Source organism: Camellia sinensis, chromosome 4 (assembly GCF_055761805.1).
Source record: "Camellia sinensis isolate YWXY chromosome 4, ASM5576180v1, whole genome shotgun sequence".
NCBI classification, from domain to species: Eukaryota; Viridiplantae; Streptophyta; class Magnoliopsida; order Ericales; family Theaceae; genus Camellia; species Camellia sinensis.
The window spans coordinates 115,068,276-115,140,364 of record NC_138964.1 but is presented as its reverse complement, the minus strand read 5'-3'; the positions used below and the strand labels follow the sequence as shown (position 1 = coordinate 115,140,364).

The window sequence follows — 72,089 nt, the reverse complement described above, 5'->3', positions numbered from 1 at the left end:
ATTGTTATAAATTTCAAAATTCATTTTCCCTCAATAATGTGATTTTTTTTTTTTTGAAGAAAAAAAAAGTACAATTATTGTTGTGATAAAAGTGTTTTGCAAAATCTTAATTTGTATTGAAAGTATTCATTGTTGACACTTATTTATATGACATGTATGTATATATGTATCGAATATAAATTGATAAGAGAACAATACACAATTTTGTAGTTTTTTCCTAGCAAATATAATATACTACTAAAGCGATACTGTAGACGTCCCCGAACGTCCCGGGGGAAATCCCCCGTTTTGTTCATTGGGCTCACTACAGTTCGGACTCAATGTTGTCACGGTTCTTAATTTGATATCACAATGTGCAATGTGAGATTGATAAATCACCAAAGAGTCTAAATCTGACAAATTGTTTTGAAAAACAGATATTTGTAAAGAAGTGCCAAACATGGACTGTTTTGCCAGATACAGAGTCGCCACCTAAATATTTATTTTGGGGGAATTTAGGAAGCCCTGACTCGTTGCCTAAGGCTACATGTCCGTCATCACCAAAGTTGCCTCGGCTCGGAAACTTGGGTACGATTGGGGAAGGTCAGCTATGAGCACCCCCGCTCACCCGATCAAATATCGGCCTCTACTAACCATGATATCAAGTTTTGAAAATGTTATGTGGTCTTATTCCTGTTATTAGCCTAGATTTACTATGTGATGCACACAGCATACAAGTATAGACTGGGTCGCCTGAATTGGAACAAAAGATTTCATGTTTGTTTTGAAAATGGTTTGCTACTCGTAAGTAGGCTAAAATGCAGATTTTGCCACCCTCGGGTGGGCTTAGAAAAACATGGTTTTGCCACTATTTAGTAGGCTTAAAACTCACAGTCAATGCATTATTCCAGTTCAGCCAAAACATGAAATCAACCTTATGAAGATTGGTGGTCTAAACACAAGGTGAATGTTAAGGCAAATGAGAGGATTTGCAAAGCAAGTACATGAAGCATGTAAGAGCCAACTAAACCAGTAAAAGTTAGAGCTATAACATGCCAAATAAAGCCCAAAAACCCACTGAAACATGGTCAACACATGTTAGAATGAGGTGCTCCTTTGGAAAGCCATGCAAGGGGTTGCTCTACACATGCAAGAGGCAAGCCTTAAATGACAAAAAAAGCTTTGGAAAAGGTTCAAGAAGGCCCTAAAACTCATTGAAAAATGCTTGAACCGAGCTCAAGAAGTGTGCAAATAAGGGCTCCTTTGAAGGGCCAAAAATGCTAGTAAACATGACAACAAAGGAGAGGATCACCCCTCTCCTTCTTAGGACCTCAAAACACCATCCCCACCACTGAAATCCCTCTGGATTTCAGTGGTGGGAAGGCCAATACAAGGTGGTCCCGAAGCTCACAAAAAAGGCACAAAAATGAGGCCAAACAAGGCCTAAGAGGGGGTAAACAACCCCAAACACAAAAGTGTTCGTAAAAAAACTTTAAAAGGAGCTCAAAATAAGACTTTTTTCAGTTATGACAAAGCTCAAAAATGTTTGCAAGCATGGCTAAAAGATGAAGCAAGATAAAGACCAAAAGAGGGTAAAGTGTGTTACCCTTGTAGCTTCAGCAAAACCAGCGGCTTTGAGACCCAAAAATCAGACCTTCAACCTTTGAAAATGGCCTCCAAGATCCTTAGGTTGATGATGGAGGTGTTAGGCTAAGAGTTGGTGTGCAAAAGGGCCAAGAACCAAGCAATTTGGAGCTCAAAGTAGAGAGATATAGAAAGATATGTATGTCTCTTGCCTTAGCAATTTTCTTCAACCTTTGCTAATGAGGGAGAGGCTCCCTCTTATAGAAGAACAAAGGGGGTTCAAGCTTCTTGGAGAAGCTAGAGCAAAAGGTCCAAGCTTCTCTTGGAAGCTTAGAAGGGTTCAAGCTTCTTGAGGAAGCTAGAGCAAATGGATCAAGCTTCCTCAAGAAGCTAAGAAAGGTTTAAGCTTCTCTTAGAAGCTTGGAGCAAAAGGGTTCAAGCTTCTTGGAGAAACTAGAGCAAAAGGGTCAAGCTTCTTGGAGAAGCTAGACAAGGGTTCAAGCTTCTTGGATAAGCTAGACAAGGGTTCAAAAGGTTCAAGCTTCCTCAAGAAACTAAAACCAAGGGTTCAAAAGGTTCAAACCTCATCAAGAAAGGGCTCGACCAGAAAAGGTGGCCGATCGACCAAAACAAAAGGCCGGTCGACCAAAAACAATGTCGGTCGGCCATCACCAATGGCCGATGGCAATAAAACAGGGCTGGTGGCCTCAAGCCATGGTCGGTGAGATGTGGGGATGGCCAATAAGCCATTTCCTACCCTCAGAGGCAAAAACCCAAGTGTCTGGTCCACAACCAAGCACAAAACAGACAAGTTGAGAGGTCTTGAGGCAAGGCGCGCGGCCGAAACCTCCGAGAACTCAAGACGAACACGAACATGGATAATCATCGAGTGTTCAAACGATGACATCCAAGTCTTGAGGACGGTCAAAAATGGGGTGTCTACAGATACATGTTGGAAAAATTAAAACATTTGATGGTAATATAGCGTTACAGATGGACAATGTATGAATACAGTAATATATATATATAATTTACATTTATATATTTTTTGTTATATATTTATATATGTAGACATTGACATATATAAGATCACAAAAGTAATATGTGAAACCTTTTGCAACAATATAATACAAGTAACAATTGGAAGTTAATTATTTATAATTATATAGTTGATTATAATGTAGATGTTTAGTGTTACATTTTTGTACTTTTTTGTGTGTATGCACTTTTTTTTAATTAGATTATTAAATTCACATAAAAATTAAAAGGAATTTATGAGTAATTTGTATAAAATCAGAAATTAGTGAAGAAAGATTTAAAAAAAAAAAAAGAAGAAGAAGAAGAAGTTTATAGTATTTGGTTTGGTTTGGTTTTTTTTTTTGAAATTTTTGTTTTGAATTTTTTGGTTTATATATATATATATATATATATTGTGTCTTTGACACTATTTTTTTTAATAACCATTTTCTTTTCATTTTAGATTCACTTAATTTAATAATACTTTTTTTTAATTTTAATTTTAAATTTAGATTCACTTAATCTAAATACACTTAGAAAATAATTTGTTGTATATACTTTTTGAAATAAAAAAGTTAATATTAAATAATATGAATAATAATAACCAAAAAAAATATAATAATAAACAATAGTGCATGCTCGAATTAATTTTTTTTTACCAATATGTTAGTTTTAATTATATTTAGATTATTTTATATTAGATATTCATGTAAAAGCATAATTAAAATATAAAATATGAAGAATTTTTAGTATTTTTAATCACCAAAACTGAGAAAATATGAAAAATGAACAACAAAACTTTAACAAAACAAAAATTGAAAACCAGATTTAAAAAAGATGAAACCAATAAAAGTAGTTATTGTTAAGAATTTTAACATCATACATTAGTTATTATAGTACCATATAAATATTACAGTTTAGAAAATCTAATCTAAACAAAAAGAAAGTGTATGAAAATAACTTGTAAATTTTAGAAATGCAACACAAGTCACTGTTTTAAAAACGTATGCACTTTTCTCTATCTAGATTTAAACAGATGCATACAACTTTAAAATTCAATCAAAATTATTCACAGTGATTTGATCAATAATGAACAATTGTAAATATTATGTTTATCAATATAGAAGCAGGCATAGGAAATAAGAACTTGTAATTGTTTTTTGTTTTTCAATCATCATCAATGTAAAAAATAAAGAGACTGTTTTGTTTTTTATATTTATATAGGACTCTTGGAAGCAGATATATTATTTTTGAGTGTTCAATTCCAAAAATAAAGAGATAGTTGGTTTATATAGAACTTGTCATAACTTTTGGAAAACATATGAGATTTGAGAATGTAAAATTGAGATTTAAAAAAAGTATAAAGTATGACAGACTTTTCACACTTTTAAAATAGTAGTAGATTATATGACACATTTACATTTTGTCCCATGATCTTTAACTTAACAGTTAACTCCCTCAAAATATTATCTTATTATAACTAAGCATTTTTATTAAAATTCTATTAGGAATTTATAAAAATATCAAATCACGTGTAAAGCACATGACATATTTATTAAATTTTTAGGGCAATAATGCCATTATCTGTTGATTCTATTTGCACTTTGCCACTAAGATTGGACAGACATGGTGGAAATAAATAAATAAATAAATAAGAGTATTATTATCTTAAAATAATCAATAATGAGTATTATTATTCTAAAAATTTAATAAATATGTCATGCGCTTTATACATGATCTGATTTTTTATAAATATCTAACAGAATCCTAACATAAAAGGATTAATTGTAATAAGATAATTGTTAGACTTATTTATCTTGATGATTTGTTTAATTATGTTTTAATTTATTTGGAAAAGAAAAATAGAATCATAATTTATTTTGATGATTTATTTAATTATGTTTTAATTTATTTGGAAGAAAAAAATAGAATTAATTTTTATTTTGATGATTTATTTGAAAGAGAAAAATAGAATCAACATTTATTTTGATGATTTATGTAATTATTTATTCGAAAGAGAAAAATAGAATCAAAATTTATTTTGTCCCATTATTTCTCACCTAAACCTTTATCCTAATTGTCATTAGAATGTATTTAATATTTGATTAAATCATGAGTTCAAACAACCCAAAAACAGAAGTTCAAACAGCCCAGCACAGTAGTAGTTCAAAAGGTTCAAAGCTCCGGACGGCCGGGTGGACATCTAGCTGGTCATCCGGCCGGACGACCGGCCAAGCTATTTTTTCCCAGTTCTGCTTCGTTTCGAATTTTTCTTTCAATGGGACTGAACTACAACGGCTAGTATTCCAATTAAAGTTGTTCCAGACCAAGCCTTGTTTCCCACAAGTTCAAATTAGCAATAATGGAATGATTTATATTCAAAATCAATGCAACGGCTCTATAAGCCTCTTGATCTATATATACCAGAGAGCCTCAGTGAAAACAACACACAGAAACCATATGTACAAGAGATACGACCCAGCAAAAAATTCTTGATCAAAAATCATTCTCATCTTTTCTCTAAAAATTCTCTAAGAAATGTTATTCAATTTTGTTTACATCTTTATCTCAAAAATTATACACTGAGCCTTATAGTATTAAACTCATCTTTCCTGTGTGAGGTTTACAGAAAATCCAGAACTTCATTTTTATATCTATCTTTGAGAGATAATTCTTGTAGCTTTCTATGAAAGCAAAAACACATTCTTTTCAACGTTGTAAGAGTGTAGTACACTCAGTGTTCTTGACTTAGAAAGTCTGAGTAAAATCTATGAAGGATTGCTCTATCTGTGAAAAGGTTGTTAACACCCTGTGAAGCTAGAGTATAGTGGAAAATCTCAAGTGAAGCTTGAGGAGTGGACGTAGACCGAGTTAAAGCCGAACTACTATAAAGTTGTTTGCCTCTCTCTTCCTTATCTCTTTATTTTATTTAAATTGCCATAACTATATTTCACATTTTTATTATGTTAAAATCATTAATTGTTCACATTTTTATTGTGCTAAAATGAAAAACTGTTCACATTTTCATTGTGCTAAAATCATTAGCTAACATAGTTGTTAGAACATTTGTTTTAATTATTTTTATTTCATTAAATCATCAACTGTTCACATTTTCATTGTGCTAAAATCATTAACTGGTATAGTTGTTAGAACACTCGTTTTAATTATTTTTATTTCATTAACTATATTTATTTATTGAGCTAGTCATAAATTTTATTAGGGTGTTATTATTTTTAATTGTAAAAACCTAATTCATCCCCCTCTTAGGTTGTCTTTTGGGTAACAAGTGGTGTCAGAGCCTAAACTCTTGCTTTAGATTTAACCATCTGAGAGTTTCGATTCATGGAAACCTGAGACAAGCCACCAATAGGCCACCATTGTTTGACGGAAACAACTATAGTCATTGGAAAGATAAGCCACCAACTTGTGTCTCATGACACTTGAAGATGAAGAGTCTACTCAATATGAGGTAACTACTCTTTATGAAGAATTTGAAAGTGCATTCCATGAACTACAAGATGAATTTAGAAAAGTTTGTACTAAAAATAATGTGTTAAAAAAATCTGTTGCATCTTTATCTAGCAATATAGAAGAATTAAAGAAAGAAAAAAAATTGAAAAATGATTTTGACACCATCTTTAACGAGAAACTGCTTTAAAAAACAATGTTGATGATTTAACAAAAACACTTGAAAATTTTGTAAAAGGTAAAAATAATCTCAACATGCTTCTTGGAAATCAAACATGTATTTTCAATAAAGCAGGCGTTGGATATGACCCTATTAAAAAATAAAAGAATCTCAATACAATTTTTGAAAAGGCACCTCTCATGACACACCCTCATATTACTTGTCATTATTGTAGAAAGAAAGACCATTATATATCTTATTTTCTATTCAAAAAGAATATGAACATGGGAATTAAAAAGATTTGGACTATTAAGGAATCTAACAAAACTAACCAGGAAGGACCCAAGAAACTATAGGTACCAAAAACCAACACTTGATTGTCATCTTGTAGGTTTGCAAGTCCAAAGCTAAAGAAGGGAAGTGGTACCTTGATAGTGGATGTTCTAGACACATAACTGGAGATAAATCCTTCTTTACTATACTGTCATCCAAAGATGGAGGCTTTGTTACTTTTGGAGACAACAAGAAAGGAAAAATTATCGGTATTGGTGGCATCGATATTTCTCCTAATCCTTTTATTGAAAATGTTTTACTTGTTGATGGACTTAAGCATAATCTACTTAGTATTAGTCAATTATGTGATAAAGGTAATCGAGTTATGTTTGATAAATCACATTGCACGATTGAAAGCACAAATGATCATAAAACTTTATTCGTTGGTAATCGTTATGATAATATTTATGTTTTTCAACTTAATGATCTCTATGCTAGTGATGTTAAATGTTTATATGTTAATAATGAAAATAGTTGGTTATGGCATAAAAGACTTGGTCATGCTCATATGGATTTAATTGCTAAACTTTTGAGAAAGGATTTGGTCATTGGACTTCCAAAAATTAAATTTGAAAAAGATCATCTTTGCAGTGTTTGTCAACAAGGAAAATAAACTAAAACATCATTTAAATCAAAATCTCATATTTCCACAACTAGACCTTTACAACTATTGCGTATGGATTTATTCGGTCACTCAAGGACATCTAGTTTAAGTGGTAAACATTATTGTCTAGTTATAGTTGATGATTATTTAAGATTTACATGGGTTGTGCTTTCAGCACACAAAGATGAAACATTTTCTTCTTTCACAAAACTATGTCATAGAATTCAAAATGAAAAAGGTTTTCTTATTACTAATATTCGAACCGATCACGGTAGAGAACTTGAAAATGAGAAATTTGAATTGTTTTGTGATAAGCATGATATTAGACATAACTTTTCAGCACCTAGAACCCCTCAACAAAATAGTGTAGTAAAAAAGAAGAATAAAACTTTAGAAGAGATGAGTAGAACAATGCTTTGCAAAAATAATCTTCCTAAATATTTTTGGACTGAAGCCATTCACACCGCATGCTATATTTTAAATCATACATTGATTAGACCTATTCTCAAAAAGACTCCTTATGAACTTTGTCATGATAGAAAGCCCAACATTAGTCACTTGTATGTTTTTTGTTGTAAATGTTTTGTGCATAATAATGGTAAGGATAACTTAGGTAAATATGATTCAAAATCTGATGAAGAAATTTTTCTTGGCTATTCCTTAACTAACAAAGCTTATCGTGTTTTTAATAAAAGAACTCTTGTTCTAGAAGAATCTATACATGTGGCATTTGATGAAACTAACATCTCTGTTCAAAAGCAAATTGTTAGTGATGATATAGATTTAGAACCAAACGTGGAAGATTCAAGTATCTAGAAAAAAGAGAACCAACCATTTAAGTTGAACAAAGACATTGAATAACCTATTCTCCTACCTCAAGAAGAAGAAGGAAACAATGATGATTTGCCAAGAGAATGGAAGTTTGTTCATAATCACCCTAAGGATTTAATCCTAGGTGACCCTACAAAAGGTATCGAAACTTACTCTTCACTTAGAAACATTTGTAGTAACTTGGCTTTTCTCTCACAGATTGAGCCTAAAAACTTTCAAGAAGCCGAATTCGATGAACATTGGATGATAGCTATGCATGAAGAGCTTAACCAAGATGAGAGAAACAAAGTGCGAGAACTTATGCCAAAACCTAAAGATCATACCATTATCGATACCAAATGGATCTTTCGAAACAAGCTTGATGAATCCGGCACAATTATAAGAAACAATGCTAGACTTGTTGCACAAGGATATAATCAAGAAAAATGTATTGATTTCGATGAAACCTTTGCTCCGGTTGCTAGATTACAAGCCATTCGCATGTTACTTGCATTTGCATGTTTTACAGATTTCAAACTTTATCAAATGGATGTAAAAAATGTCTTTCTAAATGGTTTTATAAATGAGGTTAAACAACCCCCAAGTTTTGAAGATCATACTTTCCAAATCATGTTTTTAAACTATCAAAAGCGTTATATGGGTTGAAACAAGCACCTCGTGCATGGTATGAACGATTAAGTAAATTTTTGAGTGAAAATAATTTTTCTAGTTAAAACTAAAAATAATGATTTACTTATTGTGCAAATATATGTGGATGGCATTATATTTGGTGCTACTAATGAAACCTTGTGTAAGGAATTTGCTAAGTGTATGCAAGGTAAGTTTGAGATGAGCATGATGGGGGAGCTAAATTATTTCCTTGGACTTCAAATGAAACAATGTAAGGAAGGAATTTTTATCAACCAAGCTAAGTACACAAAAGAACTACTCAAAAAAGTTTGGTATGTATGACTCAAAAATAGCTGGAACACTTATGAGCACATCCATTAAGCTAGACAAGGATGAAAAAGATAAGTCCATTGATCAAACAAAATATCGAGGTATAATTGGCTCAGTTCTTTATTTAACCGCAAGTAGACCCGATATTATGTTTAGTGTTTGTATGTGTGCTAGATATCAATCAAATCGTAAGGAATCACATCTCAGTGCTGTTAAAAGAAATTTTAGATATCTTATTGGCACTCAAAATTTAGGACTGTTTTATCCTAGAGGTGTTGCATTTGATTTAATTAGTTACTCGGATGCCGACTTTGCCTGATGCAAACTTGATAGAAAAAACACCAGTGGCACTTTTCACTTTCTTAGTAACTCATTAGTATCTTAGTTTAGCAAAAACTAAAATTCTATTGCTTTATCAACGGTCGAAGCTGAATATATAGCTTTCGGAAGTTGTTATGGCCAAATACTTTGGATGAAACAACAATTAGAGGACTTTGATTTGCATTATGATCATATCCCTATTAAATGTGATAATACTAGTGCTATCAATTTAAGCAAAAATTCGGTTAAACACTCACGAACAAAATATATTGAAATTTGACATCATTTTTTAAGAGATCATGTTCAAAAAGGGGATATTGTACTTGAATTTGTAAACATCGACAAGCAATTGGCGGATATTTTCACAAAACCCTTAAGTGAGGATCGCTTCAATTTTATTCGTGGCGAGTTTGGAATGTCGATTTCTACTTAAAAGGTTTTGTTGTGACTGTGAAACTTGAATTTTTGTTAAAATGATATATGTGTATTACTACATTGATATGGAAATATTTATATCAGTTGAATACTCTCAAGTCCTTCATAAATTTATCCTTAACAGTTTGTTATTCTCAACTGTGTAATTTTTTTTTGCTTCTGCATCTTGAGCTTAATTTAACTTTGCATACATTAATTTTTTTAATTTTTTTTATTTTTGCTATTAGGCTTAATTTTTTTTATTTTTATTTTTTTTATATTTTTTTTTCTCTTTTCTTTCGTTCTGCTATTAGGCTTAATTTTTTTTTCTTTTTAATTTCCTTTTTCTGTACTTAAACATAAAAACAAAAACCAATCAAAATAAAAAATATTTACATAAAAAAAATCCAAATAAAATATTTACATAAAAAAACCCTTCATTTTTTACGACCATATGCCGACCTCACTTACTCGCCTCTTCTGCCGATCTCTTCTTCTTTTTATCATCTTGGGTGACCGTTGAAGGTCTTGCCCTCGTGTTTTCGCCGAGAGCAACGACTCCCCGCTGACTATCGAAGGCCAAGTACGACGTTGCCCCAAATTAGTCCATGGAGATGGTTTTCCATTTAAGCTCTTTATTTTCGGCCTTCAGTGCGCAAATCTCTGCTCGTGTATCCTTGTACATGCGCTGGAGTAGCGAGAGTTGGGCGTTGACCTGGTGGAGCTCACTCGTTCTGTTCTGCAGTCGATGAGCCAATTTTATGACTGCAGTCACCGTCACCATACAGGTGTAGACACCCCATTTTTGACCGACCTTAAGACTCAGACGTCATCGATTGAGCGCTTGGTGATGTTGCATATCGTGCTCGTTCAGAGGTTTCAGAGTCTCGGCTGCGAGCCTCGCCTCCAGACTTCTAGACTCTTTCATGCTTTGCCTCGGTTTGCGAACCAGGCTCTGTTTTCTCTATTTTCTCTGCCCGAAGGGAGGGAGAGGTCTCGTAGATCATCTCTCAGTGGCCATAGGCTACGTTTCGTGGTCGTAGGCCATTTTTCCCATTTGGAGTCCGGTTTCCGATTTTTCGGAGCCGTTGGCCGTGTGCCTCGGTTCAGGACCGCTTAACCACCTCCGTTTGCTCCGGTTTTTAGCATACATCTTATTTACTCCCTTTTGAAGGACACTGCGGTCCGAAAAACCAACTTCGTGGTCGAACACCACTTCCGGTGCCTAACAGTCAGTTTTCGGGGCCTCGGGCTGCGCGTTTCGGCCCCCGAACCTCCATTTTGCATCGGTTTGAGTTCGTTTTTGGCAGGGACCTCTGTTTCATTGTTAGGAAGGTCGTAGAAGGGTGGGAGGCCAGTAATTGTTCTGACAACCAGTTTTATTCCTCCATCGCCCTCCGTCGCCCGTTTTTCTCACTTGAAAGCCAATGTTGACCATCCTAAGGCCACTTTTTCCAACCCTAAACCACATGGTTGTGTTGTGCATACATGAGAGGCCCTCTTTTTGGCATGGCCGGCCATTAACCTTCATTGACCCTTTTGACCCTTGGCCGACCGGCCATGGAGAAGGCCGACCGGCCACCTAAACCCTAGGAAACCGGCCGGCCATGATCCTCTCTCCAGGTACTTTACAAAAATGCCCTCTGTTTCCCCCCAGATTTTGTATCCAGGAGGGCCAACTTTTGGGGGGAAACTTGAATTCCATTCCCCCCCTTTTTTCCCCCCTCTTTTGCCTATATATCCAGGCCCTCCAGCTCCCATTTGAGAGGTTAGAAAGTTTGGTTTAAGCCTCCTACATTGTATCTCTCTCTCTCTACACTCCAACCCTCAAAACCTCTCAAATCCTACATCCATTCTACTCCATCTCCAAGCCAACCAATCCACACTCCATTCCAGCAGCTTCAAGGCCATTTCCAGAGGTCAAAGGCTCCCAAACTTGATCCAAAAGTTGTTGAAGCATTGGTCTTCAAGGGTAAGTCTCATATCCCTCTCTTTGGCCTTATTTTTGCTCAATATATTAGCTCCTCTTGCTTGCATATTTGGGCTCCGACCCTAACTGAAAATAGCATTATTTTGAGCTCCTTTTCATGTTTGTTTAAGGGCCTCTTCCTGTTTGAGGCTTCCTTTTTACACTTGCTTCTTTACCTCTCTTGTATGCCTCTTTCTTGCATAGTATTTTAGGCCTATTTGTAAACTGTTTTGAACTTGGTTATAAACTGTAAAGTGTCTTATTTTGAGCCCTTCTTCAACATTGTTGAAGAGCTCTTCACTGTTTGAGGCTTCCTTTTGTCACTTGCCTCTTTATCCCTCTTTTGGCCTTATTTTTGCATGTTTTGTTAGCCCCTTGTGCTTGTATTTTTGGGCTCTAGTACGAACTATAAATAGCCTTATTTTGACCCTTTATTCATGTTTTGTCAAGGGACTTTTGCTTTTTGAAGCTCCCTTTTTGCTCTTTGTGTTTAAACCTCTTTTTAGACCTTATTTTGCATAGTATTTTAAGCTTGCATGTGCACTGTTTTGGGTTTGGTCACTAACTATAAAATACCATGTTTTGGGACTCTCTTCAACTTTGTTGAAGGGCCCTCCTCTGTTTGAGGCCAGAAACCATCACTTGCTTCTTTGTCTCCCTTTTGGCCCATTTCTTGCACAATAGTTTAGCCATACTTGTGTTCGTTTTCGTGGCTTGTTGTAAACTGTAAAGTGCTTCATTTTGAGCCCCTCTTAAACTTTGTTGAAGGGCTCTTGGCCATTTAGGGCCAGAAGATGCTACTTGCTTCATTATCTCTCTTTTGGGGCCATTTTTGCATATTAACTTAGCCCTATTTGTGTTCACTTTTTGGCCTTTCTTAAAACTGTAAATATGCTTGTTTTGGGACTGTCTTGATTCTGTATTCACACTTCATGTTCGAATAATGCATGCTTTGCATAGCCATAGGTCATTCCATGTACCTAATTTCATGTTTCGGGTCTCATTCCATGTATCGGGTGCCATGTTTCCATGTTCTGGGGCCGTTTTGCATCATACTTTGCTACTAAAATTTGTATGCTAGTATGCCATATTCCATGCCTTGCCATGTCTTGTTAGAGTGGCATTTGGTGCTTTAGGATCGGTCCTCGGTTTGCGTGCATGTGTGCACGCATTTCGAGTGTCTCATTCGCATCTCATGGCTACTGATGTGAGTGTGGCTGTGGTCCACTCATGTTGGTGTAAGTCCATTGCGCATTGTGTATGACATTTCATTTTATAGCATTGTATATGCTAGGTTATATGTTAGCGCATTGTGTATGCCATGTTACCTCGTGCATTGCGTATGCCATTTCATAGCATTGTACATGCTAGGTTGTATATTAGTTGCATTCATGCATGTCATGCATATTGCATTGTGCTTGGGATAGGAGTTAGCCCGAGCACGGGAAACGAGGGACGTTTCGTACTTCGAGTGACGGAACGTGTCTCAATTTCCAGTCACCGACACTTCGGATTATCCATGATGGAGTTTAGGTTTTATTGTGTTTATATGTGCATTCATTTCATATTGAGTCGTGCAATTCGACTCCTCGGCTATCATGCATCGATATGCGTGATTGGTGGCACGAGGATCGAGGACTACACTCCCTGAAAAGTAGTCATGCATACATATGTGAAAATACTTTGCCATGCCTCTTTGTTGCTCTCTGTTGCAGCAAATCAGAAATCAGCAGCCTTCCGAAGCTTGGCACGCATCCCGAGAATAATTGCAAACAGAGGCAAACCGGGACATCGCGAGGGATTCTCCGCACAAGGCAACCCGAGCATGCATCATTCATCACCCGGAGCAGATTTGAGGCAGTCCCTGGCTTGCATGCCAATTTATTGCTTTCCTAATTTATTTGTTAATTAATTAGGGTTTTGTATATATTTGGACTATAATTATTTGGGACTGTATATTATTTATTCGGACCCTCTGCGCGAGGGCACAACTGTAATAAGTGTGCGTGTGTGTGATGTATGTCTTCCAACCCCACGTCTTTCTCCCTTTTATTTACCCGCTTATGATGGTTAGATTAGGGCATGTTTCAATTAGCATACAGTATGATAGCATGTTTGCATTCATTTCATCTGTCTTGCATGCACCGGGCTAGGCGCATCATACTAACTGCATTGTATTTTCAATTCCAAATTGAATACATGTTAGCTGTAGCATTTCATATGCCATGTCTAGAATAGCAGAGCCTGCTATAAGTTGCACTCTTGCATGTGTTGCATTAGGCATTTCTGTATAATTAGGATCACGCATGGACTTCTAATTAGCTTCTGTTTTGGCTTGGAGTACTCGGTAAGTTTTATGCTTTAGCATCCTTGCATGCGTGTGAGTGACTGCCATGATAGCATGCTTAGCATGAGGCTAATTGCTTATGTGATATAACTGCCTGAATGCCTGTGGGTGAAGGTTGGGTTATTTGGATTGGAACAATTCATTCACTGTGTGTTTTAAGCCCACTAGATAGTGGCAAAATCATGTTTTTTAAGCCCACCTGAGGGTGGCAAATCCACGTCTTAGCCTACTTGCGAGTAGCACCATCAAACCATTTTCAAATAAACAAACATGAAATGTTTTGTTCCAATTCAGGCGATCCAGTCTATACTTGTATGCTGTGCGCATCACATAGTAAATCTAAGCTAATAACCGGAATAAGAACGCATAATGTTTTCAAAAATAGATATCATGGTTAGTAGAGGCCGATCTTTGATCGGGTGAGCGGGGGTGCTCACGAAGTGACCTTCCCCAATCGTACCCAAGTTCTCGAGCCGAGGCAACTTTGGTGATGATGGACACGTGGCCATAGGCAAACGAGTTAGGGTTTCCTAAATTTCCCCAAAATAAAATATTTAGGTGGCGACTCTGTATCTGGAAAAGCAGTCCATGTTTGGCACTTCTTTCAAAATCTGTTTTCTCAAAACGATTTGCCGGATTTGGACTCTTTGGTTCAGATTTAGAACCGTGACAAATTGAGAGTCCGAACTGTAGTGAGCCCAATATCGAACGGAACGGGGGCCTCGTTCCTCCCGGGGCGTTCGGGGACGTCTACAACAGGATGTCAATGTGAAATGATTGGCTTCAATATCTAATTGAGCTACCATTATTTGCTCAATCGACATTATAGAAAAGTTAGGCAAAGTAGGAGCCAGAGCACTCGGCCCAACAATACTTACAAGATCATTCAAGTCCAAAAAGAGAGCAAGCGGACGAGACGAGGCCATGTGGTCGCAGAACGAGGTGTAATCGCAAAGAGGGTAGTTTTTGACAGTCTTTCTGCTCTACACAGTCTCTCTGTTCTATCTCTCTCACGAAGACAAAGAAAGGAATGGAAGAGAATAAGGAAGAAGAAGGAGAAAAGAGTGATTAAGAAAAAGACGGATGAGAAGAAGACAAGAGGGAGAGTGCGCCGAGGCAGTTGATTAAGTCGTCTCACTTTTGTCGGTCAGTTGACGCAAAAGCGAGACCGCGTGTCCGACGCAATTTTTGACGGAAACGAGAGAGACGAGTGAATTATATATATATATATATATAGATGTTTTGATTATATATTTTTGATGCCATTTATCACTATCATTTTCTCCCTCCTCCTCCAGATTCTGAGCTATGATTTTCTTTTGATAATGTCACAGGGGGAGAAAATTATGATGTTATGTATTATGATGTTATATATTATAATGTTATGTATTATGGTATTATTTTCAAACTAATCTGATGTTATGTATTTATAGTTTGATATCTTAGTCTCATATCATGTTTCTGATTAAAGCTTATTTATTATACACGTTCTAATCTATGTATTTAGAAATGAATTCAAGGAGCATGACTTGAAAGGGAGCTTTTCTTACTCCCAAAACAAATCAAAACATTATTCTGTGCTATCATCAAAGAGGGAGAGATTGTTAGACTTATTTATTTTGATGATTTGTTTAATTATGTTTTAATTTATTTAGAAAAGAAAAATAGAATCACAATTTATTTTGATAATTTATTTAATTATGTTTTAATTTATTTAAAAGAGAAAAATAGAATCAATATTTATTTTGATGATTTATTTGAAAGAGAAAAATAGAATCAAAATTTATTTTGTCCAATTATTTCTCACCTAAACCTTTATCCTAAATGTTGTTAGAATGTATTTAATATTTGATTAAATCATGAGTTCAAACAGCCCAAAACAGATGTTCAAACTGTCCAAAAACAGAGATTCAAACAGCCCAGCACAGTAGCAGTTCAAAAGGTTCAAAGCTCTAGACGTCCGGGTGGACATCCGGCCGGTCCTCCGGTCGGACGACCGGCCAAGCCATTTTTGCCCTGTTCTGCTTCGTTTCGAATTTGGCTCTCAACTGGACTGAACTACAACGGCTAGTATTCCAATTAAAGTTGTTCCAGACCAAACCTTGTCTCCCACAAATTTAAATTAGCAATGTTGGAATGATTTATATTCAAAATCAATGCAACAGCTCTATAAGCCTCCTGATCTATATATACCAGAGAGCCTCAGTGAAAACAACACATAGAAACCATATATACAAGAGATACAACCCAGCAAAAATTTCTTGATAAAAAATCATTCTCATCTTTTCTCTAAAAATTTTCTGAGAAGTGTTATTCAATTTTGTTTACATCTTTATCTAAGAAATTATACACTGAGTCTTATAGCATTAAATTCATCTTTCTTGTGTGAGGTTTACAGAAAATTCAAAGGTTCATTTTTATATCTATCTTTGAGAGATAATTCTTGTAGTTTTTTGTGAAAGCAAAAACACATTTTTTTCAACCTTATAAGAGTGTAGTACACTCAGTATTCTTGACTTAGAAAGTCTGTGTAAAACCTGTGGAGGATTGCTCCATCTGTGAAAAGGTTGCTTGTACCCTATGAAGCCAGAGTATAGTGAAAAATTTCAAGTGAAGCTTGAGGAGTGGACGTAGGCCGAGTTGAAACCGAACCACTATAAATTTGTCTGTCTCTCTCTCTCTCTTATCTTTTTATTTTATTTAAATTGTCATACCTATATTTCACATTTTTATTGTGTTAAAATCATTAACTGTTCACATTTTTATTGTGCTAAAATCATTAACTGTTCACATTTTCATTGTGCTAAAATCATTAACTGATATAGTTATTAGAACACTTGTTTTAATTATTTTTATTTCATTAAATCATTAACTGTTTACATTTTTATTATGCTAAAATCATTAACTGACATAATTGTTAGAACACTTTTTTTAATTATTTTTATTTTATTAACTATATTTATCTATTGAGCTAGTCATAAATTTTATTAAGGTATTATTATTTTTAATTGTAAAAATCTAATTCATCCCTCTCTTAGATTATCTTTTGGGTAACAATAATATTTTAAAGGAATTAATTGTTAAGTTTTAAAATTCAAAAGGTAAAGCGCGTAGGAGTTGTAATTGAAGGAGATTTACTATCAAATGTATGTCATTTATCCTAATGTTGTCTCAGTCACATAATTAATAGAAATCCCAAAATGCAATAATTTTAAAAATTAATTACATATTACAAAAGCATTAAAATAGACAAATAAAAAAAATTAGAGAAATTATTTAAAAAATTATTACGATTTGAATTTTGTAACAAAATAAATTTTTAATTTTATTAATTTAAATTATAATTTTTTGATTTTTTAATTTAAATCATTTGTCTATTTTCATTTAGTAAAATTGATGAAAAAAATAATATTTTAGTCACTAAATTCAATAAAAAAATATTTTAGACATTTTATATACACTTACATTAAGTTTGATAATTAAAATATTCTTTCTCAATTAATTTTACTAAACAAAAATAGACAAATAATTTAAATTAAAAATTAAAATATTATAATTTAAATTGTCAAAATTAAAAATTCAGAATTTATTTTATTATACAGATTAAACCTTAGATTTTTTTTTTAATTTTTTGTAATTTTCCTAAGCAAATTTAAAGACAGAGACGAGTGTTTTCACACTGGTACGCACGAATTGAAACGAACTCGGAATCTCACGCGCGTCCGGCAGGAATTGGTGTCATTGGTGTGTGCAATGCACGCAGTGATTGTTGTGCACTTTTTTTTTTGAACAAGATTGTTGTGCACTTTGTCAGACTCATTTTAGGTGTTATTTTGATGATTCGAATTATTTAATTTTTAAAAATTTGAAAAATAATATTTATAAAAGATTAAATTGATCGGATATTGATGACTTCTTCATCAAATTATATTTGTATTCAATTTGATGCATATATTATTTTTTATATACAAATATAATTGGATGAAAATTTTATAAATATCTGACTAATTTAATTTTTTATAAATATATTCTTATTTAATAATATTTTAAAAATAAACAATTAAATTATGAAAATAGAACTCGCAGTGAGTTTTACAAATCGCACATACGACAGGGACATACAAATCGCATGTACAACAGCCAAAACCGACTGTGAGGCGGGCAAAAACGCATTTGATTGAGGCAACGTCAAGATATATCACCAAGAGATTTATTTAAATTATAAATTATTTTTTATAATTTTAAAAATTATATTATATTTTTTAAAATTTTTATTTCATAATAAATATGTCATTTTATTAATAAATCATCAAGTTAATTAATTATTTTTAATAATATTAAAATTTTATTTTAATTAATAATTCAGATAATTTTATTATTGTATAAGTGAACAGTTAAAATTTTTACTTTTTTAATTAATTCTGTTAAATGAAAAATTTTAACAGGGAGGTATTTATAATTTTTTAAATCACAAAAAATAATTCATATTTTAAGCAAATATCAAGAAGCGTATTTATAATTTATTTTTTATAAAATGATTCCATTTGTTTTGTAAAAACCAGTATATGCTACATAGGTACTGATGATTCAAAATTAGGTTTTTTTTTATCATATACATTGCTGCGCGTGCATATAATCAGATAAATAAAATTGTGAAATGTATAATTAAATTTAAAATTTAATATAATTTATAAATTTAAACTGATTAACAATTAAGAAATTTAAAAAAAAATAAAAAATTTGAATGTGGGATATTTTGAAAAAATCCAAAAAAAAAACAAATACTAACTCAAGACTTCTCTTCTCTTTACAATAATATATATATATATATATATAATAATATAGATATCTAAACTAGATATGAAAATTTCTGACATGACACGATATGATTACACGATTGAATTGTACACAAAATTAATAGGTTAGAGTTAAACATTTTTCCACACGAATATGTATATAACACGACTCGTAAATCCATATAATAAGTAGGTCGTGCTCGGATTAAACTTGTGAAATTTGTAAACGACACGTTTAATCTATTTATTTAATCGTGTAACCTGTTAGCAGAAACGCGACTCACGGTTCACGATTTGAAAATAACCTGTATATATATATATATGTATATATTTAGGTCTTGTTTGGGATGTACTAATAAGTACACACTTTTTATTTTTTTATCTTTTTTTCATCATATCACTCCTCTACTTTTCTGCATATCTTTTCATAAAAAGTCAAAAAATACACTTATTTACATCATCTCAAATCACCCCTTCCAGTTGCATATATATTGTATTTATTGGTGGGTCAAAGTGTTTGAAAACGGAAAAGGGAAAAAATAAATGAAAAAGGACAAGTCTTGAATATGTTTTCATATTATTGTTAATTAGTGACTGTATAAATAAAATTTTGAACAAAAATTTAATTGGCTAAACAAGTTATTCATGTTGGGTCAATTGTAACGTGTCGTATCATGGTAAATAAGTTTGAGAATTAACAGTGTCACCTATGGGTTGACACGATGGATGACACGACTATTACATATATGACACGCTTATATATTTGTGTTTTGACACGTGAATCCGATATGACACATTCGAACATCACATGATGCCCATTCCTAATATCAACTTTTTTTTTTCATATTTTTATATTTTTTTGTGTCTACATTAAAAATAGATATTAAATGTAATAATGATATGAAGATTCCTCATACTTTGAGCCTACTTGGCTTAACTTATAGTCAAAAGTACTCTCGTCTTAGTTTCTAGATAATTAGTTTTATTCAATTAAATTATTTTTACCTAATAAATATAAACAAAACCTACATCAAATAACCTGAAACAGACACTTAAATTAAAATAAATTATAAACAATCCATTTAAACTGCACGAAACAGCCCTTTATCTTCTTCTAATCTGGACTTATGAACAAGCATACTCTTCATAGGCCCAAATAGACTAGGAGGCCCATGCTAAATTTACTATAATGGGCTGACAGTCAGTTGTCAAACAGCTTGATTTTGGCCTACTAAAAACCCACTTTGTCGACACGGTGGATGACACGATTATTACATATATGACACGCTTACATGTTTGTGTTTTGACACATGAACCCGATATGACACATCCGAACATCACATGATGCCCACCCCTAATCTCAACTGTTATTTTTTTATATTTTTTATATTTTTTTGTGTCTACATTAAAAATAGATATTAAATGTAATGGTGATATGAAGATTCCCCATACTTTGAGCCTACTTGGCTTAACTTATGGTCAAAAGTACTCTCGTCTTAGTTTTTGGATAATTAGTTTTATTCAATTAAATTATTTTTACCTAATAAATATAAACAAAACCTACATCAAATAACCTGAAACAGATACTTAAATTAAAATAAATTATAAACAATCCATTTAAACTGCACGAAACAACCCTTTATCTTCTTCTAATCTGGACTTATGAACAAGCATACTCTTCATAGGCCCAAATAGACTAGGAGGCCCATGCAAAATTTATTATAATGGGCTGGCAGTCAGTTGTCAAACAGCTTGATTTTGGCCTACTAAAAACCCACCTTGTCGACACGATGGATGACACGATTATTACATATATGACACGCTTACATGTTTGTGTTTTGACACGTGAACCCGATATGACACATCCGAACATCTCATGATGCCCACCCCTAATCTCAACTGTTATTTTTTTATATTTTTTATATTTTTTTGTGTCTACATTAAAAATAGATATTAAATGTAATAGTGATATGAAGATTCCCCATACTTTGAGCCTACTTGGCTTAACTTATAGTCAAAAGTACTCTCGTCTTAGTTTCTGGGTAATTAGTTTTATTCAATTAAATTATTTTTACCTAATAAATATAAACAAAACCTACATCAAATAACTTGAAACAGATTCTTAAATTAAAATAAATTATAAACAATCCATTTAAACTGCACGAAACAGCCCTTTATCTTCTTCTAATCTGGACTTATGAACAAGCATACTCTTCATAGGCCCAAATAGACTAGGAGGCCCATGCTAAATTTATTATAATGGGCTGGCAGTCAGTTGTCAAACAGCTTGATTTTGGCCTACTAAAAACCCACCATGTCGGAACTAAATTGGATTTTGGCATACTAAAAATCAATTATGTTAGATTATTTGGTACAATTTATATAAGTTGTTTAACATTTAAAATATATATATATCTATATATATATTTTGGAAGCCTGTGTTTGGTATAGTAGTTTTTTTTTTATAAGTTATTAAATAGAAATAGAGACTGTTTGGAATAACTTAAACAAGTTATATTTGTTTTTTTCAAACTTTTTGGTGTTTAGTGATTGTTTTTATTTTTTCAAAATTATGTCAATTTTTTTTATTTGTCCATATTTTGTAAATGAATACAAAAATTAATTTTGTTTTCAAAAAGTCCAAAAAAAAAAAATAAAAATAAAAAAGCCAACACAAGTATATAATAAAAAGTCCACTATTTTTTTAAACTTATTTTTGTGTTTTTTAGACTTTTTACAAAAATAAATAATTTTTTTTTGTTTATATTTTGTCTTGTCATCGAGTAGAATCTAAAAGCTCAAAAATAGGGGTGTCCGCAGTTCGGTTTGGGACGGTTTGCGGTTCAGTTTAGACCCGCCCGCATGTATGTGGTTTGAGGAAAAGTCAACCCGCAATCGCCCGCAATGCGGTTTGCGGTTTGTGCGGATAAGATTCGCGGTTGCGCCGGCGGTTGCGGGCAGTTTGCGGATTGAATATTTTTTCAAATTTTTTTTGTTAAACCCTTTTTTTTTCCCCCATTTTTTATCAATATTTCTTTTAGACATTTTTCCTCCCATTTTCTAAAATGCTCTAACATTAATAATTAATGAATTAAAACTTATAAAAAATCTTATAAAATAAAAAACACAACAAAATCAATTCGTAATCTAAATAAATCATTCAAAATCTACCTTCATCATTAACTTGCATTCATCTCAATTCGTAACCTAAACAAATCATTCAAAATCTACATTCATCATTAACTTGCATTCATCCTACATTCATCAATCCTAACCCAAATTAAAAAAATCCTACATTGATCATTCCTAACCCAAATACAAAAAAAGAAAAAAGAAAGTAATTCTTCATTAACTTACATTCATCCAAAATGCAAAAAATAAAAATTCATTAACTTACATTCATCCAAAACCAAAATGCAATTAAAAAAAAATTGTTGTCAAACTTTATTCAATTCAAACCCATGAAATAAAATAAAAACATTTCTAAGATATCAAACTTCATCATGAATCATCCAATCCAACTTTCATGAACCCTAAACAAAAAAATATAAATTGTTTTTTTTGTTTTTTTTTTTTTTTTTGTGAACGATCAGATTTGAAGGGGAAAAAAAGGGGTTTTTTTGAACGGTCAAATTAAAAAAAAAAAAAAAAAAAAAGAATTTTATGCGGACGGGTTGGGCTGGTGCGGGTCAAACCCGCAACCCGCCTGCAACCCGAAAATTAGATAAAATCCAAACTGCACCCTACCCTAATGTGTTTGCGAAATCGTCTATACATGCGCGGTTCGGATCGGGTAGAGCGATTTGGGCGGGTCGAATGACCCTATGCCCAGCCCTACTCAAAAATTTTAATTTTTTTTTATTAAAGACGACAAGAATTTAACAAAAAAGGCATCACAAAAAATAAAATCCAAATAAGTGGAAAAAGTTGATTATGTAAAAGTCACGAGAGGAGTGCTTTTGATTTTTAATTTTTTATTATCAGCTTTTTTATAAGAAACTGCAACAAACAAGCCAATTCTATAATACTCGGCATACTGTTAGTATAATTGAGCTTACTAGCTCTCGTCAATGGAAAGATGAACCTGTGATAGATTTTATTAACAGATGGAGAAACTTGGGTCTTAACTGCAAAGATAGGCTGTATGAAACTTCTACAATTGAAATGTCTATTCAAGGTATGCATTGGGGTCAAAGCTACATTCTTCAAGGAATCAAGCCTAAGACCTTTGAAGAGTTGGCCATTGGTGGACATGACATGGAACTCAACATTGCAACAAATGGAAGTCAAAGATTACTTGTTATAGAGGCTCTCAAAGAAGGGAATAAACATGACATCTGCAAAGGGGGCAAATTTTCATCTAAAACTAACAAGAAAGCTTCAATGGTTGTGATTGCTACACCAATCAAGATCTCCACTAAGTCCAAGAAAAATGAAATAGAAAATCTTGATTCTAACTAAGGAAAATGAGAAAGCGCCTTACATTGAAAGAGATGTAGGAAAAAGAGTATTCGTTTCTCAATTCTGAGGTTCCGCGATTACTTGCTGAAATTGAAGCTAATTGAGTTTCAAAATATGAAACGACTTGAGGAGGCTGAAAAGGTTCAAGATCCAAACTACTGTAGGTATCACTGACTGGTCAGTCATCCAACTGAAGATGCTTCATCTTGAAAGAAAGGACCGTGGATTTAGCTAGTCGAGGAAAAATATTGCTAGAAATAAGAGAAAGAAGTAGCTACAACTAATCAAACTGCCATTGTTTTCGATCCTATGGTTCCCTATGAGGAAACTCAAAGGATGACAATTCAATTTGTTTCGTTTGATCCTATTGATATACTGATGCCTACAAATGGTGGTGATTATAATAAAGAAGACGTGAAGTAGATGGAAACGAAACACTTGTTCAATCTTCACTTCTACCTAAATAAACTCTTGTTTTTGGTTTCGATGCATCAAAAGCTTCACCTATTTCTTCTATCTCCATGGGGGAAAAGAAAGATGTTGCTGAAATTCTCAAAAAGACTCTGTCACATCCTTCCATGTCTTAAGAGGCAATTTCAAGCACTAAGTCTCATAAAGATCTAGAGGATGAAGATAATTCAGGTAGTACTGATTCTACATCGTTTCTTAACACTCCTCAATCAAAGCTCAATTTCATTGATGTTTTTACTTGTTTTCTCTGCTCTACTGTTATTCTGGTTATGACAATAAATGCTCTTACTTCGGAAGAATAGCTTGCTATGTTAGCAAAAACTGTTGAAAGCTTGTGCAAATCTGTACAAGATTATTACGCCAAAAAAATATTGACTTCCAATATATCTAAATTAACTCATAAACATAATTTAAATCCCATTACTTCTCACTATTACTTACATGAACATTGAGTAATATAGATGTTTCAACAGTCAATATTCGTACTAAATCTCTATTTTTCCATTAACAATATCCAACACGAGATTTCACTAAAGAGTGACCACATGCATTAATGCATTCATTATCGCTAAGACATGAATCTATAGCATGTGATAATAACAAGTTAAATTAACAAAATACAAATTAATGCCTTAATGGCTACAAGTTCCAAGGCTTTACCTGGTTACAACAAAGTGATTTTCAAACCCATACATAAAAAGCCCTTGGCTTGCCAAACATAACAAAAAAAAACTGAGCCTTGTGCTCCAAAAGATCCTTTGTGCCTTCACTTTAGCGGAGGCACACCACAATTACCAAAAAAATGATTTCCACTAAGGAATAAGCATAGAGCCTGGCAGAGATAACCTAAATAAAGTATATGTAGTTTAACTATATCATGAGGTGCAATGCATAACATATGAGATGCAATTCCCAAAAATTGTAGGTTTTCTCATTTTGAAAACTTCATGCCATGCACTTGTTTGAAAACATAATCAAATTTAATCATCCATTAATAAAACAAGGGGCAGTAAATACAATACTGGTAATCTTTAAGTTGGTGTGTGCACGCAAGCTCTCAAAGCACTACCAAAACCACTTTACCGGCTCCTAATCGGAAGGCACGTGGTACCTACTCTACGCATGTTTCGGACTTTCACCATGGACCTCAATCTACCTTAATTCTTAATTCTCAACTCTACACTCCCTAACCGAATTCACCGAAGTATTTATCCCATAACTCAACACATTTCAAATATTCTTAATGAATCAATTTGAAAATCAATTTCTCAAATCTAATGCGAGGATTAAATCCTGAGATTATATAATGTTCAATGCTATGCATGAATTTGCAAATATTTCAATTTACCTAATTCACTTGCGATTTCTACAACAATTAATACAACCCTTCACCAGTTGTAGACTCCCCATTTTAATCGGCCTTAACTTGGACGCTTTCTTCCGAATACCCGATGATGAAAATTAGAATGTGCTATTTTATAAATTTCTCAGCAGAAAAGTCGGGTTTAAGCTTTAATTCCAATCATAGACTTGTTTTTGGCCAAATTAATTTAGACCTATTCAAAAATATTTTTATAATTTTTTTTCTGGAAAATTTAGTAATTTTGAAAAATCGACTCTCATACCACATAGCAAGCCATGTGTTTTTGGAGATGCCACGTGGCAAGCCACGTATTTTTGAAAATATCACATGGCTAGCCATGTGTTTTGGGTGTTTTGGAAGTTTATAAATATAACCTCATTTTGTTGAAGAAAAAAAAGGAAAAAATGGGAGAAAAAAAATTTAAGAAAGAAAATTTTGTTTCAAAACAAAGGAGAAAATTTTGGTTAAGAGAATTTTTATTTCACAAAACTTGAGGGAGAGAAATTGATTTTAAGTTATTTTGAGAGCAAGAGAGTCTTTTCAATCATCTAAAATTCCATTAAAGTTAGAACTTGAAACATCTCGCTAAGATTTCAAAGCATGCACCATAACCGTGAGGGTGTAAAGAAGAAAGTTTGTTAATTAGAAAATTTACCATTTCCTTCAAAGGTGAATTTTTGCAATCTTCTCATTTATTTTCTTGTATTTTATTGATTAAATATGTGATATTTAAGTTTTAAAAGTGGAAGGTTGAGTCTCTGTTCCTTAGATTTCTTTTTATTTATTTTCTTGTATTTTTTTATATTAAATATATAATATTTAGGCCTCGTTTGGGAACCATCTCTTTTAGTCAAAAAGTTACTAAATTAGTCAAAAAGCCAACAACCCATACCAAAAAGTCAAAGATTCTCTTTTCTCTCTACTTTTTGCACATCTTTTCGTAAAAAGCCAGAAAGTCATCCCAAACATACTAGTTTTTTTTAGTTCATATTTTAGTCAAATAGCCAAAAAGTTACTAAATTAGCCTGTTCGCAAACGAGGTCTTAGGTTGTGGAAGTTGTTCCTTAGATTTCTTCTCATTTGTTTTCTTGTATTTTTTATTATTATTAAATATGTGATATAAATATGTAATTGAAGTTATAAAGACTTCCACATTAAAAGTGTTAAAAACTCTCTTCTCGACCAAATTTGAACATAGAAATGGATTTTACATACATATTTCATGAGTAAGGAGATGAGTCATTAACTACTTTTGATGAGTTATATGTATTGTTTCCCCTTTCTTCTCTATTTTCTTAGAAGTCCTACAAATCTTTCACAAGCTTTGTAAGATTTTCCCTTTGCAATGATGACAATCTACTCTCTCTAATTAATAACATAGATTTGAGTATTAATTTACTCTTATTCACAAAGAGATAAATGTAGATTTCCATCCATTTCTTTCGTTTGATGTTTCCTAGCTTCAATTTTCGTACTTGTTAGATTTTTCATTTGATAGCTTTTTGTACACATACATCTCTTGAAAAGGTTTTGTTTGTTTTGTCTTGGTTTGGCTGCATGAAAAGTAGGAATTCCCAAATGATTTTCCAAAGGCGAAATAGAGCAGCAAATAAATTTTCAATGGATGATCTCCAAGGCCTATAAAGTTTTTGTTTTTCTTTTAATTTGAGAGATTTGTGAGGTTTTATTTTATTGTAATATTTTCTTCATGTCTCTCTCGTTCGATATATAATTATTCAGTGTTGTAATAATTCCTCACCCTGCTTCTCTCTATCTCGTTCTTTTACTTGTTTTTTCTTGTTTGTAAATATATATCATAGTTTGCTTTTCATCAGACTCATACATTGCATCTATGTTTCATGCATCTTGATTCGGCTAAATTTGTATTTATGGATTTAATCAGTTCTTATGTTATTATGCATACTATCTCATGTTCTTGAGATGATTCACATATCATATATTAGAAACTGAATCTTTAGTCGCATTTCAAGTGAATTGCATTAGAATCTTATATATAAGATTATACATATTTCTTAACTTTATTTTGTAGCTGTTTCGCGAAGCGTTGGTGAATATGTAGGTTTTTATGCTTTAGCATCCCCTTGTGTATTTTTTCTTACTATGTTTAAGCATCCTACCATGTGACTCCTTGTTTGCTTGATATAATTGTATGAATGCCGGTGGATGGAGGTTGTGTCGCTCAAACTGGAATGATGTTGATTTTTATGTTTGTAAACTCAATATCTTTGAGTTGTACATCTTCAAACTCTTTCAAAATACATGAAATCAAGTTGCTCCAAAATGAATGGCATAGTCTATACTTGTTTGCTTCACATAGTAAATTTTAGAATTTATTAAATAATCAGAATGTAAACATATAAAGTAAATAAAAATCATTTCATAGTTTAATAGAGGCCGACCTTTTGATCGGGTGAGTGGGGGTGCTAAAGTAATGACCTTCTCTCCTCATACCTAAGGTTCCGAGCAAAGCATCCTTGATTCCGACGAACAATGGCCTTGGCACGAGTCACGGGTTTTCTATTTTTCTCAAAATATTAGGTGGTGATTCTGAGATCTAATGGCACAGTCCATTTCTGGCAAATATTTTTACAATAAAATGGATTTTCTATAAAGTTGTCAAATCTGGACTCTCATCTACGTTTCACATTGCACTTGTAAGACTAGATCAAAGAGATCGAGGGTCCGAACTGTTTAACGCACTTGGGTACCCCTCGGGCATTTTATAGTTTTTGGTGACTCTGCTGGGGATATTAAGAAACCTTGACTCGAACTCCATGATATGACTTTTATTTTCAATTATATATTCATTGCATTGTATGCATTGGTGCACTTAAAGTCCCTGTGTTGTCCCGATACTGGTGGAAGCGCAGACATATTTTTTGTGACACTATATCTATCTCTACGTTACTTTGAAGGCCTTGTGTTATTACCCAAAGGACTCTTTCGTAACGTCACATTGACTTTAACCCCTAGAGTAGAGCCAACCTTGTACATATAGTGAGCTATAGTACATTCCAAAATTAGGACATGATACTCTTTCATTTTTAGGATGTGTGATACTAGTTTGAATAGTGAAGCCCTAGATCATTTCAAAGCTAGGACAGGGTAACCCTAGCCTCCATAGGGGTGTTTGTTCTCTTTCTTGCTATGTGTTATGTGCAATGTATGAAATCTATACAGGGCTTCTTTGATTTAGTGGTTTAGGCATTTCAGTTTGTGGGGTTGAGTTTAGTTTTTCAGTGTACTTTAGCAGTAATCAGTTGAGCCGGCATGCTGTTGAAATTTAATTAGGGGTTTCGTTTTATTTTTGCAAGGTAGTTGGGCACCATAGCTTCAGAACAGTTAAATATCCCCCAAGTTTTGTAGACTCGAGCTGGTAGACTCTGTAAGACTACATATTTGGTTCAAGGATAGCCAGTGTTAGTTTTTTTGCCACCGGTTACACGAAGAAGAAAAGCAAAAGCCTCATCAACTGTTCAGAGTATCTCTTCTTTACCAGTTGGATCATCCATACCCAGTTCATTAGCGTCAGTGATGGCTCAGGTTTCGAAAAATATAGTATGCTAACCTTCTAGATCACAAGCTCTGAGGAACACCCACATCCTACACTTCCAAATCAAGTAGTTATTCCCATCAAAGGTAGGAGCGCAATGAAGACTAGGACCTCGTGCAAACTCAATTGGCTTGGGTGTTGGTGGATGAATGCTAGAATAGAATGTTATGAAGTTACCATCTTCTTTTTCACTGGATTCGGTTTCATCAGCTTCTTGCTCTAACCCGCTTTTATCTTCCCAAGTAACAATATAAACTTTCTTTATGTTCTTCTTGGAAGGACACTTGAGAGCAATATGCCCAAAACATTGGCATTTATAGCACTTGACTCCCTAATCTCTCATAATCTTCTCCTCATGTTTTGGAGCAATTTTGAGTTTATCATTATCCTTATCCTTAGAACTAGTATCCTTGAAATTAAGCTTTTTTTCCTTTAAATTTTTTTAAAATTGTTTGGTTCATAAAGCCGTCATTTCGGACTCTAGATCATTCTCAACCTCCGGATTCTTAACAACCTCATAAACACTAGAAAAAGCCACAACTTCCTTTTGTTTTTTTCTTAGAAATCAAATTTGCCTCATAAGTATGCAAGTTGCTAACCAACTGATCTAGCTTAAGGTTCTCAACGTCCTGAACCTCCTCAATAGTGGTTTAAAATAGTTAAAAATTGCAATTAAACCAGTAAATCAATCAAATTGTAATTGATTAAGCCTACGTGGTCGAGTTAGAAGACTAGCCAACTTACACAAAAATTAATGAATTGAAATTTTTAAAATTTAAATTTTATTGCACTATGAACAACACTATAAATACTAAATGGGAATATAAAATTCACTTTATATAAGTGAAATAACTCACTCAATCATTCTTTTTTCAATGTGGAATTGTGTACACTAAAAAATCTAACAATTGTTTAGGTCAGAAGTTTATTTCAAATCTAACTAATATATTTTGATAAACCGTTAAAATCATGGTTAAACTAACAAATCAATCAAACCAAAAATGATTAACTCTAATCAGCTAGGTCAAAAGATTAACCAACTTACACAAAAATTAATTAATTAAAAATTTAAATTGTCTGGAACTAAAATATGTACAACACTATAATATTAAATGGAAACATAAGGTTCACTTTATATAAGTGAAACAACTCACTTTTTCTTTCTTTTGCCGATGTGAGATTTTGTAAAATAAAAGTTAACAATTGTTTGAATGGGAAATTTATTTCGAATCAAGTAATCTGAGTTGTTTAATCTTTATTTAAGTCAATCCACACCCAATTGTATCTTTTAGACATTTTTGAAATCATTTTATTTTATTACATAGATATATTTTTTAAATTTGATAACCAGATATCGAGATCAGTTTATGTGCACCTTGACTCTTCCCAAGGAATCAATCCTATCGCTTATTTGCAGCCCCATTTAAAGTTAGGACAAATGCCATATATGAACATGACTCCATAAAATTTGTTGCTACAAATGGGTATTGAACTTAAGACTTAGTGGAGCACATCCCGAATCTCAATTTTTACCCACATTCCATATTGAAAAATATTAGAGATTCCAAATATTTTTTCAAATATTCTATCAAATGTCTCACATAAATGTAAAACCTACACCATGTAAATCCCACACTTATACAAGACATTTAATAAAGCATTTGGGTCCCAAGGATAACTCTTCCACATTACTTCTTTTCCTAATCGTTTTTCAAGAACTTGTCGTTGTACTAAAGTCACAAAATTATCGCCGACCAAGGAGGAGCAAAAGGAAAGAGGTTCGAAGATAATAAAGTACAAAACTTGGCACATAGTTTAATATTGAATTAAGAAATGAATGAAAATATACCCAAAATCCAAAATAAAATAAAATCATAAAGAACTACTGTTAAATACACATTAATGTGCATTAATCAATTATTGTTTGTTTAAACGGTGATGTTACATGTATTAATTAATGTACATATTAATGTACTAATTAATGTTATGCCAGTATTACTGATCTCACCTATTATACAAATTATAATATCAAAAAAATTTAAAATTACATCACATCAACAATTAAAATATTAATTATTATATTAATTCACATTATTCTCGTTTAAAATCATAAACAACCACTGCACATGGGTTGCTTAGGATCAGATCCTAGAGACTGCTCCTATTCCCCAATTGTCAATCCTTGATTGATCATTCGGATGTTTTTCTGTTTCTATCCATGAATTAATAAAAAGCATATCACATGCATACTGGTCATTTTCTAATCTTGGAATCCAAACACACCTACCCCAGAAAAGTTCTAAAACCACAAACATTGTTTAATTCAAGACCATGTGCCTTGTGCACAGCAGGAGCTTCAATTTGATTTTGTCACTTCGCTTTGTATAAACCAAAGGAATGAAATAATAACAATAATAATAATAATAATAAATTGTGTAAAAATTATCAAAAATGATGTGATGATAATATTTGTATGATTATGAACGTTTTATTTTGAAATGAAATGACATAATGAGCCCGCATAATTTTGTATATATTTACTTTTTTTTTAAAATTCTAAATTTAATTTAAGTGTCTCAATTTAGAAATATAAATTAATTGTTAAATAACAATGCTATCCAAAAAAAATAAAATAAATGTATAGATCATATTCATTTTAGGTAAGTACATGTATGAAAAATATTACAATAGCATAAGGTATCAAACTACTTTTTATAGGAGTTAAATACGACCATGGACTCGAGACCTCATACTGCAAAAAGAGATTATACAACCACTAGGTGAAATGCTGTGGGTTCAAAAAATTGAATATTGGAGCTATGCATTTCATTTTTAGGAAAAAATTGTACAGTACTTTTTTTTACAAAATAGTAGTTAATATGTTAATAGTTAAATTGCAATACAAGTGAACGTCTCTCCATAAATTCAAACTTAAAATATATATATATATATATATCTCTTTATATCAACAAAATGACCTTTTATTTATGAATCATAAGCTTACAAACATAGCAACAATATATCAATAAAAAGGGAATTAAGTGCAAAGAGTATCATAGTAGAACAAATCTCATCTACCACAACACCTAAGTGCATTTTAGGGGTGGGCACGGGTCGGTTGCGGCCACGAAACCTCCAATCCGTCATTCGTCTGCCAGATTGGCGAATTGGAGAAAATCAATCCGCATCCGTCCGCCAATCCGGGAGATGTGGATTGAGCAGATTAGCCGTTTGGTAGATGGATGCGAATCGGTTTGGCGGTTTAAAATTTTATAAATTTTTGACATAATTCAACTTGTGCACTTCCACAAAAAAAGAAAAAGAAAGTATTACAGTAAATGACTTAAAAAAATATTACAATCACTGCATGCCTCATCCAAAGCAAGAAAGTTTGAAACTTTAAAATATTAGAATCACTACATGCCTCATCCACATACTACAATCACAGCATGCCTCATCCATATAAAGTATTACAATCTGTGGTTCTTAAAATATAAAAATAATTCAAATCACCAAAATCATAAACAAAGCAGTAGTAGAGATTGTATGTCTCTATATTGTTACATCTATATCTGTTTTTGAAAACAAAAACCAACCAGAATATATCATATTTTGTATTTATTATTTTTTGAGATAAATTTAAAAACCAAAAAATATAGATAAGTAATACGTTTATTTTTTCAATTCAAAAAAGATATTCAAGTTGAAAACTTTTTTTCAACAGAATATTTAAACTTTTTTTAATTGAAAATACAAACATAATATTTAAACAAATTAAAAACACAGTCTTATAAATTACTAGGGGTGCTTGCGGTTTGGCGGTTTGGCGGTTCGGTTGCAGCCAAAGTAATCTCAAATTCGTCATCCGTCCGCCAGATTGGCAGATTGGAGAAAATCAATCCGCAACCGTCCGTTCGTCACCACACATCCGTCCAAAATACAGCGGATCGGTTTGGTTCGGTCGGTTTTGACGGATCGATATATCCGCTGCTCACCCCTAATGTATTTTCTATGATCACTTGAGCAATTGGGTGGTCAAATTTTATAATACTTATTGAGATAAATATCTTATATTTTTCTATTGTTGGATGATAAAGATGTTACCAAATGACAACTATGCCCTTGGACCGACAGCGTAAACACTGCCACGACATCCATGTGTGGCTATTGAATTGCTTGTCTCTTACCTCCATTCATTGGAATAAACCCATTTCGTTCCTAATTAGAGCTCCAAGACAGAAGGGTAATTCGCACTATTCAAAGGTTACTCGTAGGATCTCACTACAAGAAAATACACAATTGGCGATCACTTTTGCCGACTAAAAATATTTTGATTGTCAAAAGTTATGGAATTGGCGATCAAAAATTATGTTAGTCGGTAAAAGTACAATATTTAGCTACTAAATTTTTTTAGTTGGGTAATATTAATTTTTGGCGACTAAAAAAAAATTAGTCGCTAAAAATCTCACAATTGGCGACTAAAAAAAAATTAGTCGCTAAATTTGCCACAATTGGGGACTAAAAAAATATTTTTGTTGCTGTATATATAGTTTTGGCAACTAAAATATTTTGGTCGCTGAAAGAAAAATAAAAATTTATTTTTTATCTTTCGCGACCAAAAGTTTGGTCGGCAAAACTTTAATTTCAGCAACTAAAAATTATTTTGGTCGCGGTATATATAGTTTTGGCAACTAAAATATTTTGATCGCTGAAAGAAAAATAAAAAATTATTTTTTATCTTTCGCGACCAAAAGTTTGGTCAGCAAAACTTTAATTTCAGTGACTAAAAATTATTTTGGTCGCGATATATATAGCTTTGGCAACTAAAATATTTTGGTCGCTGAAAGAAAAATAAAAATTTATTTTTTATCTTTCGCGACCAAAAGTTTGGTCAGCAAAACTTTAATTTCAGCGACTAAAAATTATTTTGGTCGCGGTATATATAGTTTTGGCAACTAAAATATTTTGGTCGCTGAAAGAAAAATAAAAAATTATATTTTATCTTTCGCGACCAAAAGTTTGGTCAGCAAAACTTTAATTTCAGCGACTAAAAATTATTTTGGTTGCGATATATATAGCTTTGGCAACTAAAATATTTTGGTCGCTGAAAGAAAAATAAAAATTTATTTTTTATCTTTCGCGACCAAAAGTTTGGTCGGCAAAACCTTAATTTCAGCGACTAAAAATTATTTTGGTCGCGGTATATATAGTTTTGGCAACTAAAACATTTTGGTCGTTGAAAGAAAAAAATAAAAAATTATTTTTTATCTTTTGCAACCAAAAGTTTGGTCGGCAAAACTTTAATTTTAGCGACTAAAAATTATTTTGGTCGCGGTATATATAGTTTTGGCAACTAAAATATTTTCGTCGCTGAAAGAAAAATAAAAAATTATTTTTTATCTTTCGCGACCAAAAGTTTGGTCAGCAAAACTTTAATTTCAGCGACTAAAAATTATTTTGGTCGCGGTATATATAGTTTTGGAAACAAAAATATTTTCGTCGTTGAAAGAAAAATAAAAAATTATTTTTTATCTTTCGCGACCAAAAGTTTGGTCGGTAAAACTTTAATTTCAGCGACTAAAAATTATTTTGGTTGCGATATATATAGTTTTGGCAACTAAAATATTTTCGTCGCTGAAGGAAAAATAAAAATTTACTTTCACTCATCACTCTTTCTCTCTCTTTCTATCTATCTGTCTCTCTTTTTCTCTTTGTGTCTCTATCTCTGTCTCTCTTCTCTTTCTCTCTCTCTCACTCATCACTCTTCTCTGTCTGTCTCTCTCTCTCTGTGTCTCTATTTTGGTCTATGTCTCTCTTCTCTTTCTTTCTCTCACTCATCACTCTTCTCTGTCTCTCTCTCGGTGTCTCTCGCTTATCTCTTTTTTCTCTATCTCTCTCATCTCTCTCTGTTTCTCTTCTCTTTATCTCTCTCGCTCATCTCTCTCTGTATCTCTCTCGTTTATCTTTTTCGCTCTTTTTCTCTCTCTCTTTGTCTGCTTCTTTTCACCCATTTTTTCATCTTTCCCTCTCTATTTTCTTTCTCTCTCTTACTCATCACTCTTCTCTCTCTGTCTGTTTGTCTATCTATCTGTCTGTCTCTCTCTCTCTCTCTCTGTGTCTCTCACTGATCTATCTCTTCTCTCCTTTCTCTATCTCTCTCGGTCTCTTTCGTTCATCTCTCTTATCTCTATCTCTCTTGCTCATCTCTCTTCTCTGGCTCTCTCTCATCTCTCTTTTCTCTCTGTCTCTATTGCTCATCTCTCTCTTATTTCTATCTCTCTCTTTGTCTCTCTCGTTCATCTTTCTTCTCTCTATGTCTCTTTCGCTCATCTCTCTTATCTCTATCTCTCTCTCTGTCTATCTCGTTCATCTCTCCTCTCTCTGTCTCTTTTTCTGACTCACACTCTCTATCTCTTTCTCTCTTTGTCTCTCTTCTTTTTCTCTCTCTCACTCATTACTCTTCTCTATGTGTCTGTCTTTGTCTCTTTTTCTCCTTGTCTCTAACTCATCTCTCTTCTCTCTATCTCTCTCATCTTTTTTCTTTCTCTATCTCTCTCATTCATCTATCTTCTCTCTATCTCTATCTCTCTGTCTTTCCTACTCAGCTTTCTTCTCTCTTTATCTCTCTCTTTTTCTATGTCTTTCTCTCGATCATCTCTTTTCGCTCTCTTTCTCTCTCTTTGTCTATCTCTTACTCATCTCGTGTTTCTCTCTGTCTCTGTCTCTATCTCTTTCTCTTTCCTACTCTGTCTCTGTCTTTGTCTTTGTCTCTCTCTTTCTCTCTTCTCTCTATCTCTCTCTCTATCTCTCTTCTTCCTTTGTCTCTTTCGTTCATCTCTCTTCTCTTTATCTGTCTTGCTCATCTCTCTTCTTGAGCTCTCTCTCATCTCTCTTCTCTTTCTGTCTCTCTCGTTCATCTCTCTGCCTCTCTCGCTCATCTCTCTTATCTCTATCTCTCTCTCTGTCTATCTCGTTCATCTCTCCTCTCTCTCTGTTTCTTTTTCTGACTCTCACTCTCTATCTCTTTCTTTCTTTGTCTCTCTTCTTTTTCTCTCTCTCACTCATTACTCTTCTCTATCTGTCTGTCTGTCTTTGTCTCTTTTTCTCTTTGTCTCTCACTCATCTCTCTTCTCTTTATCTCTCTCATCTTTTTTCTTTCTCTATCTCTCTCATTCATCTATCTTCTCTCTATCTCTCTCTATGTCTTTCCTACTCATCTCTCTTCTCTCTTTATCTCTCCCTTTTTCTATGTCTTTCTCTCGATCATCTCTTTTCGCTCTCTTTCTCTCTCTTTGTCTATCTCTTACTCATCTCTTGTTTCTCTCTGTCTCTGTCTCTATCTCTTTCTCTTTCCTACTCTGTCTCTGTCTTTGTCTTTGTCTTTGTCTCTCTCTTTCTCTCTTCTCTCTATCCCTCTCTCTATCTCTCTTCTTTCTCCGTCTCTTTCATTCATCTCTCTTCTCTTTATCTGTCTTGTTCATCTCTCTTCTTGAGCTCTCTCGCATCTCTCTTCTCTCTCTGTCTCTCTCGTTCATCTCTCTGTCTCTCTCGTTCATATCTCTGCTCTCTATCTTTCTCTCTGTCTTTCTCGTTTATCTCTCTGTCTCTTTCTCTTTCTCTCTCTCTCTTTTCTTTCTCTCACTCATCACTCTTGTCTCTATCTCTTTTTTTCTTTGTCTCTCGCTCATCTCTCTTCTCTCTATCTCTCTCATATTTTTTCTTTCTCTATCTCTCTCACTCATCTCTCTTCTCTCTATCTCTCTCTCTCACTCATCTTTCTTCTCTCTCTATCTCTCTCTTTTTCTATGTTTTTCTCTCGATCATCTCTTTTGGCTCTCTTTCTCTCTCTTTCTTTGTCTATCTGTTACTTATCTTTTGTTTCTCTCTGTCTCTGTCTCTATCTCTTTCTCTCCCTGTCTCTCTCTCTCTCTTTCTCTCTCTGTCTCTATCTCTTTCTTTTACTTTTTATTTATTATCATTTTGGAGGGATTTTTAAATTAATTTGGTGAGGAACTCTAGAGGGATTTCAAACACACTAAAATGAGTTAGGGCTTAAACACCTGTCTCTCTCTCTCTGCCATCGATTCTCTCACGCTTTTGTTTTTCGTGTTTTTTTTAGTGAATATTTTAAAAATTTTAAGTATTTTTTTTTTTTTTACTTTTTTAGATGTATCTTACTTAAATGTATCTAAAAAGTAAAATATTGTAAAAAAATATTTTCAAAAATTAATAAATCTACGAGAACGAAAAATATATTAAATTTTAGTATTTTTTTTTATTATTTGTATTTTTGGTATATAGTGATTTTTTTAAAGTTTTTTTTACGAAAAGTTCTAGCTACAAGAAGTTTTAGTCATACTATATGCGTTATTTGGCGACAAATAACCAATTTAGTCGCTAAATTGGTCTAAAACTTTGCGGGGGAAATTACTTTTAATATTCGCGCCCTCGTCCATTCTCGTTTCGAACAAACACAAAAGTCCTCTCTCTCACACATCACCACCAAACCTCACCCCACCTCATCTCAGCACAGTCCCTCACCACCGTCGCTCCCCGTACGTCGCACATTGCCACGGCTGCAACCGCAAATCACCATCGCCACCGCCGCAGATCACAGGTTCTCTCTCCCTCTGTCTCGCGCTATCAGTCTCTTAGTCCTTCACAAGCAAGCAGGTTCTCTCTCCCTCTCTCTTGCTCTCTTTCTTTCACACAGGGAATGAATCACCACCGCCGCTCATCTCACCGTTGCACATGACTACCGCTTCTCATCTTCCACTGTCACACATCATCACACGGCCACTGCCGCTCACCATTGTCTCGCCTCCCATCGACATTCAAGTTTTTCTTTCTCTCTCTTCCCATTTCACTCTAACTCTAGAGTTTTATTTTTTTTGATGTTGTAGGATTTTGATTTCTGTGAAATAAGTAAATGGGTTTTGATTTGTGTTCTAGATTTATGGTCTTTTGAACTGATTATTGGTGTGGTAGATTAGATTTAGTGATTTGGCTGTAATTTGTAATCGATTCTTTTCGCCAATTGCTTTTTCCTCTTTACCACAGACGCATGAGTTCCTCGCCCCAACCAACCTCCGAAGCTCTCATCCACCAGGTATTTCCTCCTTCTTCCTCTGTCTCTGTCTCTGTCTCTCTCTCTGTTTCACCCCTAATTTGTGAACCCTAGCATTTTTTTTCCTGCAGTGTTGCTGCTACTCTTAGCCACCACGGTTTCCACCATCAGCCGCTAGTTTTACCCTCTCAAGTAACTCAATCACTCTCATGCCCTCATTATATTTTTGGACGTGGCCCTGATGTAGACAAGCATACAGGTTTCTTTGTTTTGCAGCATTTTATTGCTTGTAATAACTTCTCAATGTCGGGTTCTTAATTTTTACAAATCAACACTCGTTTGAAATTAATTTGCACAAACACCATGTTAATTTTTCTCATCTATACTGCTTTTCATCTGTTCTTGTTTCATTCTCCTCTATTTGGCTTGACTTGTTTCATATCATTCTCTTTTTACCTTCTAAAATATTAGATGATGCTATGGTGAATATCTCATTGACGTATCGGGTGAAGAAAAATTGGCAAGGAGATCCGTGCAAGCCAATGAATTCTTCATGGAATAATGTAAATTGCAGCTACAATGGTAACAATTCACCAAAAATGACGTCATTGTGAGTATCCTGAAAAATTTTATGCCTATATATCAACACTGACCATAACCATTTAATCTCTAAATGGAGTTGAATTTCTTTCATTCAGGAACCTTTCCTCTAGTGATTTGACTGGGGAAATAGCTCCTGCTCTGTTTGGTCTCAAATCATTGAAGTATTTGTAAGTATTTTCTTCTTCACCAATGCAACTCTAACTATCTAAGCATTTTAAAATTACCTGTTCCAGTTTTGGCAACAACAGGAGGAAAACTTATGGCATTCCCTAAAAGAAAAAATAAATTAACTTCTACTTTATTTCTCATTTCTCTTTCATTTTCTTTGCCCTCTACAAAACATCCTAATAGGAACAAAAAGATTTATATGGGAAGGATTCCCTCTCATGATACTAGTAACCAGCAGTATAGCTTGTTTGTTTGCAGGGATTTATCATACAAGACCTCAAAGAAGTCGTTCTTGGAAACAAATGCTAATAGGGGCGATGAGGCCGGAACAGAGGAAGAGCAAGCAACATTCATGAAGGAGCTGAAAACTTTCCACAAAGAGAGGTGCTCGGAATTCAAAACCCCAAGATTTTATGGAGAGCCATTAAATTGCCTCAAGTGAGTTATGAGTGACCCTAATTGCCAAATTTGCTTGCTTTAATTTTTTGGGCGCTTCCTGATTTGCACTAATGTTTCTTCTATATGTGAGTTAGGTTATGGAGAGCAGTCATCAGACTTGGTGGCTATGAACAGGTTTCCCAGATTTTTTAGTTTGACGAACTTATTTCCATTTTATCATGTGCATTATCTTTTACTATGCTCTGGTCTATCCCTTGGAGTTTATCTACTAGTTACATACATTAACCCTGATGCTGAATGGAAACTTAGAATATTATAACTACTGGCTCCATTTCATAAATTTATTGGGAAAACTTCCAAGTACTTGGATTTGTGCACTTATTTTTTATGGGGGGAATAAACTATTATTTTATTGACACATTTTGCCTATAGTATCAAGTTTGATGAAGTCAATAATATTAACAACTTTCATTTTATCATTTGCATTATCTTTTACCATGGCGTGGAATGAGAGCAGTTTTTGTTTTATTACATCAATTGATTGGTCCATGGACATGAGCAGTATAATTTTGTCATCTAAGCTTCTCCACTATCAAAAAATTATTTGTAAATGATATGGAGCATGATTTGTTGTCATCTGGCTTGCTTTGGTATCGCACACTTGTTGAGATATATCTCTCAATATCAAATCTGTGACAATCTAAATTGAACTGATTGTAAAAACAATAGTAACCAATGTTTTATTGGTCAATACTTCTAGTAAGGATATTGTGGTGCAAGGTAAACTAGGAAATCTGCTAATATGCAGTAGCGAGATGGGGCATTTAACACTAAAATTTGCTTCATCAATTTCTGTAACTCAATAGATAAGTGTGCTTATGTGACCTAATTTGATGGCGAAATCTTTTTAGGTTGACATTTTTATAGGACCTGCAGATGTGCATGTGATAGCATATTTTTAATAGAAAAAAATTGTATGATAGAACAAATCCACATATACATGGCATAAATATGATTGTCCAACCAACTTTCTTTTTGTTCTGTGCTCAGGGTCAAATATTTTGGATTCTATTGTTAATTCAATAGTAACTTTGCTTTTTATTTATTTATTTATTTATTATTAATTTTTAATACACTCTTCCCCACTGCATGCACACACAACATATAAAAAAGGACAAAAGTCAGCAATCCTAATTGTTGAGAAGGAACTAAAAGGACAGAGTAACGTAAAAGGACAGAGTAACGAATCATCACAGTTAATTAGGTGGTAGTAAACATATATTGTTGACAAGAAACACATTGAAAACATAATGAGAAACAAGATCTTGAAAACTATATATGTTTCTCATTATGTTTTCAATGTGTTTTTGAATTTGAAGGCAATCACCTAATTAACTGTGATGATTCAAATTTGTTCATTTCAGCTTTAGCTTTCTTTTTATTCCCACTTCTTTTTTCCTACTTTTATTAGGTGTTATATCTTTGTTGGAGGTTATAATAGTAAAGTGATGATATTGTTTTAAGTTGTGTGTAATGTTGGTTATCTCACCAAACAAATCAATGTTCAGTGTCCACAGCATTAAGGGAACAATATGGTGAAGGGTCATGTTGTGCATTTATTTTATATATAGGATCTGAATTGCCTCTAGTTTAGATTTGAATTGGAGGATATTAATTGTGGTATAGTCATCATCAAATGTTTGTAATGTAATCATATAAATTTTTTGCCATATGGTTAATTTTTTTTTATGAGAATACTTCATTTTGGATATGTTTCTAGATTCTAACTTTTCTTATTTTATTTGTAGGTGACTTCCAAAAACGATCAAGCACAAGGCTGATGCTTCAAAACCATATATATTCCTTCCTGTTGTAGAATTTTTTTTGGATTCCTTCATTGATTTTCCTTTTAATTTTTGTTCAATTACTTACTGGTTTTCAATGGATGGATGTTTAAAACTTGTCTCAATTAATGTTTTGAATGGAATGATTGTAAAGTTTGGGATTGAGCAAGAAAATATGATGAACTTTAATGTTATATCTAGGTTGGGTTGAATGAATTTTGTTCAATATTGGATTGAATGTTTATAAACAAAAATTGATTGTTCAAAAAAAAAAATTGGATTGAATGTTGGATTGTGTCGAATGTTAATGAATTATGTATTGTGTCGAATGTTAATGATTCAGTTGATTTGTATGATGCTTTAAAATTATAGGTTTATTATGGATTGAATGAATTATTAGGAATTCCAGGTGTATTGTTTTCCTGCTTTTGGCGACCAATTTATTAGTGGGGACAAATAAATAATTTTTTTTTCGCAAAAAATGACAATTGCCGACCAAGAGTTTTGGTCGCAAAAAATACATCTATTGCTGACCAAAACAACTCTTGGTCGTGGAATCTCACTTTTGCCGACTAAAAGTTTTGGTCGCGAAAATTAACAAATGGTGACCAAACTTTTTGGTCGTAGAAACTATTATTTAGCGACGAAGAAGTTTTGGCCGTGGAATGTAATTTGCCGACCAATTTTGTTGGTCGTTGAAAGTAATTTTTGCTGACCAAATTAGCGACTAACATGCATGGTCGTTGAATGTAATTTTTGCTGACCAAAGTCTTTTCGCGACTAAATAGGTTATTCGCGATAATTATATGTTTAGCGATCAACAATTTAGTCGCTAAATAGAACGTTTTGCCGACTAAAAATATTTTTAGTCGCTAATTACTTTCCGCGACCCTCAATTGCCGACCAACTTGGCGACCAAAAAAATTGGTCGGGAATATGTTTTGCCGACCAAAAATTGGACTTTTGCCGACCAAATCTTTAGTCGGCAAATGTGTTTATTCTTGTAGTGTCTATCCACAACATAAATAAAAAAATAAATTTCTTTTAGGAAAATAACATGTACGAATGTGGAAAAAAGAAAAAAAAAAAACTTCTCTTTTTAGAATTTTTATGAGAGTTCTACTTCTTTTAAATTCCGAACTAGAAAGGCTCAAGGGATCTATTATGGGTTTTATTTTGATAATTTAAACGATTTATTTTGTTAGGTTCTTAGTGTATATTATTCTTAAAAAAAATTAAATCGATTTGATAATTGTAATATTTTCAATTTATTATCCTTGTTTAAAAAAATGAACGATAAGTATGTCTTTAAAAATAAGCTATCCATTTTTTATGATATGATGCACGCTTTTTTGAGTTATGATAATATGTTTTGAATTAACCCCAAAGGTTTGACTTAGTGGAAGAAGAGGTAGCCAAAGGGCTTATCACCTACAAGATCACAATGTTGAATCTCACGAAAACCATACATTTTAAATCTTGATAGATTTGCCCTGATCGATAACTTCAGGTCTTGGAATTAGTCAAAGTACGTCTAAACTGATTCAAACCCCTAATTATAAATAATAATAATAATAATAATAATAATAATATTGTGTTGTCTCTAATAAAATTGTGAATTGTAACTTGCAGTTATGATATTTGTATTGCAACTTTAAGCACATCACATTCTTCCATATATATCATTTTGGGTAAAATTTATTTTAACTCCTTGTGGTTTTTTTGTCGAAACACTTTATTTTCTTATAATTCAAATATAGGCAAAGAACCCTTTTATAATTTTGGACTAAAGTGTAAAGGTAACTCTGTTAAAAGTAAGGACAAAATTACCTAAGCATCTCTATAATATATTCTTTTTTTCTCTCTCTCTCTCTAATACATATAATTTCCTATTTAACAAATAAAATCATACTAATCTAGTTTTTAATTTTTAACCTAATTCCTTATTTAATTACATTTTAAATTAAACATATAGTTATCATAAAAATTAATCTAAACAGTTTAATTTATTGCCACAAAATTAAATCATAAAATTATCTTAATCTAATTTTTTATTTAATAACATTTTAAAATAAACATATATAACCAATTAAATAAAAAATTAAACTAAACGCCCTAATTTATTACTATAAAATTAGCTTATTTAATAACAATTTTAATTAAACATATAAATATAAAGTGGGACTAATATTTTGGGACAATGAAAAATGGAATAAGGGACTAATATTTTGGGACAGAGGGAGTATATATTTAACAAATTAAATCATAAATTAAACTAAAACCCTAGTTTATTACCATAAAATTACCTTATTTAATAAAATTTAACAAGTTAAATCATAGTTAACCTAAATGCCTTAATTTATACCATAAAATTAAATCATAAAATTACCTTAATCTAATTTTTAATTTTTAACCCAATTTATTATTTAATAATATTTTCAAATTAAAAATTTACATATATATATACACATATATATTAAGTTAAACCATAAAATTACCTTAATCTACTATTCAATTATTAATCTAATTTCTCATTTAATAACATTTTAAATTAAATTAAATTATTTGATAAGAGATAACCATTAGGAGGGTTTGGTTAGGATTAAGATTTAATTTAAAGAATAAGATGAATATGAAGGTATTATTGACATTTGATTCAATTTTTGACTTTGACTAATGACTTTTGCATTGCCCACTCTCAATTTGGGAAAATGTAGCACACCTTCTATTATTTTTAACAGAAATACTAACTGTAACATTTTAGTCCAAAATTGTAAGAAATTTCTCTACTTATATTTGAACCATAAGGAGATAAAATACTCCGTCTCAAAATCACAAAGGGATAAAGTTAATTTTGCCCTATTATTTTTATATGGAGACAATGTAAAAACCCAACTTATTTTTTATTCGGCTTATGAGAAGATTGCATTCTTCAATGGAAAAACATTTCATTGAAATTAAATTAGAATAGTGTTAATCAAATTTAAAAATAAATTTATAAATTTAATAATGTGATATTTTATTAAAATATTCAAGGTATCTCTCTCGTGAGAGAGAAGAAAATAAGTTCATCATGTAAGAGAGGAAAAGAGAAAACGGTGAATCTCATCATTTCACGGTGAGTTTTGTACAAATAACTGTGTCACCAATTTAAGTTTAAAATGGCACTGTTTGAGTCGGTCCTTTAGACAACATTTCTTAAATGTTGTCATTGTATATCAAAAGTGGCGTTTTTCTAACCGTCGTAATGTAAACGCGGTAATAGGCCCATTTCTTGTTAGGGGTGTTTATGGCTTGGTTACAGCCGAAATTTTTTTAATCCATCATCCATCTGCCAGATTGGCGGATTGAAAAAATTCAATCCACATCTGTCTATCGGATTGACGAATGCGGATTGAGCGGATTGGTGGATTGAGCGGATTGATGTGAATCAGTTTGGTGCACTACAAGAAAATGCAGAAATGGCGACTAAAAAATTATTTTCGTCGCTGAAAGTGCCATTTTCAGCGATTAAAATGGAATTAGTAGCCAAAAGTGTGACTAAAACAATTTAGTAGCCAAATGTATAGTTATTGGCGACTAAAAATCAATTAGTCGCCGATTATATGGGTTTTACCGACTGAATGTTTTTTAGTAGCCAAAAGTGACGGTTTTTGGCGACTAAAATAATTTAGTAGCCAAAAGTATAGGTTTTGGCAACTAAAAAATAGTTTGGTCGCCGATTATACGTGTTTTGGCCACTAAAAACAGTTTGGTCGTTGAAAGTGAAGCTTTTTGGTTACTAAAAAAAATTTAGTAGCTAAAAACAGGCAATTGGCGACTAAAATTCAGTTTAGTAGCCAAAAGGGGACGTTTTTGGCGACTAAAAACAGATTTAGTCGCCAAAACTGTTTATTTTTAGGTGGAACTTATTGTTTTAGCGACTAAAGAATAATTAGTAGCCCAAAATTACAGAATTAGCAACTAAATAATGGATTTAGTCGCCAAAAGTGGCCTCAATTTTTTTTAGTAAATAATTTATTTTTTACATAAATTATATTGAATAAAAATAATTATATTTATATATATAGTTTTATATTAATATGGGTCAATATACTTTATAAATAATATATATTGCATATATAGTAATGTGGTGTTGTAGTGGCATAGTGGAGGGAGTGGGTTGCTAAAGGTTTAGAATGTGGGACAGGTTAGTGGTTCGAATCTCAGAAAAAGCAAAAATGTTTGTATTTTTTTTTTCACGGAAGCACCTTTGGCGACTAAAATTATTAGTCGCCAAAAGTCTTTATTTTGGCAACTAAACGGCTTAGTCGGCGATTCAGTGAGTATTGGCGACTAAAGAATTAGTCGCTAAATGTATGATTTTCAAAAGTGTAAATCACTATTGGCGACTAAAACTTTGGTCGCTAAAGACCTGCTTTTTGCCAACTAAAAAAGTTTTAGTCGCCAATACCTCTGGCGACCATGTATTCACGACAAAAGAGGCGACTAAAAATTTTAGTCGGGGAAACTAAAAAGTGGACTTTTGGCGACCAAAAATTTAGTCGCCAAAGGTGATTTTTCTTATAGTGGCGGTTTAAACTTTTACAAATTATAAACATAATACAACTTGTCAACATTTTTTTTTTTTGAATAATAATTCAACTCAACATAACCAAAAGATTATCAAGTAAATTGTCAAATACAAATAATAAATACGTATAAAAAATCATGCATTATCAAAACAATTTCATTACTTTTTTTTTAAATTCAAAAACTATTTAATTAGATTTTTTTAAAAAATGACAAAATTAAGCCTTATATTTTTCACACAAAAATACCAAATATCAACGCTTCCCATTTGATAAAAGAATTTTCAAATTGAAAATAAATTAAAAAAGAATATCTAAACTTTTTTTCAATTGAAAATACATACAGAATATTTAAACAAATTGAAAATACAAAATCTTACAAATTACTAGGAGTACTCGTAGTTTGGCGGTTCGGTTGCGGCCAAAGGAATCTCAAATATACCATCCATCCAAAACTAAGCAGATTGGAAAAAAATTAATTCGCAGCCGTCTGCTCGTCATTATGCATCTGTCCAAAATGCGATTGATTGATTCAATTCAATCGGTTTGAGCAGATCGAAATATCCCTGCTCACCTCTACTTCCTATAGCGTATTTTTTTGTCTAATCATAAATTAATCATACCATTTACATATAATTGAGTATAGAAAGTTAATTTAGAAGGTTGATTTGTATATCATTTTTTATTAATAAATAATATTGGTGACACTAAATTGATGTTTCTTGTGGTATATTGGTAATTACATACAAAAGTAGGGGCTTTATCAGAAATTGAAATACATAAAAACCACAGCACAGCTCTCAGATTTCCACGCAAACCTCTTCCTCTACCAAAATCTCTCTCTCTCTCTCTCTCTCTCTCTCTCTCTCTCTCATAGTACAATGTTGAGGGTGACGGTGTTGTTACTGATACTATGTGCCACCAGCCATGTTGCCTTATCCTTCACCGACGGTAAGCTCTCTCTCTCTCTCTCTCTCTCTCTCTCTCTCTCTGCGCGCTGCTTAATTGGTGTTTTGCTAGCCAGCTAATATTCTTGATATATATGCAAACAAAACACAATGACACACAAACATGTACAACCACAAATCTTGATTCTATTCTATAACAAAGGAGGGTACATACTAATCTTGATTACACTATGATTACTTCTCATTCTCAAGGGCTTAGTTTCAAGCCTGTTTTTCTATAGGTTCCCCCACTATGATGATACATTTAACATCTTAGCACACTACATATATATGCATTGAATGTTTGATAGAACTGCACTAAACTAATTCACCGAGCCAGAGGCAATATATAATATCCCCACCAATGTTGTTCCATTTGTTTTGTTTTGGTTGTTTGCTTTATTTATTTATTTATTTATTTATTATTATCATTATTATTATTATTATTTGATGAAGGATAGAATGTCAGTAAATTAGATTAAAGCAACTGCCTGGGTGTCAGACAATTTTTATTTATTTATTTATAATAAACTCAAACCCTAAACTTCCCAGTAAAAATTTGAAATTAGTACTCTACTTTTTTATCTTCATTGCCTCATGAGTGCTTTGTTTATTGTCATCATGTTTTGAGACTGTTTATTGGCTTTTTTTTTGAAAATTTATGTTGAGTGTTTGGTGCATTTATTATAATAGTTTATATAAACAAAAACACCTTACTAATGAAAGTAAGAAAACAAGTATTTTGAACTTTTACTTTTCTTTTTTCTTAATATTAGTCTTCAACCAAGAAATTACACTCAACAATCCTCTATAGTCGATGTAGACTTGCTTGGACATGGCTGAATTGAATTTGGTTGTACACACACAAGTTGTATTGCATTGCATGTTGTTATCGGGCTTTGTTAATCAATACATGATCCCATTTCTCACTGTAGACGTATAGTAATATAAGATTTATATTAATAATAATACATGGGAAATTTTTAGTATTTTTTTTTTTTTTTAAAGAATGTTAGACAATTTGAAAAAATAACAGAGAAAGTGTTCCAAAAATAGAATATACGGACCAAATTCATTCTAAATATAATGTATACTTTGTTTTTATTACTATTTATACAAATTATTATTTTTATTTTTTAAATTTTGAACTCCCTTGGTTTTTTCCTTTCTCTTACAAAGAGAATAAATGTACATTTGGCACTTGGGATATTAATGTGAAGGGGTAATTTGTCATTTCACCATTCACTCTGAGCGAGCATTTAACTAGTTGTTAGGTAGTTGAACAAATATAAATATGAGATCCAACAACTTCATGCTTAGAATCTCGTAGCTGTACAACCCACTTGATCAATATAGACAATAATAGGCATTGGAGTGTAACTTTAATCAGACGAGTGTGGTCCTAAAATAAAACTCCTCATTTATCATCAATTTTTTTCTTCTTTATTATTATTATTATTTTTTTACACAAGATTGCGTTTAGTATGTTACGTTTCGTCTGTTTGGGTGGTTTTTTGGTATAATAGAAAATATTTTTATGGACAACAAAACTTAACTTATTTTGATAGAAAAATATTTTTTACTTTTAAGGACAGAAAATATTTTTTGAACTAAAACCTTACCAATATCACCACACTAACACCGTCACTCTCATCTTCACCACCATACCACCATCACAATCACCATGGCTATCGCCACCATCACCATTTCCATCAATGCTGCTACTGTCACCACCTCTACCTCCATTTTCATCCCACCACCACCACTGTCACCATAAATATTCTAAAAAAAAAAAATTCCGTAACAAATATTTTTCATCTAAACAAATGGAGCATTAAGAGCATCTCCACCCAAATCTTTAAATTTTGATAGTATGTCATTTTTTTTTTTTAAATGTTTAGGTGGCAAATTGGCATATGTCAATTTGACATGGAAACTCTCCACTCAATATATCAAATCTATTATTATATTATTTTTAAATTTTGAATTCTTTTATTTCACATGGAAACTTTTTTATTTCAAAAAAATGCTTGAAGTAGGAATATGTCAAAATTAGTATAAAGGGGTCATACCAAATGCCACATCAGCTTTTGACACACCAAGTGGAGTTAATATTTGATGGCAAAATAGGGCTATTAAATTGTCACATCATATTTAAAGTATGAGATGAAGGTGGTGTAATAGTTAAGTTATAATATAGGTCAACGTCTCTCCACCAACTTAAACTTAAAATCACATTAACCTTAACACTTAAGTATCCCTCCATAACCATTAACAGAATTGTCCTGGATCTTCCATTATTTATCATCTTATTATTACCCTTACTCTCAATAAATTGGCCCATTAATGAACTTATAGCATATGTCTTTGTTAGATCTACTCCTCGTCACAGTTTGGCATTCAAGGTTGGGTTGGTGTTCATTGACTCATTAATGCCGATAGCTCACGTGAAATTCCATTTAGAAATGAATAATCGTATTCATTTATTGGAACTTTGTAAGCCATATATCCATTGAAAAATGATATTTTTATAATATTTTCATACAAAATGTAATATTAAAATTCTATAATAATTGTTGTGAGACCTTTCACGTAAATTGTTAAAGAGATCTAACAAAGAAATAAGTTTTACCTTGTAGATCTGCAAAGATAAAAAAAAGTTGATGCTACCCAACTGAGATTGTCGGCTGAAACACTCTGATGATAGAGTTAGTTCTCGTTTATGAAAGAGAAACAAAATAATATGAAATGAATAGTGTGGTGTAAGCTGGGAATCAAGCATACCTATTTTCTCTAGTGATCCTTTCCTTTTATGTAGCTGGGTGTGGTTTGCCCTAAATATTTGCTTAATGGGCTTTTTTATTTGGGTTGAGCCCATCGGTAAGACTAGTTTGGGTTATCCCAATAACTTAGAATTTTTGTAGGTTACTGCAGTTGTATTTTTAAAAATGTAAATCACTTTAAAATAATTTTATTTAAATATAATTAAATTAAAATTTATCACTTTGTGTATTAATTTTATGTAGTATAATTTTTTTTTATTTGAGTAACCACTACTCAAATCTATTTCGTGTAGGTTTGAAAAAGATAAAATTAGCGTCGCCCTATGTAACGTCGGTGATGGACAGGACATGTGATGATTAGGTGGCAACACTTAAAAGAAGATTAAAAAATACAACGTTATATTTGGTAGAATTTTAGAATTATGATTTGAAATTAAAATTGTATTTTGAGTTTGAGAGTTTTAGAATTATAATTTGAGCGTGAAAAATTTGTTTGATTATGAGTTTTGAAAAGAATTTTGAATTGAGTGATGTGACATATGATATTTGATTCAAAAATTTACAACTCATAACCAATCACACAACCTAAAATTCTATTCAAAACTCATAAAAAAATTTAAAAAAATCCCCAAATATTTTTATTGAAAATATAAAAATAACAAGTACAAAAAAAAAAAAAAACGAACACTATTCTGACCAACCGACCAAACGTCTAGGTAAACGTGTTTTGAAAATAGGTGTGTAATCAATTTTTGAAAATTGTAAGCAAACACCACGTGCAAACCAAGAGGTGGAATTAAAGTTTCAAAACTCTACCAAACAAAGCCTAAGATTTTATACAAACCAAAAAAAAAATGTAAAAGATAAATATGATTGCCTAACAATGACAAACTTGGGTGTATAGAAATTAAAAAGGGAAAATTACATGTACATGGGAGAAAGAAAAAAAAAATTATAAATACATAAGGGTACAAGTGTATTTGTGATGAGGCGCAAATAAAAAACTATAAGATGCAAACGTCACTTGCACCCCTCTATATATTGATAATTTTTTTTTTTCATTTTCCCACGTACATATAATTCTCCCAATCAAAAAAACCATTAATCTAATTTAGCTCATAATCCACAAAGGTTTTCTAAACTTTTTAATAGAAAGTGAATCGCAACGAATCAAATAATTATAAATGAATATTTTATTAACTTTTCTTTTTTGAGGCATTATAAATTGTCTTGACCTCAATTGTGAGAAACGCAAATTAAATTTAAAAATTATCTGTTGTTCTTAGAGTAACACTTATTGTGTCAATACTAACACCTAATTTTTCCAAAGTTGCGATAGAAATGCTATTACTTACTAGTTAGGCCTCGTTTAGGAACAGGTTAATTTAGTAACTTTTTGGTTATTTGGCTAAAAAAGTAGGCAAAAAAAACTTATATATTTAGGATGACTTTTTAGCTAATTACGAAAAGATGTGCAAAAAGTAGAGAGAAAAGAGAATCTTTGACTTTTTGATATGAGTTGTTGACTTTTTGACTAAAAAGATAACTTTTTGACTTTTTAGCTAAAAAGATAAGTCCCCAAACGGGGCCTTAGTTACTTACAAAAGAACACTTACCTTCCTTTTCCTTAAGATTAATATATTAACAAGTTAAACTAGCACAACAGAACATTTCACATTTCTTCATAAGGTCAACTCCAAACCTTCTTCTAGAAATCTATAATACAATCACTTGAATTACATTGTACACTAGTCTTGTTCTAGTTGTCAGGAGTTTTGTGTGAGAGTCGTTTCCAAGAAAAGTGTAACCAAAAAATAAAAAAATTTGTATTTGCTTTTCTCTGTGTTCATTTGTCAGAAAAATGAAAGTATATTGTCAAAATTCCTGTAAATTTTTGAATTTTTTGCAAGATAGATTTGCAGGAAAAACATATCATTTCTTGCTAAATGAACGTGAAAAAGTTATAAAAAAAAGTTGATTTTTCTATACTTTATTTTCCTAACAATTGAACCGAACCTAACATTAACGAATATTGAATTCCAGGATTATTGCCTAATGGAAACTTCGAATTAGGCCCAAAACCATCGCAAATGAACGGCACCAAAGTGATCGATCCCAAGGCGATACCCAACTGGGAACTTTCAGGCTTCATTGAATACATAAAATCGGGGCAAAAGCAAGGCGACATGTTACTAATAGTCCCCCAAGGAACATTTGCAGTGAGGCTAGGCAACGATGCATTGATAAAACAGAGAGCCAAAGTCACTAAAGGAACGTTCTATTCATTAACATTTAGCGCAGCTCGAACTTGCGCGCAAGAGGAGAAACTTAATGTGTCAGTGTCACCAAAATTAGAGCCAAAAGATTGGGGGATTTTGCCAATTCAAACCACGTATAGTAGTGATGGTTGGGACTCGTATTCGTGGGGCTTCTTGGCAGACTCTGATGAGATTGAAATTTTGATTCATAACCCGGCTGTGGAGAAAGAGGATGCGGCTTGTGGTCCGCTTATTGATTCGGTTGCTTTGAAGGTTTTGAATCCTCCTAAAAGAACTAGAGGTGATTTTTCTTTCTTACTCTTTTGATGAAATTTATTCTATTATTTGGATTTTCACATCATCTTTGATCTCAATTACTCGTAATCTGTTATCTTGAACAAACAATCTATCGACCATCATATCATCTTTGATCTTACTCACTCATAAACAATCACCTTAAAATTGAAGAGACAAAACATAATACATTGCTTCAACACGTTTCCAACGTCCAACTAGAATAGACTTCTTAATGTTTTATTGCTTGTGCCCAATACCCATTGGTCCCGAACTCAACATTAGACAATACAGTTCTTATTACTAAGACTTTAAAAAAGAATTGTCATATCTCAATCGAAATATTCAATTAACAAAATCTTTAACTTCTCGCTTTTATTCATAATTTACATGCGAACAAGATAATCGCATCTACAGATATAAACATTTGTGAGAGGTCAATAATTTCAATAAATTTTTTGTTGTTGTTGTTGTGTGTGCATTTATTTTCAAAAATAATAAGTGATCCAAATTATGGAATAATTGCTTTCTGTTCTCTTTTTGAATACAGACCCAACATCTTAGATCCAAACCACATGCACCTGTATCCTTCTTGTTTTTACATTTGTTTTTTTCATGCTCAAAACATATATGGCTGCAGGTTGCCTGGGAATTGCAAATGGCTTCACCAACCAACTCACTCAAGATTTTCACAAAATAAATAAATAAATAATTAAATAAAATAAAATAAATAAATAAATTACACCTTTCTCCAATATATTATTTGATTTTTCATTTTTTTAATTGTAACAATTAATTAGTTTTCAAATTTTAATTTGTGTTTTAATATGATTTTCTCATCATTCTTTCTTAAAAATTTAGACGCCAAGCGCCCACCTGAAGATCAAAACATTTGAAAAAAATATATACTAAATTAAATTTTTTACCCTTAACTTTTCCTCAAATTCTATTTTAGTTCCTCATATTTTAATTTTTATTCAAATTCTAAACGGTGGGAAGTTAATTGTTGTAATTAGAAAATGTGGTTAAAATGAAAGTTGGTGGATATAAAATATAAATTTTATCCTAGAATTTCAAAAGTAGTTTGAAAAGTATTTAAAATTAAAAAATGTATTAAACAAATTTATTCTTGCACCATAAAAAAAATTAACACATTTTACATTTTTGAAACAACTGTTCTACAAATCGAAATTTTTAAAAAAATAATTCAATATGTGACTAAGATTTATTTTAAATTCCCGTTTGCCAGTTAATTTTTTGGCTACAAATCAAGACAGTAATAATACAAACACAAAAAATTTAATCAGAAATTACCTAGAAACATCAATATATGATTCAAATTCATTCTACCCATGATTTCACAACATATACTTTTAATCTTCTCCACACACTCATTCTTGACATAAATTTGGGATCCTAAGTTGGGTCCCTAGATTTATTGTCATCAAAAAAATTAAAAAATTATTAAAAAGTCAAAAAATCAAAATATTACATCATACCCATCAACTAATTACTTATTTCCTCACAAAGTTAAAAAATAAAAGACACTAAAAAATTTAAATTACACTATCTAAGAACTAGACCATTCATCAATTTCTCAAAATTCTGAGCTTAATTTTGTTCCTTATCTTTTTCTTTCTGAAAACTTCAAAACAACCAAAATGTGATTGAAACTTTATTAATGTTAAATTTATACAGATGTGGCACAACAATAATCTTTCACTTTAAAATAAAATACTTATCAAATCTAAAAAAATAAAAATAAAACACTTATAAAAAAAAATGTTATTTTAAAATAAAACATTTGCAAAAAAATATTTATAATTACAACAATAACATTCTCACACCATCCCTCTTCCTTTTGAATTTTCAAAATTGAGTTTGGCCAAATATTTAAATTTGTGTATAGTAGTCGACCAGCTAATTGATCACTACGACAACCGGTGAAACATTTGTCTATCATGGATTGTCAATCTTTATTGACCGCAGCTGTCATCTAGTTTCCGAACAACAGACAAACCAAAATTTAGACCTTTCGAACAAACCAACATTCCGGCTATGTAGCATTGCTCTTTGAATTTATATATGTGAATATAGTTTTCCTAATGTTTTCCATATTGTCGCAGACAACATGTTAAAAAATGGAGATTTCGAAGAAGGTCCATACGTATTCCCCAACACATCCTGGGGAGTCCTAATCCCCCCCAACATCGAAGACGACCACTCCCCATTGCTCGGTTGGATAATCGAGTCCCTCAAAGCCGTCAAATACATCGACTCCGACCACTTCGCCGTCCCCCAAGGCAAACGCGCCGTCGAACTCATCGCCGGCAAAGAAAGCGCGATTGCCCAGATCGTCAAAACCATCCCAGGCAAAGTCTACGACCTCACTTTCTCAGTCGGCGATGCTAGCAACTCATGCGAGGGGTCGATGGTGGTGGAGGCTTTCGCCGGAAAAGTGACGGTTCAGGTGCCGTACGAGTCGAAGGGGAGAGGTGGGTTTAAGAGGGCTAGGGTTAGGTTCACGGCGGTGTCGAATCGAACCAGGGTTAGGTTTCTGAGCGTTTTTTATAGTATGAAGAGTGATAACTCTGGTTCGCTTTGTGGGCCTGTGATAGATGATGTGAAGTTGCTTGGTGTTCGTTACCCACTACGTGTTTGATAAAAGTCCTACCTCGTAACTCAGGCATGTGAGTTTTAGATGTGTGTTTGTGTGTGTGGTTTTGTAGTAATTTTTTTTTTTAGTGGAAGGAAGAGGGTTTATGATTTGGGTTACAAAGTTCATTTATGTTTGTATAAGTCGTCCTGGCCTACTTTGGTAGGTTAAGTGAGAGATAAAAATTGGAGATTTTTATTTATTTTTTGTGTGAATTTATTAATTTCGTAAGTGTTATTCGGAAGATGATGATGTTGGTGACGAACTTTTGAATGACTGATTTGATGGAAACGTTTCAAGTCCTATTGTAATGTCGTTTTCATAAAGATAACATTTATTCTCACTAAATAGTGTGCATCGAATCATAATGGGATGTTTGGAAAGAAAAAAAATAGCTTAGTTTAGACTAAAAATCATAAAAAGATAAAATAGGTTAAAATAGCTAATAAGATAAAATATCATATCAAATTTATAATTATTTCACTTTTTCTCTCACAAATATCACATCCAACTACAAAAAATCCAATCATCTTTCCAAACACAAAAATTTTAACCTACTAAAATAATCAAAAACTAAAATAATCTACTAAAATAGTCACTTCCCAAACGAGACCAATGAGTCCATCTTCAAAATCAATATAGTCTTTCAATTTGCACAAACAACGATAAATCATAATCATTGTGTTTAATTTAAATTTTTAAAAATTAAATTTTTTGATTTGTGTATTTTTTTTTAGTACATATTTTTAAAATTTTAAATATTTTTTTTTTACTTTTTTAGATACACCTTACTTAGATATATTAAAAAGTAAAAAATTTATAAAAAAATATTTTAAAAAATTAATAAATACATAAAAATATAAAAAATTTACTAAAATTTTGTATTTTTTTTTTAATATTTTGATATTTCATGAATTTTTAAAAGATTTTTCTTACTGATGAACCTCAAGATTTGTGCTTCTCTACTGCCTATACTACTTGATGATGACATTTTTGCTAGGTAGAGTCACTTGCAACTGGACATAGAGAGGAAAGAGAGGGTAAAAAACCAACTTTCATGGGTAAGCTTTTACTTCTAACTCTAGAAACATTTTAGTCATTTACTTCGGAGAGAAAACCATCAGTTTATACCCAGTTGCACATTGTGCGCGTATAATGCACGGGCAATTATATTAGTTGGAAATGCCAACTGTAATCCATTAATCACAAGAAGATTATGTGGTGGCATACAAATGTTAGAGAGGTAATCCGCACTTGACTTAAACCACAAGAGGTAAATGAAGTTTGTTCAATTAAACAACCGGGCATAGTATATTTTACCAATAATTACCCTTTCTTTGGAGTCTAAAGCTCTCTTGTAGGATGCACATGATACAGCTAAGGAGTGTTTGGGAAATGGCTAAAATAGTTTTAAAAATTCAATGATTCATTATCATTCTCTTAACTTTTTGCATATTTATTCATAAAAAGTCAAAAAATCATTCTCAAACCCATCATTTTCTTTCACCTCATATTTTAGTCAAAAAAAAAAAAATTCAAAAAATCACTTAAAAAACCAATTTTCAAACCAACCCTAAATGCTTAAGATTAAGTAGGCAAGCTTTAGTCACAAAGTTCATTTAGGTATGTATTTGCACAAATTACACATGTAGTATATGAGTCACATATGGGGGAAATTTAAATAACACTATTCTCACATGATGTATGTGTTTGGATCGTAAATTTAGATAAGGATCATTTCTCTTTTCATTTTCAAATTTCTATCTAAATCCATGATTTAAAAACAGTCTTAGAAAATACATATCTACGTAAGGATTACTGTTTGTTTGAAAAGATTCAGTTTAGGCTCTAGTTAGGTAAAACTTACACTGAATCACTATTCCAATTTTGTTACTCTCCATCGAGTAAGCTGTGTTTGGGTTATGAATTTGAGTAGAGGAAAAAAAAAAAAAAAAAAGGTGGGGACAATGTGAATAAAATATAAGATAATTTTTTTATTTTTATTTTTTTTTTTTTAAATCCTTGTCCAAATTCATGATCTAAATATAGCATTAAGCTTGAAAATATGCATTTAACCTCTATTAGATATATGGTATTCAATGGAAACCTTATTGATGAAACTGAAAGCCCAACAGTGTCAGCCCTGATCATGAGGGGATAATTTATGAGTTTACATGCATAACAAATTGAGGAGTCCAACAATACCAACCTAATTGATTAGGACATAATTTAGGAGTGCATATCGGTAACACCATGACTTATTGTAGACACCCTATTTTTTATCGTCCTCAAGACTTGGAAGTCATCGTTTGTGTACTCGATGATTGTCCTTGTTTGTGTTCGTTTTGAGCGTCCGAAGTTCTCGGCGGAACGCCTTGTCTTTGAGCCTATAAACCTTATCTGTTTTGTACATGTTTTTTGGACTAAGAGATTGTTGCCTCTAGACTAGAGGAGTGGGTGACCTGTCGGCCAGCCCCCTAGGCTGTCGACCAGGGCTTGTTTTTGTCGGCTACCAGTGGTGGCCAGTCGACTATCAGTGGCGGCCGACGACCATTGGTCTCTTTTTTCAGATATTTGTTGACAGCTGTGCCAACTGTTGCTCACTGAGCTGCATCTTCATACATGTGTACGGTGAAATGTTCACAAGCTCAAGACTTGTTTTTCTATATATAGGGGGTGTCCTCCCCCATTTTTGAGGGTTAGAAAAATTAGAGCAAAAATATCTCTCTCTCTCTCTCTTTCTCTCTTGTTATTTTGTACACATTTGCACACGTGCCCTTAGCTTTTGCATATCAACCCTTAACCAAATACTCTCACCTTTAGGCTGAGATTACTTGGTTTGTTGCCTATTTTGTGCCTGATTTGTTGCCTATTTTGTGCCTTAGCTTTAAGAGATATAACACTTGTTATTTAAGCTTGTTTTCAATACTTGTTTTGTCATCTTTTCAAACTGTTTTTGGGCTGATTTTGAAGTGTAAAAAGATATGTTTTTGTGACCTAAAAATGGTGGTTTGAGGCTATTTTTGTGTCCACCCTTCTTGTCACTTTGCTTGTTAAGTTTTTGTACCCTTTTTTCATCACTTTTAAAACAACTTTTTTAGGCTTTTTAACCACTGAATCTCAAAGATTTTTTAGTGGTAAATATAAATTTTTGAATTCCAAAATTTGGAGGGGTTAGCCTCCCCTCCATGTGTCTCGTTTGAATGCCTAGTTAGCTTCATGTGTTAGCATGTTTTTCTAGCTTAACTTAGCTCTAGTTTAGCATGTTTTTGCCTCTAAAATAACCTATTTTGGGCTGTTTAGTTCAGTTGAGGCTTGTATTGCATAGTTGTAGTGTTAATTCCTTCACTAGCTTGATGTTTTAATGCTTTAATCATCATTCTTTTGAGTTAATAGCATGTTTTAGTGTTGTTTTACACTTCATTTTAGCACTTAAAATCCCTACAACCTCCCTCAATTCTTCACTTTTTTGTTTGCTTTGAAAGTGATTTTAAATCCCTTGTTTGCCGAAGTGTGATGGAGGTGTTGCACCTAATGGTTTAATCCCTTAGGGGGTTCATTATCGATAGTGTAATGCATCTTTCATGCCTAAAGCAACTCGTTGTTTGAGCCATCTTTCTATTAGAGGACACTCACTAATGGACTTAATCGATTAAAGAATGAATCGGTAATGTAAAATGAGTAAACAAAATGAACAAGTAAAAGAGGCAAGATAAGTATCTTTTGTGTAGCATTGCATGTGTTTGAATCAGACGTTAATTCAAATACAAGGAAAATGGGACATTTCATACTCAAAAGTGATGAAATGTGCCATTTTCCTTAGTCTCCATTGCCCTTGATCATGCATGATAGGGTGATGGTCTTTTTGAGTCTTGTTTTGCACTCATTAAACTTGTACAAACTTGGTTCTTTGGCTATCATACATGGAAATTGCTTGATTGGTGGTTTGAGAGCCAAGAGTTTCACTCATTTGAGTTTGTTTGACGATAAGGGGTGTAAACAGTACACACAAACCTGTGAGAATACACTATTTTGCTCGTCTGCTCTCTGTTGCAGCAAAGAGAGGAGTTCATGTCATCAGTGGCCGACCGGCCACCATTGGTAGTCGGTATGCCCCCTGTCGGCCGCCAATGAAAATTGCACAGTGTGTTGGTAAGTTGAAGTGGAGGTGTTCTGGAAGTAAGCAGCCTTTTTAGTGTTCAAATGTGTAAACAAAGGCTCGTAGCAGCAAAATGGTGGCTTTTCGGGTGGAGAACCGGAGTATGCATGCATCCCTCGTTTCCTGAGGTTGTTTAATTAACTTGCCTAGATAATTAGTTGTAGCTAATTCTTGCAAGTGATGTAATTATTCAAGTAGATTAGCTAGTTAATTCATGTTGTAATTAATTAGATTAATTGTTTTGTAATTAATTGGTTAAGTGTTTAGCTAATTAATTTGATTTGTAATATTTAATTAAGCTTAGAATAGTTAGTTAATTCATATTGTGTTGTAATAATTAGCTTAATTAGCGTAACTAGTTAACTTATTCATACGGACCCTCCTTCGTGAGGGCGTGATGTTATAATAAGTGTGCGTGCGTGTGCATGTCTTCCAACCTCGCGTTTTTCTCCCTTTTATTTAATTGCTTTTGATGGTTAGATTAGGGACATTTTCAATTGGCATACCTTATGCTTGCATGTTTGCATCCATTCATTTGTCTTGTATGCACCGAGGCTCTGTGCATCATTTAGACTGCATTGTCATTTCAATACTTCTTTGAATTCGTGTTTCAAAGCATGCTATCAAAGTATTGCATATGCCATGATTAAATAGCCGAGCCTATTTAGTTGCATTATTGCATGTGTTGCATTAGTCATTTAACATAGTTAGGAATCATGCATTTTTCTAACTTTGTTTTCTTTCCTAACTTGGAGTACTGGGTGAGTTTTATGCTTTAGCATACTTGTATGAATGTGTATGTTGCCATGATTAGCATGCTTGCCATGAGGCTATGTGCTTAAATGCTAAATTGCATGAATGCCTGTGGATGAAGGCTTGTTGTTTGAATTGGAACAATTCAACAAATGTGCGGTTTAAGCCCACTTTGTTGAGTGGCAAATCATGTTTTAAGCCCACTATGTTTGGTGGCAAAACCGCATCTTTAAGCCCACTTGAGGTGGCAAATTCAAACCATTTTTGCAAACAAACATGACTTGAAATGTTCCAATTCTTGCGATTTAGTCTATACTTGTATGTGTGCGCGTCACATAATAATGTTAGCTAATAACCGAAATAAGAACATATAATGTTGATAAAAAAAACATATCATGATTAGTAAAGGCTGATATTTGATCGACGAGCGGGAGTACTCAATTCATGACCTTCTCCCCTCGTACCCAAGTTCCCAAGTCGAAGCAACTTTGGTGATGACGAACACGTGGCCTTTGGCATGAGTTAGGGTTTCCAAAAAATTTTCAAAATAAAAATATTTAGGTGGCGACTCTGTATCTGGCAAAGCAGCTCAATTTTGGCATTATTTGATTTAAAATCAATTTTCCAAAAAGGTTTGCCGGATTTGGACTCTTTGGTGATTATCAGTTTCACATTGCACTTTGTGAGATTAGATTCAGAACCGCGGGAGTCCGAACTGTAAGGCCTTCTTTTCAAACCTTTCCGAAAGGTGGGGCACGAAAAAAGGCGAGTCCACAGTTTCTGGCGACTCTACTAGGGATTTTAGAGAACTTGACTCGAACTCATGATATGTTTGTTTATCTACACTTGTGTGTTTCTTTGCATTTGTATTTGCATTTGCATTGGTGCGCCTAAGTCACAGTGTTTGCCATCTGCTATTCCTGAGCAGTTTGTAGGAGGCTTGCTTGGAAAAGCTTGCCAAAAGGCTGATCGGTTGCAGGCTCTGCCACGATGGGAACACAACCCTTGGATCTGGACTACTGTCGTACCGGTTAATCCTCTTTTCACTTTATGGTGTTAGGTGTGAGAGGTATATTTAGTGGTCTTGCTGCCTAGTTACATATCGAAAGCCATAAAGACTGTTTCAAACTAGGACAGGTTGCTTACCTGAATGCAAGAATTGTTTGAAACCGTTTGTTTGTGTAGTGAACCCCTAGCTCCTGAAAAAATTAGGACAGGGTAACCCTACCCCATTATAGGGGTGTTTTTGGCTCTCACTTGCTTGATACGTGCTTTTAGAGTGAAACTCTACGGGAATGTATGTATCAGTTGTAAGTCTAGGTATCAGTTTTGGGGCAGAAATTAGTGTTTGAGTACAGTTGTCCAGCTTATGATTGCAACTGCGTGTTGTTTCTGTCTGAGCTGAGGTGCTGTGTGGTTTCTGATTGTTGTGTTTTTTTGCTTTATTTTCTTTTTGCAAGGTAGTCTTTCACCATTGCTTCAGACGATTCTGTTACCCCCCAAGCGCTCTGGACCCGAGTAAGGCGACTTTACCGATCTGGGGATCTTGTAAGAGGACAGCCAGTGTTTGCTTCACTCCCGCCGGTTGCAAGACGAAGGAGAGTTCAGCACAACTCACCGGTTCAACAAACACCCACACCCAATCAGGTATAGTTTTCTACTTCCACTCCAGTAAGAGAGTATTCACCTGTTTAAATGGCTTAATATCCAGCCGGAATAGAAGACTTGCTTCATAACCTCTAGCAGACCATTGAAAACATGCAGATAGATGCCGCCTGCTAAGTGGAAGTTGTAGCCCAGCAGACTGAGTTGATCAGTAGACTGCAGCAACAACAGCCGCAATAGGCAGTGGCTTTTGCATCTTATCCGCTTCCTACACATATCCCAGCACACGGGCTACTGCTCCTATAGCCAATGCCCAGGAAAACGCGGGCATCCCAGTGGATCCGATTCCACCTTAGACTTCCAAGGCATCTGTATATCAAACGGAGGCCCCCTTTGAGTTTGAAGTCTACCTTACTGCTTTGAAAGTCAACAAGCTAGAAAAGCTTTTCAAGCGGACGCATGGTATGAATACAATCCTGGATATAGAGAATGGTTATACTGATACGGTAGTGACCCTGCTGGACATATTCAAGATGCCGCATGTAGACCGTTTTGATGGTTCAGGGGATCCTATGGTTCACTTACGGCTCTTCTTAGATATTTTGCGGCCTATGGGCTTGTCTAGACTTCATAAGCTGTCATTCTTTGGTTGGACCCTGTCGGGTATAGCGGCCATTTGGAACGCCAAGCTAGAAGACTCTGTGAAACGAAGCTGGGATGAGATGGTCGAGGCCTTTGTAGCGCAGTACTCTTATAATACCCAGATCGAGGTCACTGCTCGTGATCTCGAAGCAATCCGTCAAGAGCCGAATAAGGGCTTCTCGGATTTTGTGACTCAGTGGAGGGCCAAGGCCACAATGATGACAACTCGGCCATCCGAAAAGGATCAAATCAGAATGATAGTCCGCAACCTGTAGGGGAAATTACTGCAAAAAATGATTGTCTTGTCTTTGTTCACATTCACTGATCTCCATGAGAGAAGAGTTCACATTGAGGATGCGATGAGTCAAGGTTTGATCAATGATGAAAAGGAGCAGCCCAAGAGGGCTTTCACATGCAGTTCCAATGTGACTGCCAGCGGTAGTGCAGCTGCAAGGCCTTCAGATGTGAGCATGGTCACCACCGCACCCAAGACTGCCAACCCCTTTATCGGCACTCGCAATACAACTTCCCAGACCTCAAGCCATCAGGCCCGAGGACAGAGGGTCTTCACGCCGCTCTTTATGTCCTTATCTGCAACCCTGAGGGTCCTGATTAAAAAAGGTCATCTGAAGCCGTTAGAACAACGCCCATTGCCTGATCCTGTCCTTCCTAAACACAACTCGGCCAAATACTGTGCTCTTCACCAATAACGTGGTCATGATACTGATCAGTGCTTTAGACTACGTCATGAGATTCAAGATCTTATTGACAATAAGGTGATAGCATCTCCTGAAAAACCCAATGTCACTACAAATCCTCTCCCACCACATAACTAAGCCCCTCCACCTTGGCAAATAAACCTCATCCATACATTGGCCGTCCCTTATTACCCTAGTATATATATCACCCCTTCCCACTCACCCAAGCCGACACTGTTCATCCCAGAAAGCACAGATTTGTCCATGTTGAACGTGTCCACATCCCAACCCAAACCTTTGGTAGTGACAGTGGTAGATGAAGGCAGGGTAGCCTTGGTAGAGAATGGGAATGTCAGTTTAGCGCCTGAGGGCTCTGTGGCTTTATCCGATGGAATGTACGACCCAAGCTATTATATTGTGCCAACCAATCAGGCCAAACCAGAGGTGGAGTTGCCAACAAGAATGGAGGTTAGTGTGGTCCGGGAGGATAGCCCAAGCCAGGGATTAGATGACTTAGCTGACCTCAAGAAAGACATCAATAATCTGTAGTTCTTTGATAAGCAAGACTCAGGAGATGTGCACATTAACTAGTTCGATTTGAATAGGTTGATAGAAAACTCTAGGTGGCTCAGTGATAAACCTGATGTGGATGAGGGACTTCAGCCAAAACTGGAAGAGCCAGAAGTAGGAACTGCTATGAAGGCTGGAAAGGCCGAGGACAAGGGAAAGTTGCTAGAGAGCGCCGGTATTAAGAATTTCACTCAAGAAATGGGCATCATAAGTACTGTGGACACTGAACAAGAAGCCGCACTGAAGCGGTTTGAACAGGAAAGGGATGAGAATAGTCAAAAAGCTAGAAAAGCCAAACACCCTGTGGGGGATGACTGTGATGTAAGAGTAATCACAACGAAACTGGACAATTGCCTTTCGGTTACTGTAGGAGTATGGTGGGAAGATGATGATCTGCATCTTGTCCACATTGACGAGGATTGGGGCCAACACCTGCTAGATGACACTTGGTACTCTGAGGAAGTGGATCATATGACTAGAAGCGGGCGGTACTTCAAGCCCCCATACTTAGACCAACCCGAAGCATCTAGAAAGGACAAGGAAGCTGAAAAATAGAGGCTATACTAAAACAGTTAAGCAAGATTCAAGCAGACATATCTATCTAGGGATTGCTTATGGCTTCGCGCGTGCACCAGCAAGTTGTACTGTCAGCGATGGATAAAACAAAGTTGTCTATCGACACAACCCCAGAGCAACTAGCGGGACTTGTCTTCCCGGGAGACGCTGCGCCAAATTTAACCTTTTCCGACAAGGAATTGTCGTCGGAAGGCTCTGCACACAACAAGCCTCTATACATATCCGTAGAGTGTCGGAAGAAGTGGATGCCAGCTGTGTTAGTTGACACTGGGTCTACAATCAATGTTTCTCCATCTTGCACAGCCTATGCTATTGGTTGGAAGCCAGCGGATTTTGTACCCATGACCCAGGTGATTCGGGGCTTACGGCAATACAAGTCGAGAGATGATGGGAACAGTTCAGATCATTACACGACTTGGCCCGGCTCAACAGGGTATTGAGTTTTATGTCCTGGATATTTCGGCTACTTTCAACTTGTTACTTGGATGACCTTCAACTTGTTACTCGGGTGACCCTGGCTGCACCAAATAAAAGTTGTTTCTTCCACCTTGCATCAAATGCTAAAGTACCCTATTGGGAATGGGGTAGTGAATTCATGTATACATCCTCCGCCAGAGATTACTACACCCGTACTAGAGATTGTACATGGTGACGAGGATGTTTTCTTGTCTGGTTTTACCTTGGCTGAGGCCCAGGTGGTGCAAAATATCTTGGCTGTTGATGAGGGCTTATATGTCGGTTCTCAATCAGTGTATCTCATGAACAAACTACAACATATGCTCGAGATGGGATTAGGAAAGAGCGGTCGGAAGGGCGTTACTGCACTGGCCGAAGTGCTACATAACCCACATGCCTTTGGTCTCGGTTACACGCCTACCAAAGAGAACTGGGTGAGAAAAGGGAAGGAAATGGCAGGAAGAGCCAAAGCAAAGCAAAGTGGGAATTACTATGAGCTTGTGCATAGGCCAATTCAGGGAACTCTAAACGGCTGCTTTATTCGGGAGGGTGAAGACTTCCCATTTTGCGGCTTTCTTGAGCCATGGTTGAACTCCGAGAAGCGGCATCTACCTGGCTTTGAGATTTTCTTCGACTTACAGCTACAAGAGGGTGAAACCACTGAGGAACAGACTGAATTAACTACTGAGGCTGAACAAAGTACAGAGGGTGAGTCCAACAGCAGTGAACTTGAGATAGGAGCAGCACTGGCATGTCTTCTTTCGAATCCTCCGATCAATCTAGAGAGTTTAGGGGATGACCTAACCATTTCCATGATCGGAGACCAATCTGGTGTGGATCCTTCCGGTGGTATTCTGGATGCATCTAACGCACCCTCTCTCATTTGGCAGCTAGAGGAGGGTTTTCTGTCCAGTAGTTCTGAGTCAGGTAGTGAGCCGGAATCTGATTCCACAGAGTCCATGGAGTCGGAATCAGATTCCAGTTCTTCTGAGTCGGAGTCCGGTATTCCTGGGGTTGATAACCTGGATGCCGATGTTTTGTCTAGGTCGTCTTTTTCCTTTTCTTTTGAGTCGGTTGTAACCGAGGAATTGAATGAGCTGGAACTTTTGAATGAGAATGCTGTGACATATTCTGAGTACTTTTTTGTGCTTCTTGTTTATTGCACTGATCATGATTTTCAAAATTTTGATGAAAATGATGAAGAAGGAATTTCGCTGGTTTTGAAACATTTGATTGATCGAGAGGAGGAGAGGTTTGTAAAACCCCTTGTTGATGAAATCATTTCAATTAATATGGGTACTGAGAAGGATCCGCGTCTGGTCCAGAACAGGTCCACGTTGTCTTCGGAGGAGTGCGAGCGCTTAGTCACTTTATTAAAAGATTTCAAAGACGTTTTTGCATGGTCCTACGAAGACATGCCTGGAATCGATCTTGAGATTGTACAGCATCGGATCCCTTTTGACCTCGAGGATGACCCATCAAGCAGAAGCTTCGGAGAATATGCCCGAATTGGGCTTTGAAGATTAAGGAAAAGGTCACCAAGCAGGTAGACGCAGGGTTTTTGTTAGTATTTGAGTATTCGACTTGGTTGGCCAACATCGTTCTAGTGTCGAAGAAAGATGGCAGAATTCGGGTGTGTGTGGACTTTAGAGATCTGAACAAAGCTAGTCCGAAGGACGACTTTCCTCTACTGCACATCGATGAATTGGTGGACTTCACCACAGGCCATGCGTTGTTCTCCTTCATGGATGGATTTTCTGAGTATAACCAGACTTTGATGGCACCTGAGAATAGATAGAAGACCACCTTCACCATGCCATGGGGAATCTACTACTATAGGGTGATGCCGTTCGGTCTGAAAAATACTGGGGCAACTTATCAATGGGTTGCAACCACTATCTTGCATGATATGATCCACAAAAAGGTCAAGGTGTATGTAGACGACATGATTGTCAAGTCCAAGGAAAGAGAGGGCCACTACATCGCCTTGAAGAAATTCTTCCAACGGATTAGAGAATATTGGTTGAGGCTGAATCCACAGAAGTGCACTTTTGGCGTAATAGCGGGAAAAATGCTGGGTTTCTTGATCACACAAAGGGGCATCGAGGTTGATCCTTCCAAAATCAAGGTCATACTAGAAATGCCACCACCAAGGATTGAAAAGGAGGTGCGAGGCTTTCTGGGTAAAGTGCAATTCATAAGATGTTTATTTCAAAATTAACCTTGACTTATGAACCACTATTTGGTCTCCTGAAGAAAGGAAAGAAATTCCAATGGGATGACCGATGTCAGTTTGCTTTTGAGCTGATCAAGCAGTACCTTCAGAATCCACATGTGTTGTCGTCGTCAGAGCCGGGGAAGCCGTTGATTCTGTACCTATCAGTCACCGACACGACTATGGGCTACATGCTTGCGTAGGAATCTGAGGATAGAGTGGAGAAAGCCATCTATTACTTGAGTAAGAAGATGCTCGAATATGAGACCCGCTATACGCCGCTAGAAAAGGCTTGCTTAGCTTTGGTATGGGCCACCAGGAAGTTGAGGCACTATCTGTTAGCTCACTCTGTAATTCTGATTTTGAGATTAGATCCCATCAAATATCTCTTCGAGAAACCAGTGCTTACGGGTAGGCTAGCTCGTTGGTTGCTTCTTCTCTCTGAATTTGATTTGAAGTGTGTGACTCGCAAGTTTGTCAAGGGGAGAACAATATTAGAGTTCTTGGCAGATCACCCAGTGGAAGGGGGTGATGAATCAGTAGAATACCTATTCCTAGATGAGGCTATTCTGCAAGTCGAGTAAGAAACCTAGACAATGTACTTTGACGGGGCATCTAATCAATACGGGTTTGGGATAGGTGTGTCGCTGATAGCACCCGAAAATCCCCACATACCTTTAGCCTTCAAACTCCGGTTCAAGGTATTGAACAACGAAGTAGAATACGAGACGTGTATCGCTGGTTTGGAAGCCACCCTAGAACTAGGGAAAAAAAAGTTGGACATCATCGGGGACTCGAACCTAGTTGTGTCTCAAGCAAAAGGAGACTAGAAGGTCAAAGAAGAAAGGATGAAAATCTATCACCAAACCCTGGACGTTCTAATTCCTAGGTTTGAGAAATTAACCTTCACGCATCTATTAAAAGAGAACAACAGGTTCGCTGATTCTTTAGCAACTCTATCTTCTATGATAGACATCCCTTTTTGAGTTCGGATGCGCCCAATTATCATTGAATAGAGATATACGCCGGTCTACGAGTTTATCACCGCAATAGATGAAGTATAAGATCAAAACCCCTAGTATTATGATATCTGAAACTTCTTAGAAAATGAGGCTTATCCACTAGGGGCAAATGCCAAAGATAAAAGGGCAATACGGAGGATGGCTATTCAATTTATCATCTGTGGGGGTAAGTTGTATAAGAGAGGTCATTTGAGAATACACAAGTTGTGTGTTGATGCAGTGGAGTCAAAGCGCCTAATGGAGGCCATCCATGGGAGAGAGTGTGGAACACATATGAGCGGAGTAATGCTAGCCCGGAAGATTTTCAGAGAGGGTTATTATTGGTCAACTATGGAGGAGGATTATATTGGTTTTGTTCGGCGATGCCACAAATGCCAAATTCATGCAAATCACATGAATATCCCGCCGTCGAAGCTGTACAACATGACTTCGCCATGGCCTTTTTTAGTTTGGGGAATTGATGTCATTGGGGCAGTTACGTCGAAAGGCTCGAATGGGCATGAGTATAGCCTGGTGACAATAGACTATTTTACAAAGTGGGTCAAAGCCCAATACTATGCAGTGTTGAAAGCGTCGTATGTGGCTAAGTTCATCCGCAACAACATCATTTGTCGCTATGGGGTCCCGAATAAGATCATTTCAGACAATGGCTCCCATTTCAAGAGAGATGTGATTGACTTGTTGGAGAAATACAACGTGGCTTTATCCACATACCGGCCGCAAACCAACGGAGCTGTTGAGGCCGCCAACAAGAACATTAAGCATATTTTGTAGAAAATGGTTGAGACTTACAAGGACTGGCCAAACAAATTGCCATTTGCTCTCTGGGGCTACAAAACTTTAATTCGGACGTCTACTAGGGCAACTCCATACTCTCTTGTTTATGGAATGGAAGCTGCTCTTCTAATTGAAGTAGAGGTTCTGTCGCTACAGGTTATGGCTGAGTGCCAGATAGCAGAAGCGGATTGGCAGCAGAGCAGGGTCGAAGAACTGATGATGTTTGATGAGAAAAGGTTGAAAGCACTGTACCATGTTCAAGGATATCAACGCAGGATTGCCGGGGCTTTTAACAAGAAAGTAAAGTCTCGGAATCTTAAGGAAGGGGATTTGGTGTTGAAAGATAATCGAGCTCCCATCCATGACCCTAGGGGCAAGTTCAGACCTAATTGGACTGGTCCTTATATTATCAAAACCATTTGGTCGGGTGGAGCTGTTATTTTTATGGACCTGGATGGCCTAGAATTTTCCCAACCAATCAACATGGACAAGTTGAGGAAATATTACCCCCGAGAGGCTTGCTAGGCCGAAAACTCGGAAGGACGACCTAAGCAAAAGTTAGAGCACAAAAAATTTGAAATAAGAAAAACTGAGCTCGCAAGGTTAAAACCCCGGAAAAAGCAGCCTGGGCAAAAGTTAGAGTGCAAAAGGATAGTGTTAATACCCGAGTGAAATCGAACTGAACTACGTAAGGCTTGATTCCCATTTCTAGGATACGTAGGCAACTTCATTCTGAAGTCTGGCTGTAAACACTTCCAAATCAACTGTCCTGTCCATGTGATTGATTAGGTCATCTTCATCTTTTATGCATCCAAGAGAGTTCGGTTGTGATCTTCATTATGAGAACTAGTCGCATTGCAGTGCAGTGCTATTCAGACAAGGGGTAATTTTTCATTTCTGGATTCGGGTTTGTACATCTCAAGAATAGATTCCATGTGTGTCCAGTTGTGATCCTTTTTGAAAATGGTTTTGAAAAGTTTTAATAAAAGTTGATTTTGTTCAAATTAATCTTTTTACAACTTAGATCATTTTTGGACCAAAAGAAAAAATTTCAGTGCCCACAACTTCAATTTCATTGATTTTAATACAAAGTTCTCTAACTCTCAATATACATCAAAGTTTTTATTTATTTATTTATTTTTTTATTTTTTTATTACATGCATAAAACTTGAAAAGTTAGATCAAAGCAATAAACTTGGGGCATAGATGAGTCAGGTGTTCCTGCGTCCCCTCTCTGTGCTTACTGAAGCTTCGCATGCTAAAGTAGGCCTTGTCTGTCCTTCTTCTTCAAGCCATGCCAGGCATTCACCAGAAAGGGCGCAACTGAAATTGGGAGCAGGAGCCATAAGTTCTCTCGTCCTCCAAGCATTGGGGTATCGAGCCAATTGTGAACCTCGGATTGGAAATGAAGCCGGGTACTGTAGACACCCCATTTTTGACCGTCCTTAAGACTTGGACATCATCGTTTGAACACTCGATGATCATCTATGCTCGTGTTCATTTTGAGTTCCCGAAGGTCTCGGCTGCGCGTCTTGCCATAGGATCTCTCAACTTGACTATTTTGTGCTTGGTTATGGACCAAGGACTTGCGGTTTTTGCACCTGAGGGTAGGAAGTGGCTTGTTGGCCATCCCCTTAACCCACCGGCCTTGTTTTCTTGCTATCGGCTAAGAGTGTTGGCCGATCGACACTTTAGTTGGTCGGCCGGCCATTGTTTTGGTCGATCGGCCACTTTTTCTGGCTGAGGCCTTTTCTTTGCCTTTTTCAGGCATTGTGCATGCCAGTTGTGCCAGCTGGTGAGCACAGACTCTGCCCTCTATACACGTGTATGGAGGGATTTGAACCAACACTTAGCTTCTCTTGGAAGCTTTGAATTGGACTTCCTATAAGAGGAGAGCCTCCCCTCCCTTTCCAAAGGGTCATCCAACTGATATAGAAGATATATATCACTCTCTCTCTATATCTCCTCTCTCTCTATAGTTGTGTATGTAATAGTGTTCTAAAGGGTGTTTTTGTTCATATTTTTGCACTCAAGCACCTAGTGGTTCACCATCCCTTAGTTACTGAGGTGCTAAAGAGTTGATTTCAGAGTTTTTGAGTTGGTTTTGATCAGAAGGAGGTGCTGAAGTTAGTGTTCTTGAAGTGTTCTTCAAGGGTGAGATACTACTCTTTTATTCCCCATTTTTGCTTAAACCTTTAGCAATACTTGCATACTGTTTTAAGCTTAGTGTCCAACTAAAAAAAGTTCTGTTTTTGTATGCTAAATATGTTTGTTTAAGGTTACTTTTGGGTTGGGGGTTGTCTATCCCCTCTTAGGCCTTGTTTGGCCTTATTTTGTGACATTCTTTTTGAGCTTTGAAACCTTTTTGTTTTGACCTTCTCACCACTGAAATCTAGAGGATTTTCAGTGGTGGAGAAGTGGTTTTGAAGTCTTGAATAGGGGAGGGACACCCCCCTCTCTTTGTGTCTCATTTGCTTGCATTGTTGGCTCACCATAGTAGCATGTTTGCTTAGCATGTTTTGGCCCCATTTCAGCAAGTATTTGGTGTTATCTTCGCATGATATACCTTTGTTTTAAGTTGGTTTGTTGATCTCTTGCATGCACCATGTACTTACCTTGTAATCCCTTCTATTGCCTTAACATGTATCTTACATTTGGACCATCATGCTTGCATATTCCGGCTCAACTCCAAGGAACTTTTAGTCATGTTTCACCATGTTTAAGCTATGTTTGGTGTTGATTTGATCATATATGCATTGCTTTGTATAGCCTTAGTTCATCCTAGCTTATTAAGCTTTGTGCACCAAGTTGCTAGCATGCATTGTTTTGACTATTCTCATGATTTGGCATCATTTGAAATCACATTTCAGTTCATGTAGTGTAGCCACACACTTATGTTTGCCATCTTTTCAATGCTTTGAAGAGTTGTTGTTTTGTGCCTTAAGATTGGGTCATTGTGTATGTCTCCATGATTAGGTCTTTGGGATGCCATCCCATTGGGTTTTGGGGCTTATTTTGACATATTATAACTCTGTTTTTCATTGCATAATTCATGCCATGTTTAGTTGTGATAGGCGTAGTATAATGCTCCCTTTGTAGCCTTGCATACCCCTTATTTGTGCCCATCTTTTTAGCATATTTTGGCCTCATTCCATGCATGTTCTGGCCTTGTTTTGGCCTGTCCTAGGATTGTCTTAGGTCACTTTGCCCCTTTGGGGCTTGGTTGATATGGCCATGGTGAGAGCCCCTTGGCTAGCTTTGGGCATTGAGCCCATTAGCATGCTATGCTTCACTTGTGTATATGATTTGGCATCATTCTTCACATGATTTCAGAGCCCATTGCATTGTCATGTTCTCATGTTTATCCCATTTTGCTCATGGTCGAGGATTGTGCATCACTGCCTAGCTTAAGGATCCATGTATGTGCTTGCATGTCTCTCTTTTTTTGGTACCTTAATTTGAGTGTTTTGGTTATTGTTTTTGGTACGGCTAAGGTCTATCCATCTTTCGCGTAAGTCCATGGATCATGCATTTGTGTATTGTTGTATGCCTATCGCATTACATGTTGTTGCATCCTTATGGTTGGTGTCATTGTTGCATGCCTATCACTTTGTGTATTTTCATATCTAGGTCGCATTGTAGTATTGCATACTTGTTGCATTGTCATGCTGTTTGCACGTTAGGTTGCATCACATTGCACTTGGCATGCTCATATTACATTACCTTACATTCCCATGTTGCATTGTACTTGGTTGCGTGCATTGCATTGTGTTTGGTTTGGGGTGTCAAACCATACACGAGGATCAAGGGACGTTTCATACTCGAAGTGATCAAGGGACGTTTCTAGGCATTCATGCGTTTTGTTGCATTCATTCCACATTAATTCGCACACTTGGCTCCTTTGGCCATCACGCATTGAAGTGCGTGATTGGTGGTCCGAGGGTCGAGAACCATACTCCTTTGAGCTCATGACATGATAGGGAGGGTGGTTGTGCACACATTGTCTTGAAAATGCATTGACATGCTCTGTTTGTCCTCTGCTGCGGCAAAACAGCATTTTGCAGGAAGGTATAGTCGACTGATCATGTTCAGTGCCGATCGGCAACAAACATTTGGCTGAGAGCCTTATCATTGGTCGATGGCACCATTCCCTTGGCCGATGGCCCTATCTCTTGGCCGATGGACTCTCAGCATGTCCCCAAGGTGGTTCAGAAGTGTCACAGAAGTTGGCACAATTTTCAGAGGTGTAAAACAGTGCAAACAGAGGCAACATGTGGCATGGCAACGGGTTTTCGAGCGAAGCCGTCCGAGCATGCATGCATCCCTCTTCTCGAGGCCTCTTTACTACTTTTGTAATTTAATTAATTTGTTTAATTAGTTAAGGTTTTGTAATAA

The 72,089-nt window shown here is 34.6% G+C and overlaps 1 protein-coding gene and 1 long non-coding RNA gene across 2 annotated transcripts; both read left to right on the top strand.

Annotated features, from left to right (window-relative positions):
- Window positions 1-38,879: 38,879 nt before the first annotated feature.
- On the top strand, window positions 38,880-40,829 carry LOC114277198 (uncharacterized). Its single transcript, XR_014365695.1, has 3 exons — window positions 38,880-38,907; window positions 39,003-39,042; window positions 40,677-40,829. It is a non-coding gene; the product is annotated as an uncharacterized LOC114277198 (long non-coding RNA).
- Window positions 40,830-46,099: 5,270 nt separating this feature from the next.
- Window positions 46,100-54,462, top strand: LOC114277220 (BIIDXI-like protein At5g11420). The gene is made up of 3 exons (XM_082866023.1): window positions 46,100-46,234; window positions 51,057-51,572; window positions 53,692-54,462. Exons 1-3 carry the CDS (start codon window positions 46,165-46,167, stop codon window positions 54,225-54,227), a joined length of 1,122 nt encoding a protein of 373 aa, XP_082722149.1. The 5' UTR covers window positions 46,100-46,164; the 3' UTR covers window positions 54,228-54,462.
- The last annotated feature ends 17,627 nt before the right edge of the window (window positions 54,463-72,089 follow it).

Excerpts from the sequence above, each read along its gene's own strand:
- LOC114277220 (XM_082866023.1), top strand. The coding sequence starts at position 46,165 with ATGTTGAGGGTGACGGTGTTGTTACTGATACTATGTGCCACCAGCCAT. Across the intron at positions 46,235-51,056 it reads TGCCTTATCCTTCACCGACG|GATTATTGCCTAATGGAAAC; the intron begins GTAAGCTCTCTC and ends ATTGAATTCCAG. Across the intron at positions 51,573-53,691 it reads TCCTCCTAAAAGAACTAGAG|ACAACATGTTAAAAAATGGA; the intron begins GTGATTTTTCTT and ends ATATTGTCGCAG.